The following is a 72,089-nucleotide window of genomic DNA, read 5'->3' as shown; positions in this document are numbered from 1 at the left end:
TGGATGACAAAGAAAAACAAAAACTACTAGAATTACTCAAAATACTGATGTCATCAATTTCTATTTTACACCTGGTTGGTTCTTTGCTGACTACTATTATCTTAGTTTTCTGAGATGAGATTGGCATATTAAATTCTTTTGCTCTTATGTTAAATTTGTAGACCAGTCTTTGCAGACTATCTTCATCTTGGGCTATCAATATGTCTGGGCGTCATCTGTGTAACAGAGTATTTTTATTTCTTTGTTTCACATTGTGTATCCTTTTGCTTTGTTAACGCTTTTGATGATTTTATTTATGATCAAATTAAAGAGCATGGGGCACAATGAATCCCCTTGTCTTATTCCGCTGCCTATTTTTATAGGTTCTGTAAGTTGTCCATCTATTCTGACTTCGATTTTGTTGTTTTGGTAGATGTTTTAGATAGTTTTTATAATATTTAGGGAAATTTCTCCATTATACAGTGGATGGATTATATCTGTGAGTCTTACTCTGCCGAACGCTTTTTTTAGGTCAATTAGACACAGAAATGCTGGTCTATTATACTCTAGTGATTTCTCAGTAATTTGCTTTATAACGAATATTGCATCTGTATACAATCTTCGTAGTAAAAGTGTATTAGATCTGGTATTTTGTTAGGATTATGTGGTTTTCCTGTGGATATAGATTCACATTTTAATTCTCTACACTTATTTAGAAATTATCTTTCTTTTCTTTTATTTAGAAATTATCTGACAGAGGTCAGATTTTGATTGAAATTTGTGGGACAATGTCTTTTTGTTTAAATGTAAGGTAAAAAACTTTTTAAATAATTTAAAAGCAAGTGAAGCAAGTAGTTTTGTTAAAGTTTTTTAAACAAACATTTATTGGTAATATAAAATAATTTACACTCATGTCAATTTTAAAAGTTTACAAATAAATAAATAAAAGTTTTATGTCAGCTAATTTTAGTTTTCTTTTAAATAAAATTTACCTGTGATAAATTATTAATAATTCAGAAAAATTAGGTAGTCCCATTTCGCCATATGACAGTTAGTACATCTTTTTTTGCCATTTGGTACATAGCCATAGTTTTAAAGTCTGTCTTGTTAGAAGGTTCAAATTAATGTTTGATGATAAATTTAAATATTTTTTGTAATAACAATAAATGTATAATAAAAATAAATATGTAATTTTTCTCTTTAACTAGGAGTTTAAAAAAGTTATTTCTTTCAAAAAGGTATTCACCCTTAAAATTTTTTAGGAAAGAAAAACCCTAAACCTTTCTTTATAAGCAACAAGAGAATTTTTTTAGCGGCATCCTAATTATAGTTTTAAAATCTTTTTGATTAGTATTTGCTTAGGATATTTCTGTAAGTATTTCTTAATTTCTTTTTCGTAGTTAGTTCTCCCAGTCCCCCAAAAAAAAATCACTATCCACGACCTTGCTCCCCAACCAAAACACGAGTAGCCGTTCGCAAACGTTTCAATTAATTTGCTTACACTATCTCCAAGTCCAGTAACTGTTCAGTCCCACTTTTAGCCCCCTATAAGCAAATTATTGTTACAACTGTATGTCTAGTAAAATCTTTTACCATGTTTGTGTAGCATCTTTTTAAAAAAATTAAAGCTCCTCAAAAAATTGTTTATCAATTTATTTTGTGAACTACTGTTGTGGTAAAAGGGTCTGTACAAAATTAACTACAATTGCCTTATAGGAAAGTTACATTAACATATTTTACTAACAATACTATTCACGATTAAATTACACGTATTATTCAACATTTAAAAAGTTTTTTCTTTAGTATTATGCACCTAAAGTGTTTTTCAATTTTGAAACAAAACGAATAGGTATTCAAAAAGAAATAAGCAAACTGTTGAAACAAGGATTTGAGCTGTCTGAAGACGTAACCGATTTGTAGAAGTTTCAAGCCGGAGATTTGTTTATCAAGATTGAAAGTTGGTAAAAGACAGTAAAAGTTTAAAGTACATCTTAAACTGCTTATACAGATTAGGGAAAACGATATATGCCTCCTTAAAACTTACAATTTATTGTATAGCTATTGAAAATTTTTTTAGTTTGAGAAAATTATTACGAAAAAAGCTTTAAGTTAAGTGATATAGTGATATAAAAAATTAAATTTGTAGTTAAGAACTGGAAATATTATAAAAAAAAAATAATCAATAATGGTAACATAAATTATTTACCTAAGAATAAACGGTTATAATTCCTTAACAATTACAATCTTTGGATAAAAACAGTTAAAATAAAAATTTTTTCCAAACAATATAAGGCACTAGATAGAACTTTCAGAGAAAGATAAAGGGACTGACGAAAATTGGTTGCAAGAAAAACATCAACAGATAAAAGAATTAGAACGAAGACACGATATCTAAGACGATGATGATTTTTTATATTGAGAAGAGGAGAATTGGCGGTGGAAAACCACCCCTTTATTATTATTCCCCTCCAGAGAGGTATAACCTCCTACACATCATATTCCAGTCAAGATCGATGAAAGCAGCTATAAGAATATTGTTAAGTCTTTTATTTATTTATAATTATTTATATTTTGTTGTGAATTCTTTAATTTATAATGTCTTGTTCTTATCTTAATTCATTAAAAAGCACAATAATTTATATTAATTTATTTAAAGAATAATACATAATTTATATAGCGAGCGTAACAATTAAAGTCGCGGCCGCGGGTCTTCAGAATTACCTGTCCCCCATAACCAAAATTCCTCTATAAATACAAAGTCCTGTTATTCGAGAATGAAAACAGCTGTTTCTCGAAACACATCGAACATAGACTGCTGTTTTGCTGAAAGGCCTATAATGAGTCATTTCCACGACTCGATACTTCCAAACGGGACCAGAAAAACCAGTCTGCGGTCCTCGATGAGAGATCGTCGCACTCTCGAATAACTACAACAAAGAAAGAATTAGTCATATTTACAGTTTAGGGTCAGAATTTATCGTAACATTGCCCCCCTCTTAAAAGATGGTTCCTCCTGGAACCTTGTCGGGACTGGAACCGGAACGGTATGCTGGTATCGGCAACTGGACCATCTTTTACAACTTCCAGTTGTATAAAAATGACAAGGTACGGTTTTCTCTCCGCACCAGTAACTATGCGGATTGCAACAGACTAACACCTGGACTTCGGTGTCTTTAAAGATCTCCTCCACCATATTTCGGATAACCCTCCAATCTAATTGGCGGCACTCCAACTTGGGCATGGCTAACTTTTGCACGTCGGACTCTAGTACGTGCTCTCTCAATTGAAGTAAGGCTTCCCATACATCTCGGTAGGTAGGTTGGTCACGGGCAGTGTCTTTTGTTACCAGGTAGAAAAGGTAACGTGATGCATCTTGGAGTTTCAAGGTTTTACCGGGAGCTGGCACCTGGCATTTCAGTTCTGCAACTCGACCAAACTTACTTCGAAAGACGGATGCCAACCCTGGTGCGTCTTTGATACTGGCCGGGATGGTAAGGGTGAGCGAGTAGTCATCGGGGAGCGCGAGTAGATCTTGCTTTTCTTCAGTGGTAACACCATGTCTTGCTTTACCGGTACCTCCATAGGCACCCATGAATTCCTCAAACGTGAGGTCAGACACGTCTATGACTTGGTTTACTTCCACTTCTTCATCTACGTCGTGGTCACCTTCGAAAGACGCCAGCCGGTTATGGTGTACTATCATCGGCTTTCCCCTCGGAATCTTGCTTATTCGGTAGATGACATCGTTGATCTTCTCCATAATTAGGTATGGGCCTTCCCAAAACTGCTGCAATTTGGGAGAACAACCTTTTCGCTTCTTGGGATTATAGAGCCAGACCTTGTCGTTCTTCTTAAAGCAACCCTTTTCGGCTTGTGTATCGTACCGTTTCTTCATTCGGTCGCTAGCGATCTGAAGGTGAAAACTCATGTACATCGTCCAGTCTTCTTCGTAATTCGATTACATAATTTTCACCTGCTACATCTTCTCCAGGTCGACATCCAAACTCGAGATCACAAGGTAGTCGCATTTCGCGTCCGAATAGGATTTTGGCTGGTGTCTGGCCTGTTGATTCGTTAACAGCAGATCTGTAGGCCATTGTGAAGAACGGAAAGTATTGGTCCCAGTCTCGCTGATGATCGGACACCATCTTTGTAAAATACTTTCCTGTCCTCCTTGAATCTGAGACAGCACTCCTCCAATTCCCACATTACTTGCATCTGTATCTAAGATGAACTCTCCTTCTGGCAGTGGATACCCTAAAATTGGTGCTGTTATTAAATGCTTTTTCAAGGTCTCAAAGGCATTTTGGCAGTCTGTATCCCAGCGGTAATCTCTTGCTTCCTCCGTAAGTCGCATTAATGGCTTAGCGATATCTGCAAACTTCTTAATAAACCTCCGGTAGTAAGTACATAGTCCAAGAAAACTTCTCACTTGATGTTTGTCAGTTGGTTTTGGCCATTCCTTAATGGAATCGATTTTTCCCTTATCCACGGCCACTCCTTCTTTACTGACTATATGACCCAGATAATTGACTTTACCTTGAAATAGCTGGCACTTCTTGGGGTTAACATCAATTGGGCGGCTTTAAGTCGATTAAAAACGTTTTCTAAATTCTTCAAATGTTCTTCGAATGTCTTCCCCAAGACGATTATGTCATCTAAATAAACCAGGCATGTTTTCCAAGATAACCCTCTCAACACATTTTCCATAAGCCTCTCAAATGTCGCAGGAGCATTACAGAGTCCAAATGGCATAACGTTGAATTGCCACAATCCAGATCCTGTGGTGAAGGCTGTCTTTTCTTTATCTACTAGGTCCATTTCTACCTGCCAGTATCCAGACTTCAAATCCAAAGTAGAAAACAATTTACTTCCAGCCAATGTGTCCAATGTGTCATCGATCCGAGGCAGAGGATAACTATCTTTCTTGGTAACGTTGTTCAGCAAACGGTAATCCACACAGAACCTCGTCGTTCCGTCTTTCTTCTTAACTAGGACCACCGGAGAGACCCATGGGCTCGTAGAAGGTTCTATCACCCCGTCTTTCTTCATTTCCTGAACAATCGTTTCAGCTTCCTCTCTCTTCGCCTGTGGTAATCGTCGAGCTGTTTGACGAATTGGTTTAGCATTACCAGTATCAATTTTATGCTTAACAACGGTAGTTCTTCCCGTCTTTCCTCCTTTCGGTACGAAAATATCACGATACTGCCGAAGAAATTCCCTTAATTTCCTTTTCTCAATCTGATTCAGAGACTGTCCTGCAACTGCAACCATTTGGTCGAATTTGTCGTTGGAATTATCAGATGTTGTCGCCTGACGGATTATGGATGTCACAGGTATACAAGTTCCTACTTTTGTCTCTTTCTTTATAGTCACTGGGTAGTCGTTGACATTGATAAGTCTCACAGGAATTTCTTTAGCCGAAGTCACCAATTCCTTTCCAATTATGATTCCACGACCAACCTTATCGTCGTGGTTCCAAGGCTCCATCATAAGAGGTATCCCTTCGCCCACCATTCCCTGTAGCCGCGCTACTATGATCGTTTCGCTTCTCGCAGGCACGACTGTATCTTCTGTAATGGCTGCTTGCACAGTGTTGTCATTATGTGGATGGAGAAATACCTCCTCGTTACCAACTTTGATTACCTTATTCTTAAAATCCAATTGGAATCCATGCATATTCATTACGTCCATTCCTAATATAACATCCTCTTCGATGTCAGCAACTATAACAGTATGGACAAACTTTTCTGCTCCAATTCCTAATTGTATCTGGATTTCTCCATGAATGTTGGCATTTTCACCTGTAGCGGTCCTAAGTCGCAACCTCGTTGGTAATAGTTTCTTTCGGCTGTTTATAACTGTCGGGCGTATAATGGTTCTGGTCGCTCCGGTATCCACCAACAACGTATGCTTTTTACTATTTATGTCTCCATCTACATATACACTATCTTCACGACATTTCAAAGAAGCTATTAGTATGAGAGGGTCTTTGGAAAAGTTCTGGGTCGAAGCTGCCCCCCTAAGGCTGACCCGTTCTAGTTTTCCTGATGGTGAGTTTCTTGATTTGCGTCGTACCTAGGGTGCTTACAGGAGCTTCGTACGTGTCTTATTTCGCCACAATTCCAGCATCTGATGGTCTTCGTTTTCTTGTATGTCATGCTTTTCATCATATTAACGAGCTGGTCAAGTTTATCTTCATCTCCTTCCTCTTTTACAGTCCTAACTTTACTGTACCCGCCAGAGGCCTGCGTAGCTGACTCGTATTCGAGGGCGGCGGATAGGACATCAACCAGCGTCTTGTGACGAGCTAATCGCAGTGTTCTCTGCATTTCATGATCACGAAGACCATCAATAAACGTTTTAACGGCCAATTTTACCATCATGTCTTCGGGAGCTGTTGGATAAGCATATCGTACTAATCTGGCAATATCTACCTCATATTCTTGAAGAGCCTCATCTTTCTTTTGTCTTCGATTTTTAAGATGGGACTGATATACATGCTCCAAATGTTCGTGGCCATATCGCATATTTAACCTCTTCTTCAGTTGTTCGAAATCATCCGTCTCCTCTACGGCTATGGTCTGAAGCACATCTAAGGCATCTCCTCGAAGAGCGATAGTCAGGTTTACAGCCTTTTCTTTTTCAGACCATCCATTCGCTCTTGCGGCTGATTCGAACTGTTTCATGTAGTTGTTCCATGATGATTTTCCGTCGAAAGTTGGGACTTTAACATGAATAGAACCTCCACTTCCTTCAAATTTCGGCCGTGTCTCCAACTTAAATTTCGTCTCGTCTTCTTTTATCTCCACTGTAATTGGATTGTTTCCTCTCTCTGCTGTCCCTGTTTCCTCCATCTTCCTTTCCATCTCTTTAATCTTTTCTTCGAAGGCCGACATATCGGCAGCAACTTGGTTTTTTAACGAAGACATTCTATCGTCGAGGGCAGACATCTCAGAAGTTACTTTAGAGATTTCCAAAGAGATATTAGCAGAGACTTTGCTTTCCAGCGAAGAAATCTCGTTAGAAACTTTGTCTTCCAAAGAAGCGATGTCGCCGGAAACTTTGTTCTCTAATGATGCGATATCACCAGAAACTTTCGAAATATCGCCAGAAACTTTGTTCTCTAATGATGCGATGTCACCAGAAACTTTCGAAATATCGCCAGAAACTTTGTTCTCTAATGATGCGATGTCACCAGAAACTTTCGAAATCGACGAGAAGACAGCATCTTCAAATATATAAGTCTCTGGATCTAGTCCTTCTTCTAGCAAAGCGTTCTTTAGTCGTTGGACCAACTCAGCCTTTTTTCCGGTAGAAGCTAATTCTCTGTCTTCGAGATGTCTTCTTAAATTAGTCACTGTGAGCTCATAAATCGTAGCCATTTCCACAATTTCCACTTATTCCACTTTTCTTCTGACACCACTGTTAAGTCTTTTATTTATTTATAATTATTTATATTTTGTTGTGAATTCTTTAATTTATAATGTCTTGTTCTTATCTTAATTCATTAAAAAGCACAATAATTTATATTAATTTATTTAAAGAATAATACATAATTTATATAGCGAGCGTAACAATTAAAGTCGCGGCCGCGGGTCTTCAGAATTACCTGTCCCCCATAACCAAAATTCCTCTATAAATACAAAGTCCTGTTATTCGAGAATGAAAACAGCTGTTTCTCGAAACACATCGAACATAGACTGCTGTTTTGCTGAAAGGCCTATAATGAGTCATTTCCACGACTCGATACTTCCAAACGGGACCAAAAAAACCAGTCTGCGGTCCTCGATGAGAGATCGTCGCACTCTTGAATAACTACAACAAAGAAAGAATTAGTCATATTTACAGTTTAGGGTCAGAATTTATCGTAACAATATCCTGGCTCCGAAATCTCCGAGAGTGGTATCAAGAGATATCCGCCAATTTGTTTCAAGTGGTCGTAAACAAAGTTATTATTGCCAATATGATCGTCAATGTTCGATAATCGGACAGGGTACTGAAAGAAAAAGAAGAAGTATTAGCACCCGATGGCACGTCACGAAATGTTGCGATTTACGCTGCTATAATGGCTGCTACATAAGCTAATAATGTTGCTTTACGGAGTAAATTGTATGTTAAAAGATACAACTATAAAAATATTAGAAGCTTTGAAAAGTGGCTTTATAGACGTGTACTAAGAATAGCTTGGACGTAAAGAGTGACCAACAGAGAGGTACTGACCATTGGGTAAAGAGATATATACGTGCTGAAACATGTTAAAGTAATTACTATTTAAATGGGAATAAGTCACAATTAAAGGTTAAAGTACGTTTATTGACGTTTCAATTTCCACTTCGGAAATCGTTCTCAAAATACAAACATTACTCACTAATGTTTGTATTTTGAGAACGATTTCCGAAGTGAAAATTGAAACATCAATAAACGTACTTTAACCTTTAATTGTGACTTATTCCCATTTAAATAGTAATTACTTTAACGTGCTACAAGAAAATAGCTTCAGAACAATACTGTTAAAAGAAGAGAAGCGTCTAGATTACATTTTTAAAAATGATAAATACATCCTACTATAACTTATAGTGGAAGGCAAGATTGACGGTAGGCGAGGGTTAAATGAAAATAAAAAATTCTGGTTAAGAAATCTATCAACTTTTAGCTGGAAACCTAATAGATATATAATGACACAAAACAGAGAAGCATATCAAATACTATAGATAAAAAATAAAAATATGATTGCATTCCGCCGGTAAATAAATTCGAATATAAAATTTACCTATTTTTTACATTTAAAAAATTGGATTAACAATCACTTGTATGATAAGACGTGTATATGTGTGAAAGGCACATATCTTCGATAAATTGGTCAAACCTAAAGACCTTATGACAGGATGTGACCGATAATAATAATGAAGGGAGGATATGGTTTCAGGATAACATGTATTGTTATCAGGAAAAATGTTGTTATTGGAAAATCTGATATTAAATTTGTTTTTTAAGCTTTATAAGGAAACTTTAAGATAATTTAAATATACTATCTTATATAGTCTATATTATTGTTTTAAACAAAAGTATTAGTTAACACACCACTGTTAATCAAGAAATTGTATAATAACCAATCTAGTAGTTTATGCTACTTAAATTATATTTAATTTAAAATAATTAAATACTTGGAATAAAACAAAAATTAATAACACAGTAACAAAACCACAGTAATACTAAGTAATTACAATACATAATAAACTTTTAAACCACAGATAATCACAGATGTTTATATTCTAATATTTTATGCATACCTCCTACACCGTGGAGTCAACAGCCGGAAAAAGAGGGATTCACGACATGCATTATCATCATAAACAACTAAATATTGCCTAATACACATACGGATTTATCTTTTGGAACATATACTTTGGAAGGAAGGAAGGAGTATGATATTATATATCTAGGCTCATAAATCAACCCAAGATAGTACAGTAACTGCAGAAATTAACCGACCTTATATACCTGGTCCTTAAATCGTTCTTAGATCTTAATGGTGTTAACTTACTAGTGCTAAGAGTACGAAATTGAAAAACCAAAGCGAATGATAGGAAGGATATATATACACTGTGTGTCAGCCAAATGGAATAAATTAGCTAATAAATAAATAAGGGAGTATTCGAAAAAACGGTCGAACACGTCGATTAGTATTTATAGTTGCGCATTTTTTTCCATAAAAATTTTTTATACTGGGTCTATCAGATAATGGTAGCCAATACCAACTTGCTTATTTTAAATAGAACACTCTGTATATTAATTAATTTTTTGATTCCTTAGATCATTTTAGACATTTTTTAAATACGAAGTATTTACGGAACATACGGGCATATTTACATTACGAATTATATTTATATTACGAACATATTTACATAGGAAATGTTAAGTAAAATGCAAAAATTCACATTTAGAAAATAAAATTATTTATTTGTTCAAAGTCGCTACCACTCTCTTAATACTTCTTGCCGATTTAAGGCCTCTGCTTCTTAATACTTTGGTTTAAAACGCCAATGTTTTATAGTTTAATGGCAGAAGTAGTTGTCAGTGCTATAGTCGTTTAAATTTCATTAATCGCAAGCCAAAAAAATGGTTCATTTAACAAAAATGCACAAAATTACAATTATACAGATGATTGGCTATGGAGATAAGACACAGACGCAAATGGAAGTAGCTCGTTTATTTCACGAAGCATTTTCTGATTTGCCGCACATATCTCAAGGGACAATTAGTAAAATAGAGAAGCAATTCCACGAACTGGGCCATGTTAGGAAAGTAAAAAAGGAAGCTGCCAATGCAATAAGTGAGGATACCAAATTGGCTGTTATGCTTGAGTTTGACAAACAGCCACATACATCTGTTCAAAAAGCAGCCTTAGTACTCGATATTAGCTATTCATCGGTTATTAAAATATTAAAAGAAAACAAAATGCATCCCTATAAAATTATTCAGACTCAGAAGCTTATGAAAGATGATTTTGGCAGGAGAACGTTATTTTTTGAACAGATGATGGCAATGTTAGACAGCACTGTGATCCAATTAGAACATGTTTTATTTTCTGGTGAGTGCACCTTTACTCTTCACGTCAAGAGTCAAGGGAAAATCCTTACTGGATGAGAGAATTCAATACTCAATGCCCTGAGAAGGTTAACGAAGATCAATTTACTATTGGCCGATTGTCTTGAGAATTGCCCCCACTGCTTTGTGAGTAGAAACTAAAATGTATAAATACGGGTGATTTTCAAACAATCAAGACAGTTGTTGATCTGTTGATCACCTGACTTTGGCCCGGTCTCGGTCATTAGCGACCTGTTGAGATTCTCATTATACCGGGAGTCCCAGGATACCCAGCTTTATTCAGGCAGAGTGCTTTACACTTAACTTTGTAGCTGGTGTCACCTTTGTACCTTTGAAACTCTGAATTTAATTCGTCGACCTCACTCCATTATAGAGTTAGTATCAGAACTAAATATACAAGAAGGGTTATCTTAACGTCTGGAAACGCATCATTCACGTTATTTTCTTTTAGCAGTAACATTAAAATTCTTTGCTTATATTTGATGAGCCGATTTCCTCTTTAAAACTGAAAAATTCTATAAATTGTACTAGTTCGACACCTAGGTTTTCATCTAAATTATTGCTATAAATGTCGGTAAGCTTTAGTGAGTTTACGTTTGAGACTTTGTGGGGTTTCCGGGCAGCTGCCCAACCTGCCCCCCTTAAATACGGCCCTGATACCACCTCTCACATCCAAAATTAGTTGTTTTGTCACAGATCCCCCCTGGTCTAAATTGGTTATCTTATTTACTAAAACACTAAGCCCTTTTCTTGTCCACCACTTTACTCAAAAACCATATTAGATAATTAAAATATTTTTTCGGAATATTATTAGTATTACGTATGAGATTGTCAAAATATACTTTTGGTACAAAAATTCACTTCCGGTTTTGAGATGACCGGAAGTTAAAATTTACTTTAAGTTTTAGACCCCACAATGTATATATGGATCGAAAGGTCTCGTCGGGACGAATCTAAATTATGTACTTCCGGTTGCAATCCGACACCGGAAGTGACCCGAAACGCACATAAAACGTCAAGATAGAGTAAATCTGACACCGGATTCGTGATCATCATGCAAAATTAACTGCTAAATGATAACATTGTAACAAAAAACATTGTTTTCGACAAAATATTTCGTGATATTTAATACACTTTTTACTTGCATTATGATGAATGTTATGTATATTCTTGCTTATATTGTTTGTATTGATCTCTTAATTTTTCTCGCAAAATAAAAATTTCATTTAAAAAACTCGATGTCGAGTTGGTCCGCTAGTTATTACTATTACTTATATTAATCCACATCCAAAACGTTGGTCTTATTTAACACCCATTGTGTTTTCAAATTTGTTTGTTTATCACATTTAATTAGTCAAACTATTTCTCTGATATTACCTGCTTTTATAGCCCGTTAAAAGTTTAGTATCCGTTTTTTATATTTTCCTATGTTTTCCTTTTTGAGGAAATGTGAAAATTTACTGCATAAAATATAAATTTTTAAATTAACTTTAATATTTTATTTAACCTTCGTTTTAATAATCAAATATTACAATTTTCACAATCCTTTTATTTTATTTCTGTTGAATTAATTTTATTGTTTTATCTAACATTTTATTGTTATTCATCAAAAATTATTGTTATCTGAATGTCAAATCGCACACAAGTATGATATTGTTTTATATCGCCTACAACATTTTATAACTTACTGTTGTTTTTAGTTATTAATAATATAATGATTTATAGTAGGGGAACCCAAGCGGTGATTTTGCGCGTTACTCGAATGCGCCAGAAAATCATATGAGAAAAAATCTTGTAACCTATAATGTACGCCTACCATTATATGAGCTCTTAATCGTTTGTTAATTGGAGTCCGTCAGATTATTAAAAAAAAAAACTTGAGAGCATCAGATTAAGACAAGATAAGTTAACTACAGGAAGAAAAGTGTATAAAATTAATAATCTGACGATTTGTGCGTGGCGTAAGGAAATAGGAGAATAACAAAAATGTGAATGGAAAATTAGAACCGACTTGGTTCGTTGGCAAGCATGCGAAGATATCGTCATAACACCTGACATTTTAGGAGACACTTTACATTCAGGTACGTTTTACAGAAACACGAGATGCCAAAGAACACTCTCATCATATAATAGTTGTAAGTAATAGTTGTAGCATAAGTATTTTGTCAGAACCAGAAGCCTTCCTTCGTTTCGCTTGGTCAATGGCCTTTTGAATTTCTGAGATTAGAATCGGTGGGCCAGTATCTTAGTTAGATGTTATTTCTTGGTACATTCTTTGGTCATCTTTCTGTCATATACAAATAATTCTATTATGTAATTTTCCCATTCGATACAGTACTCTTTCATATCACTTAAAAAACAAGGAGGCTTCTATGAACAGAAGAATGATTAAAAAACTAACAAAAAATATAATTATAAAAAATATTTAAAATTCAATAAATAATGTATTATTTGATAATTTGAGGAACTTCTTAAAACAATCTTCCACACAAAGGGCTGGTTTCTGGCTTTACAGTATGTGTCTCGTTGGTATTTATTTCTGTAGGTTATAGATTCTCTAAATAGGTTCATTCTATATTATACGATAAACCTTATAAGTCATCCCCTAAAACTGGTCTTAAAGATAATCCAAGATAATTTACTAGCTATGTGAAAGTAAAATTTTTCTCAACCAGTTCGGGTTTATAAATGCTGTTACGATATAGGCTCTGTTCTCAGTATGTCTTATGCCAAAGATGCAGAGACGTCAGTTGCGACGTTTATGCATGTCTGGTTGACTATGAGAAAGTACAGCAAGCCAAGACAATACAAATACTAATAGAAGCAGGAATTAATAATAAAGATCTGAAAATATTTAGAAACCTTTACTGAAATCAGACCGCAAACCTCAGAATTAAATGTTAAAACACCGAATGTGTGAAAATTATACGTAAAATGAGGAAAGGTTGTATCATGTCTCTTTTAATGATTAATCTCTACTCTGAATATTTAGCAAGTATTTGCACGAAATTAAAAACGGAGTTCTACTAAAAGTAAACTTAACAACATTAGATATGCATATGACATCCTAGTATTTGCGGACAACCTAGAAGACCTTCAAGATCGGATGAACAAAATCACGTATTAGAGTCAACAAAATGGACCTAATATAAGCGTGAAGAGTCGCAAAGTTTATGATAATTAGCAACAAAAACAGAAGGTCATCTCTACGTCTAATAAACCCAGGTAGAAGGGGTGACACACTATAATTACCTCGACACCATACTAAATAAAGAATGGACTAACAATCAGGAGATTAGAGCGCACATTGGAGAAGCTAGATCTACCTTGAACCCGATGTGGAGCTTCTTCAAGAACCACAACCCCTCTCGTGGTATAAAAGTAAGAATGCTGCAATGCCACATCTTCTTTGTCCTTTTTTATAGTGTAAAATCGTTGACCTTGAACAAAGATATGTGAAAAAGACTGGAAGCATTTGAGATATCCATATCGGAGAGCGCTTAAGATATCGTAGAATGATCGAGTCACAAATGGGAAGGTCGTCAGAAAAATGAAGAAAAACAAATCCAGATATGCCCTCCAATAAGCCATCCTACAAGGAAACATATTTTAAAAGTGAGGTCCAGGAAGAAAAAGAACATCCTGATTAAAAAACCTCAGAATCTACGTCAACAAAACATCTTTGTAGGTTTTCCGTGCTGTTGCAGACAAGAAAACGATTACAATGGTGATCGCTAACATTCATTACGTCAAGTACATTGCATATCAAGAAAAAAATACATTTTAAAGAAAAGTATTAAATTGATTAACTGAAAAGAAATCGAATCAAAATATAATAATGAAAAAACACTGCCGAGCATCAAATTAGGGTAGTTTATAGTTATTTTTTAATTGCCGGTTTCATATTTTATGGTTGCAACTAACTAATTGGTTGACAAAATAATTTATTGTGGTGTGGATAAGCGTTGGACAAAAAAAACTTCTCACCCTTATAGAAAATCGTTACCAAAAGACTTAAAACCTTTATGAGCATAGTTTTTTTGTTGTGGTTGTTTCTTTTGACTGCAAATGTTATGCTTATGTTTAGTGTTATAATGATCATTAATTTTGGCGGCTATAGAATAAGGCCGCGGTCAACAACTACTTGAAACCTAGCTAAGGGGGTAGGGTAGGGTATTTTTGCGTTTTTTTAAAAATTTATTTACTCGATAGTATAACTTTTTAAGAGTATCCAGTTGAAACTGGTACTCTCAGGGTGATGGAGTTATAGACACTTATGAGTGAGTTGAGTGAATGAGATGAGTGAGTGAGGTGAGTGAGTGAGGTGAGTGAGGTAAGTACGTGTCGTGAGTAAGTGAGGTGAGTGAGGTAAGTGAGCTTGGCGACTGAGTCAGATGATTGAGAAAGTTAAGTGAGCACTTACTCAGGAATTGGAATAGGTACAGTGTCAAGTTCGCATAATTATGCTCCCGCTACAGATAATAATCGAAATAATAGACCGGACAAAAAGCAGAAGCGAAAAGATGCTCTAGATATTTAAGCAGGAATGTTTTTTTTTTAAACTCGTTTGTCCCGATATATTTTTTTTCCAGTCGGTGTTCAATGTATCTTAAAAACTACTTGATCCAACTTTCTCAAATTTTGCACACATGTTTATAGATAAATTACTGGGTCACGATACGCAACGTCAAGATATTGTCCTTTTTGTTGTTATAATTAATTTTACAACATTAAATTTCAACAAAAGTTTTAGAAAACTTAAAAAAATTCGTCTTTTTGCTTCTAAAATTTGAGAAAACCATAAAATGAACTATGTCTCGACGTTGACATATAAGGAAACTCATAAACTAACTAAATATTTTTGGTTTTCTGTCAATTGATAATCCAGTTATGTTACGATAAACACCGCAAAGTAATTTTTTTTATCTTGAAAAAAAAGCTGTCATTTTTTTAATTTTTAATATTTTTGCACCAAAATTTCAGATCATACTCTTGAAATATTATACTATGTTCTAATCCTACAAATAAATTGATGTTAAATCATTCAAAATATGTTCTTGACATAAAAATGTGTGAGTGACAATATCATAATGTGATCTGTATTAGGGATATGATAAGTTCTGTAGGTAAGGTATAGGTTAACATGGAGAAAAAGAATCTTGATTATGCATTGTTTGAGAAGTGACACAAATAAGGGCTGTAGAAGCTTCTATAAGTTCGTAAGGAGGATGACCATTTATTAAAAGTGTGGTTCTTAAATAAGTTCGAAGAAGATTTTCTTTTAAGTTTTCAAGTTCGTTTAAAGTAAATAATCCAATATTTGGGAAATCTAAACGGGACAAAGTGGTAGTTCTGATGAGTTTGAGAAATTTAAGTAAACGAATTTTCTTCTTCTTTTTTTGGCTTTTATTCTACTGAATAATCAGCCAATACATTTATTTTGTTAATTTTTGGGCCAATGTCGTGAGTCTGAGAATATATATCTCAGGTCCTATTATCAGTGAATATAGATGTTTCATCTACATAATATCTACATTTTTTATGTTTTCTGTTTTCTTATAAGTGGTTTAAATGTTTATATTGGATAGGCTATTACGAAGATTATAATTTTATATGGTTGATCTTGAGGAATCTGAGAAGAATTTTGATAATTTAAGGGTTAATATCGCATAGAAGCATTGGTATGTTAATTGGGGTTTTAATATTAATTTTGATCAGTTCCTGATAGATCTCATTATCTTTTTCCATTTGTCCACATTCACAGTATGGGTTATTGCGAATTTTGATTTTATATAAATGTAGTTCTGTCATGCAATGACCAGTTCTTATTCTAATAATGGTAGACATATGCCGCCTATCTATGGATGGGATTGTGTCAAACCATGGTTTATTAAAAAAAATTTTGTAGGTTATACCACTTACCTTTATATTGAAACGAATTTGATGGTTCTTCTTCTTCTTCTTCTTCTTTTTGGCTTTTATTCTTCTGAATAATCAGCCAGTACATTTGTTTTGTTAATTTTTGGGCCACTGTCGTGAGTCTGAGAATATCTCATGCCCTATTATCAATTATCATTGACATATTATAGACATTTTTTCTACAAATCTACATTTTATTTATGTTTTCTATTTTCTTATCGTTGGTTTAAATGTTAATATTGGATAGGTTATTAAGGTAATAATTTTATATGGTTGATCTGTAGGAATCTGATAAGAATTTTGATAATTTTAGGGTTAATCTCGCATAGAAGCATTGGTATGTTAATTGGGGTTTTAATATTAATTTTGATAGCTCCTGATAGACATCATAATCTTTTATTTTGTTTATTGGGCATTCCCAAAATATGTGTTCTAGTGTATCCATTTGCCCACATTCACAGTATGGGTTATCGCGAATGTTGATTTTATATAAATGTACTCCTGTCAGGCAATGACCACTCCTCATTCTAATAATGGTAGTAATATGCCGCCTATCTATGTATGGGATTGTGTCAAACCATGGTTTATTAGGAAAACCATTTTGTATGTTGTTATACCACTTGCCTTTATATTGAAAAGAATTTAACCAATTATTTTGATGCATAGAACATATTTTATTTTTTAATAATGGCATGATATCCAAGTTACTTAATCGAATTTTAGCAGGAATATTTAATTCAGCCCCAATCTTTGCCAGTTTGTCAGCTATTTCATTTCCCTTGATATCATTATGTCCAGGAATCCAACATAATCTAATATCTTTTCCATATTTATTTAAATAGTATAGTTTCTTTTTAACTTGCAAGACTTTGTAATCTTTTGTTGCAGTTATCATATTGTTATTAATGTTGTCTATAGCGCTCTTTGAGTCCGTAAATATTATAGCTTTATCAAAACTTTTTTCCTCACAAATCATTAGACCCTTTTGAATAGCTATTATTTCTGCTGTACAGATATTAATAAGTGAAGGAATTTTTTCAGAAAAGGAATAATTTATACTAGGTATGTGTATTCCTATGCCCGTTTTGGCTTCCTCAAGGTTTTGATTTTTTTGTATTTTTGAAGCATCTGTAAATATTTGTATGTAATTATAGTAATACGAATTTACAAAATTGTAATATTCCGAAAGGTTATGGGAACTATTTTTTTTAATAATGTTTTTATAATTGGTACATTGTAAGTGTAGATATCATATTCATTTGAGTAGCAGGCTGGTATGTCACTTGTGTTCATTGATGGTAAAAACTTTTTAACTTCTGTTAGAGCGTCAATCAAATATGTTGGATTTTTTCCCTTCCAATATCCTTGTTGATAACCATGATATTTTTTTAAGTCTAGAGGCATATTTAATAATGAGTGATTTGGAGTTGTGCTAATCTTTGCTATGTATTTCGTGGCAATCCATTTAAATCTATGGTGTAGATCGATAGTTGCACTTTCTGCTAAAATGACATTAGTGGGAGTAGATTTCATCATCCCATGTGTTGTTCTCAAAGCTTGGAATTGTATTCGGTTTAATTTCATAAAATTTTGTTGAGAGAAGTTATTAATTATACTAGCGCCATAATCTAATTGTGATTGTATCAAGCCATTATATATTAATTTTAGTGTTCTTGGGTCTGATCCCCACCATACTCTACAAAGAGCACGTATTATATTAATGCCCTTTTGGGCTTTATTAATCATGTTATCTATTTGGTCTGACCAATTTAGATTGTGCTTAAATATTATACCTAAATATTTTTTCGACAGAACATTAGGGATTATATAGTCATTAATTTTTATATCTGGTGGATTACTAATAGGACGGTTCATTTTAAACCACAAAGTCTCGCATTTTGATAAGGATAGTTTAAGATTATGTGTATCAAACCATTTGGATAATTCATATAGGATAAAGTTTACCTGATTTGCTATATGGTTAAAATTACTACCTTTTGTTAAGATAATTAGATCATCTGCATATGACAGAAGTACACAATTTTCAGGCATTATTGTGTATATATTTTTAAGATAAATATTGAATAATATTGGGCTTAAAGGTGAGCCTTGTATTAGACCTTGTGTAGTATGCGATGGTCCAACCATTTCGTGATAATGATTTTTAACATATAGAGTCCTATTGTTTAAAAATTGAAATATAAGGTTATTGATGTCTACTGGAATATGAAGATTATTAAGAAGTCTGTATAGTATGTAAATATTCACATGTTCGAAAGCTGCTTTAATATCTAAGAAAGTAGCATTTACATATTGGTTTTGTGAGAAAGCCAATTGAACATTAATTTAAATTATCGTTAACTCCCATACCTTTTCTAAATCCTACTTGAAATTGGCTAAATGTTTTTTGATTTTCCACGATCCAATCCAGCCTATTTTTAATCATTGATTCCAGTAGTTTTACTACACATGATGAAAGTCCCAGAGCTCTATAATTTTCTGCTCTTAAATTATAATTTTGAATTTTGTTGTTCTTAGGAATACTTATAATAATCTGAGTTTTCCACTCATTGGGAATTAGTTCACCTTCTTTAACCTTGTTGTATAAATTTAGTAGCCATATTAGCCCTATTTCAGGTAAATGTTTTAACATATTAAAGTTAATATTATCAAGGCCTGGTGATGTGTTTTTCTTTAAAAATAGGCTATTTTTTAATTCCGTGAGATTGAATTCACTAGACAAGTGATCAATGGTCTGTAATTCAAAATCCGGTTCAATATTAGTTACTGAAAGGTTAGTTAATATTTCATAACTTATTTTTCATTGGGAAGTTTATTGTTTGAAGGTTGAGAGAATGCATTTTTAAATTTTCTTATAGTTTGCCAAATAGAGCTGATGTCTACGTTTCTATTAATACTCCCACAATATTCCATAAACTTTTGCTTCTTTATTGTTTTTAGAAGTCGTTTTGATTTAGCAATTATGTGTTTTGCATTGATATAATTATTAAGATTAAAATTATTTTTAAATTCCTTTAACGCTTCTTTTCTTTTATTTATTATTTCAGTGCATTCCTGTCCCACCAAGGTACTCTTTTTTGATATTGCAGTTTTCTTATGCCTCTGCCTTGTTTATTTGGGATAGCAATTTCTACTGCTTGGTTAATTATACTTGTGAAGTGGTCATAGGATTGATTTTCTATATTTAAATGTTCTTCTATGTATTTACTATACTTGTTCCAATCAATTTCTCTAATGTTGTTTCCTTCACTATAGTTAATTTTCATTAGAATAATTGTAGGAAAATGATCGCTACTACCACAATCTTTCAAGACATTCCATGTACATTGTATTGCTAGAGAGTCAGATACAAATGATAGATCTACAGGACTGGATCCCTCTAGTGGGGTATGAATTCTAGTGCTTCTTCCATCATTTAAGTATATATAATTAAACTCGTCAAAGATTTTTAATAAAAGGTTACCATTTCTATTACTTACTTGACTACCCCAACATGGGGTGATGTGCATTCAAGTCTCCCATAATGAGCACATTGTTCCAATTATTATATATATATTCAAAAAAATTATATGATAATTTATTTTTTGGGTTTGAGTAAATGTTTATAATTGTATATTTATCTATTTTGATAGCTATATATCTAAAGTTAGGGCTTTGCCATTTGGAGTCTAAATTAACCCTACTGTAAAATTAGATTATTTTTAATGAGTGTGGCAATACCTCCTGCTCCATTTTCTATATCTTCCCTAATTACATCATAACCTTTGATTCTACATATTTGATGAGGTTTAAGTTTGGTTTCATTTAACATAATGATATCAGGAGAATGTTCTGTTATCAAGATATTCAGGTTGTAATTATTGGATTGAAAGCCATTCATGTTCCATTGCATCAAACTAATGTTTTTAAGTGAGTTGTTGGTATAACTCATAATTTGTTTTATTTTTTTAATATTTGTCCTGATCGTCTAGATCAGGAACTGATTTGTTGAGTTCTGATATGTTAATATTAATTCTCTAATTTTAATTTGTTCTTCTTTATTCATATTTGTAAATTTTCTGTATAAATCATCTATTGTATTACAGTATTTTGCGATGCACTAACAGGCGTTGATTTATTAAAATTATGTTTTAAATTGTTGTTATTAATACCAGATATAGAATGGAGTGTCATTAATTTGAACTGTACTATTTAGTTGAGATAATCTACCATTTTGATTTATTAATTGCGATTCATGTATAGTTTTATCATATGAAATATTTCTTTTCTTTATTGTTCCCGTTGATTTGGCTGCAGAAACGTAACTCCTTTTAGAATTTATGCACTGGCTTGCTGTGGTTCTTCTTTGATTAATATTAATACTGTTGTTTTCTGTATTTTGTTTTGGTTTTATACTTGGGAAGTTAGCCGGATGGTATTGACTATCTTCTTTTCTATAGTCTTTACCTAAATATTTTTTTTGGTGCTAGTTGTGCAGCTTCATAAAATGATAAGTTTTCATATGCCATTAACTTTTTAATTTCTGTTTGTCTGGTATATTCAGGACACTTTTTATTAACTGAGTTATGCTCAGGATTCTTGCAATATATACACATCGTTAGGCATTTTGCCTCTAGATGTGACTCTAATTCACCCTCTTCCACCTGTTGTCCACAATTATGACATTTTGGTTTAGTTCTGCAAAGAGTCCTGGTATGACCATATATCAAACATTTATAACATTGTGTGACTCTCGACACATATGGAATAATGTTGAATTTAAGATAACTAATTTTTATTTCTCTTGGCAATATCTTACCATCAAAAGTTATAAGTATTGTGCCTGTAGGAGCATATTCAACCGAATTATCATCTTTAATAATTTTCCTGTTTAGTCTTTTGATGTCTATAACATCGAAGGGTGAGATTAATGATTTTTGATTTGATCTTCGGTTAGTGACGGGTTAACATCTCTGATGATGCCCTTACATGTTATTTGATTATATGGAATATATATTTTATATTTATCTTTAAGATTGATAGGGTTATTAATAAAAATTGTTAGCCGCTTCGCTGTTTGCGAAAGAAACACCAATTTTATTTATAACTTTGACTTTAACCTCCAAGATATCTTTTAAATTTAAATTGAAGAGGTCATTTGCTATTTGTAAATGATTATACTTGCCTATTTTGAATTTTTTCTCGATTCCTTCTACTACAACTAAGTATGGCCCTACAGCATTATTCTTGTATCTGTTGTCGCTTTGATTAAATTTATTTTTTTTCTCATTATCAGACTTATCATTTATTATTGTATTATTTCATTATTCGAAATATCATATTATCGTTTTCATTATTGATCGCTTGGAGATCAGGTGGCTTTTTCTTGCCGCCATGCGGTGACATATCAGTAGCTGATCAAAATTTTACTAATATAGAAAAAAAATATGTAATGGAAAAGACTTACCAATGCTCTAGAAGAGTTATATAAAAGTAGATTAATTATCTCTATCTCTTAAGACTCTTGTCTGAAATTTCTTTAACCCAGCCAGTAAAAATTGTAGTATATTACGTTGTATATCGAAACTGTTGTTTCTACGCTGTAATTGTGAATTATTATATATTTAATTTTGCGATATGCTCTCGTAAGTATAAAGACAACCAATATTTAAATTTACCGCTAGAAAGATTCAAACTTTGACGTTTCGGTAAATTTGGCAATCATATTTCTCCAATTTGATGGTTAATGATTTGAAGGTTAATTATTTCATTATGTAATGCAACATAACCGTCAGAATCGACAGATAATTTATTAACTGCAAATATAAATATAAAGCTATTATTATTTATTTTGTTTAGGAGTTTACCCAATCGCGTATCACTTGACTATCCAAATGAGATTTGATTGTCGATTTTTTTATAATTTCACTTTCTTTAAGTTCGATAGCTCTAATGTGTGTTTTTATCATATCAAAGTCCAAGTTAACAGGATTACCTGTTGCTTTTATGGCTGTATAAGAAAATTAAAAAGTCTTTTTTGTTTTTTAGGGATTTTATCTCAATTGTCTTTAGCTAGTAAATTAGGAAAACTCATAAATAGATAGATATATTTAGGGAGGTGTCCTTTTGCCTACTCCACTGCGACCTTTTCAGATTTATTGTGTCCTCTTTGTAGAGGAAAACTCATAAACTAACTAAATCTTTTTGATTTGTTGTCACTGATAATCCAGTTATGCTACGATGAACACCGCAAAGTAACTTTTTTTTATCCTGGAAAATTAGCTGTCTTTTTCTTAATTTGTAATATTTCTGTACCAAAATTTCAGATAATACTCTTAAAATGTTCATGAATCGAATTGTAGACGGAAGTAGACGATACAGACTCTGAGCAAGAAAAGTGTTGATACTAATGCGAGAGCGAATACTTTGCGATACCGAGTTAGAAATTAAGAAAAAATGATAGCTGTGTTTTCAAATATATGCTTAAGTATAACACCGACGTAAAAACTTTAAAACGAATTGGAAAAATAAGAAACTCAGTACCTATGTGATATCGAAAACGGACAAACGGTATGCGATTCTTGCCTGAAAATTGAAAAAAAAATTGAATATTTACCCGTATATTGTTAACGTTAGTAGAAAAACAGAGCTTTTACAAAGAAGAATTAACGATATATATGAATATGTTTCGTGAAACTACATTGTTGAGCATTTTTGATGTATGTATAATCAACTAGCAACTTTTTTTTATTTACAAAAATCCATCTTCAACCTATTAAGGTTGTTAGCGGAACGGTAACAATTAATTACATTTTGCTTAGTAAATTATAGTCTTTTAAAACAGTAGTAGGTTATCTATAATGTGTTTTTAATTAAAATGTCTTTAAGATTGTTTGGTAAATGGTATTTAAGTCTGTGACGATTGATGTCTACAAGTACCAAACAATCTTAAAGACATTTTAAATTTAAAAAACATTATAGGTAAAGGGTGAACCGCACTCATCACAAATTGGGCGTTCTTCTTTCTTAAACAAATGTTCATGAGAAAACTGGTTTTCTCTAAGTCGTAAACGGGAAATAACTATTTGCTTTCGTCTGGATACCTCGGGTGGTTGCGATGGTCCAAGTTTTGTTTTATCTTCTGAAGCTTTGAGGGTGTGGATTTCCATTTATTGTTTCAGTTCTCGAACAGGTGTTTCATGAAGTAGCTTTTTAGATCCATACTTACAGATTGGGGTGATATGGGATACTGTTGTCGTTTATAGCTTCTTTGGCATTTTGGTCTCCTGTTTCGTTACCTGCCATTCCAACATGTGATGGGATCCAAACTTGATATTTGATGCTTGTATCTTTAGTATGTAATTTATTTATTTCTTTCTTTATTATTAAAGCTAATGGATGCTGCGTGTATATTTTCCTGATTCTTTGTAGTGACGATATCGAGTCTACCACGATTAATATTTTGTTCATCTTACTTGCATTTGTGTGTAGTATCGCTTGGTAAACCTGCATATAGTTCTCCTGGAATAGTATCTGCAATTCTATGTTTGAGAATCTCTGTGCTGTTAATTATTGCCATTCCGACTCAATTTTCAATTTTAGACGCGTCTGTATAGTATACTGTGTAATAAGAATGGGAGTTAATTAGATCTCTGAAGAGTTGTATGATAAGCTTAGAGTTGGTGCTATTTTTTTGGAATTGTAATAGACTGCAACTAACTGTTGGAATTTTATAATAAAAGATGAAGATTAAGATATATTTTTGTATTGATATAAGGGTGGAAATTGCTTCCAGTAAAGCAGGTTCATTGTATGATAAATTCTGCGAGAATATGGGAGATTAAACTTTGAAGATTCATTAGCCATAAATATGTCTAAAATGTTATTTATTCGTAGCTGCCTATGAAGTTTTAGCGTGAGTTCACCTATTTCGGCTTGTATGCTTTTTATCGGAGCTGCTCTGCACGCTCCAAGTATAATCCTTTGGGAGGTATTCAACTTTAAAAAGTAAAAATTTAGGTAACGTTTCTAGAATTTCTCATGCTATTTATATTTTGTCTACAATTATAGTTTCCTATTAAAAAACGACAATATTATAATCTTAACACTTGGCGTTTAACTCAAACAAATAATATTGATTCATTCGATTGTGTAGTAAATTCGAATTTATATGCATGGTTAATTTTAGATACGTACTCCGCAACTATGCACATATTCAACTATTCCCTGGCCGAATTTAGCTAAGTCCCTCATGATTATTATGTTTGCTATTGCTACAAGATAATCCTGTCAGAATGTGTAATTGCTTTGTACTCTTGACCATAGTAGGTAAAATATTAACTGATATTACAGTAGGTATCAAAGTAAATTCCAGAGACCAGTGAACAAATATAAATTCTTGAGAAAGCAAGGAATAATAAAGTAGTGCACATAAAACTAAAAGCCAAAAAGTTAAAACGATACAGGTATATAGATAAATTTTGCACTTGTCGTTGAAGTTTTTTCTGTTTAAAAAATATGATACAACTTTAGTAAAACTTAGTCACAAGTTGGCTTGAATTGATATGATACCGATTCGAATGCCTTAAAAGATGTAAAAAAAGAGTTTGTTCAGTATTATATATATATATATATATATATATATATTATATATATATATATATATATATATATGTATATAGATATATATATAATATATACATCTAGCGGTTATTCTGAGCTCCGTTCTAAAACGGTATCATACTAACTCCAGTAGAATATACACCGTGTATAGTATTATCTAAGTAGCGCTTTATTTAGACTCCGACCAACATGTAGGATTAAGTGGACTCCACAACAGGATAAATCATTTGTGGGATCCGTATTTACCATTTTGCGTACACTTCTAATCTCCTGAGATGTTGCCAATAATTGTATTAGTAGTAGATTTTCAAATTTTACAGCTGGTACATTTTGGAACTTGAAATTTATTTAAATATCCATCAATTTAGTCATGGAGGAATTTCAGGATTATTTGGCTAATGTAGTTAAATATAAATTGTTAACCGACACATAACTTTATTTTACTTTTTAGTTTTAATAAACAAGGCGGTAATTTATATTACTTGTTTTATATATTTTTAAACATAAGAAAGTGTCTATTATAAACGTGGAAAAGTTAGGTTTCCATTTTTATTAATTAGTATTTTTTATTAAAAGGCATTGTCACTAAAACATTTAGTTCATAAATGTACGTACATCGGATAGAGTAATCGTGTAACAGTTTATGAAAGTAGAAGCCCCTTCGGTAGGATTATAATGCTTGTTACCCTATTAATATAATTAAAGAAAACTCAAACAACAGGGAGATCTTTGTAATTTTTGGATTACTGCAGTTTATGACATGCAATGTTTGTTTTATAGCGTAGTTGAATTTAAACTACAATAATTTATAAATCAATCTTTAGTAACATACTTTTTTACTGCCTAATTTCAATAGATATGTCGATTTTTAATTAAAATATTTAATGCATTAAAGTCGCGTAGAGATTTTCACTAAACATTTAATTTTAAAGCTATTATTATAATAGTCCAAAAAAAAGTATAAAAGTCTAGGGAATTCAATATCCCACTATGGATTTGTTTTATAGATTATCGTAAAGCGTTCGACAGAGTCAAATGGATACACTTATGACTGATACTAAAAGAATTAGGTATACAACAACACCTAATTTTGCTTATAACTGAACTGTACGAACACACTACTGGACCATTTAAACTAACATTAAAAGAAGATTGAAAATCAAAACGAAATATAAGTATCTGGAAAAATTTCTCAAACGATATTAATATTAAAAGGGACTTTAAAGAGCATCTCACAAAGCATGCTAAACCTTAAGGCGACTAAACCACACAAAACGGTTATTTGAGAAAAATTATAGCTCGTTCCAGAAAGAATTGTAAATATAATAACATTAATGTAGATTAAGAAGAAACGCTGAAGAAAAAAACAGTAGCGGTTAGCCTAAATAAAGAAAGGCAAAAAGAAAATGTAATTTGATATTTTGAAAAAATCTGATCCGAAAACTGTATGAAAAACATCTCATAGTATAGACATAGAGCGCGGCGGTGCCTCTACCGTCTGGCGGCCTATATCGGAAACTTTTACTACCATTTGACTATTTGTGTACAATTTTGTGTATGGTTAAGTGGCACACCACAAAAAGTATTTTTATTTTCTCTTTGTTCAACAATTAAAATGTATTGCTATACTTCTAGATGTTCCAATACAATAAAGGATAATAAACATAAAGCACAGGGTAAAAATTTTTATTATTTTCTCTGCACTAGTTATTATAAACACATAAGCTATACTACAATTAAAAACTATGACCACTATGAAAAAAATACGGTAGACTATGACTACATTTGTGCTTTAGCACTATAGTAAGAACAAGATAAAATTCTTAATTCCTACATAATTATATTAACGAGAAGTTAATAAAACTTTTGTTCGTTATCAGTAAGAGAAAGCGCATTTCAGAATATATTATGAAAAATGTTGTTGATATTACAATATCAGATGATAGGAATACAAAAATAAAAAACAACTTACCTTTTTAAAACAACAATCAATCACTTCATTTTATCACGAAAAATTTAAAAATTGCAATGTAATTGAACCCATTTTGCGAGCTATAGTTACATTGATACTTATGTGGCAATTAGCTTGTAAAGTCATTAGTCTTTCGCGTCGTATCATATTTTCCTAATATTTTTTGTAGGCAAGCGGTTTAGTTTGTGTAATATAATATCCCCAATTCGTCTCATAATATTTAGTTTCAAAACAGCTGGTAATAATTCGTTCACATTTTTTAAAGCTCTTTGCAGTACATTTGAAAATAAGTCGACAGTAAGATACTTTATTAATTAGTTTATTAGGTAAGCCTAGTTCTGCCATGGTATTTCATAGTTTTATTCTTATGATTATATCAGTGTTTGTTTAAAATCTATAAATAACTAGTTTAATGTTTTTTTTTGTATTCCCAACATTTCTAATTAACTGCCTAATAGTCAATAATTGATTATTCACTCAATCGTTCCAGGTGTATTAGAAAAAATATTGTATATCCAATAATTAATAGATATATAGCTTATATATAGCTCATATCGCTATAGTTTGTGTAGTACATTTTATTATCCCTTTTGTGTATGGTATGCTTTTCAGCAAGTTGGTACTTGCTCTTACTTCTAAATTGACAGATCAGCTGTTTAACTGCCTGTGCTTAACTTTCTTCTTCATTTTGCAAATATATATAAAATTTATAAAACTCTGACATACCATTAATTAAAATATTGGATACCCTATACTATTCAATCAACGGAAATACTAAGATCACACGGGGAGAATCTGTCTCTATCTAATTAGCCTTTTTCGGCCCATCTTTGGACATAGGCCTTCCCAATCCTTTTCCATTCTTCTCTGTCTGTCGGTATAGTTATCCACCTAGAGCCACGTGCTTCTTGATATCATCTGCCCATCTCATTTGGACCTTCCTCTGCTTCGTTTATATTCCCACGGTCTCCAACTTATAAGAATTTTGTTCCATTGGTCTTCTTTTTGTCTTATATTGTGCCCGGCAAATCTCCATTTCAATTTGCAACTTCTTGTCTAACATCCCTCACTTTTGTTTTCTCTCTTATCCACTTGTTTCTCTTTTTATCCATTAGTCTTATGTGCAACATTTGTCTTTCCATTGCTCTTTGGGTTTTTATGGTTATGTCCATGTTTGCTTTTGTAAATGTCCACATTTGAGAACCACAATTTAGAACAGGGAGTACGCATTGATTGTATACTTTAGTCTTAACATGCTGTGGATATCTTTTGTTTTTAAGAATGTAGCTTAGTTTGCCAAATGCCGCCCATGCCAGTCTAACTCGTCTTTTTATCTCTGCTGTTTGGTTTTCTTTGTTACGTTTTATAGTTTGACCCAGATATATATAATCCTGAACTTGTTCTACTTCATCTTGTCCGAACCTCATTGTGATGTTTTCATCTGTATTTGTTATAATTTTGGTCTTGCTGTAATTCATAATAAGGCCTATCTTTCCAGCTTCTACGTCCAGTTCTTTCATCATTTCAAATAATTCTTCTCATTTATCTGTTATCAATGCGATGTCATCAGCGTATATTAGATGGTTCAAGTGTTGTCCACAAATTTTTAAACCTTTTTCTTCCCATTCTAATCTTTTAAAAATATCTTCCACAGCCCGATTGAAAAGTTTCGGTGATATTGTGTCACCCTGTCTCACGCCTCTATTTATTTGTATTGATTTTGTTTATTCATATACTTTAATTGTTTGTTTGTGGGTTCCTTATATATATTGGCTATTAGTTCCGTATATCTGTGGTAAATTCTGCTATTAATCAAAGAACTTTTCACTGCCCAATGTTCGACACTGTCGAAAGCCTTTTCGAAATGTATGAACGCTATATATAGAGGAATATGGTATTTATTTGCTCGTTCTATAAGTATTTTCATACTTAGTAAATGGTCACTTTTGCTGAATCCCTTTCTAAAACCAGCTTGTTGGGTTTCCATCGAATTTTGTCGTCAATCTATTGGTTAAAATTTTTGTTGGGAGTTTATACATTACATTGAGGAGTGTTATGGGACGGTAGTTTCTTATATCTGCTTTATCCCCTTTCTTGTGTAGGATAATGGTTACGGATTCCTTCCAGTTGATTGGGATTCTTTTTTCTTTTAATATCTTGTTAAAAAGGGAATGTAGAGTGTTAATTACCACTTTTCCACCATATTTCAGCATATCTGCAGTTATTTCATCTTTTCCAGGCGATTTGTTGTTTTTCATTTCTTTCAATGCCTTCTTTATTTCTGATTTGCTTATTTCTGGCTGTAGCTCTGAGTTGACATTTTTTACTTTAGCTTTAAGTTGGTTTTTAATTGTTTCTGGTGGTTCCTTTTTTGTTTTATATAGTTCTGAGTAGAAATGGTGGATAATATTTATAATGTCATCTTTAATGTTTGTTTCTAGTCCGTTTTCATCTTTTATTTTGTTTATTTCACACTTACCTAATTTCGGTCTTAAGCATTTCATATTTTTGTTGTTTTGTATTACTTTTTCTATTTGTATTTCTTGTTCTTTTCTCTTATTTTCTCTTATCATTCTGCTTATTGTTTTATTGATTTCTACATATTCTATAGCTTCCTTCTTTTATCCATAAGCTTCTCTGTTTCTGTTGATATATAGTTGTTCTTTTTTAGATCCTCTTTTGCTATTACTTTTCCTGATGTAATCATCGTTGCTGTAAGTATGTTGTCTATTTCATCTATATATTTGTCATCACTGTCTAATTTTTAAGTAAGTTGTTCTTTTAATAGGTCTTTGTATATCTCTTTATATTGCCCTAGTTTGTTTCTATCTACTAGATCCCAGGTTTTAATTATTTTTCTTTTCATTTCGTAGTTACCGTCAACACTAATTTTTGCTCTGACCATCCAGTGATCGCTACCTGTTGTGATTCTGTTAAGAACTGTTACAACTTTAATGATATATCGTTCCGTGGACAGTATGTAGTCGATCTCATTTTTTGTGGATCCATTAGGGCTGATCCATGTCCACTTTCGTTGGGGCTTCTTTTTCTAAAAGGAGTTCATTGCGTATAGATGCTTTTCTTCTAGGTAGTTCATCAAAGTAGCACCTCTATCATTTCTCTGACCATACCCGAAATCTCCTGTTTTAGTTTCTTCCTTGTTTAGTTTTCTACCCAGTTTGGCATTGAAATCTCGAATTAGTAGTATAAGACGATTTTTATGTTCTTCCATAGCCTTTGATATATCTTCATAAAATAGTTCGATATCTTCGTCATCATAAGCTGTCATGGGGGCATATACCTGGATAATTTTAATTGATGTTCTTCTTATTTTAAGTATGACATAGGCTGTATTCGGGTTTCTTCTTTTCGTCGAGTTTCTGATAGGCCTATGATATCTCATTTTATGTTTGTTAATTCTTCTTCCAATTCATGTACTTTTTCATCCGTAGACATTGATCTAATATTGTATGTCCCTATTGACAGGTTGACGGATTTTTTTGATTTATGTTGTGTTCGTCTTAGTGGGTTTTTGTTTTTATCTATCAAAAGCGAATTATTGCGTCTCTAAGATACCGCGAGGCAGACCTTTGAGGTGTGGGATAATATTATGGGTTATTTCTGGTTTCGTCATAATTTACACTGAAATTACTAACAAGAGAGTGCTCTTACTTATACATGTTCAAATTGATATATAGTACCAACAGATGCTAGTTATATACCATCAGTACTAATAAAATGAAAACTATCAAATTAATGTCAATTTCATTGAATAATCAAAACAATCGAAAATATATACCAAAACAACACTATAAAAGTAAAAGTAGAAGAACTAACCGACCCTATTGAAGCTGGTAATGGGATAAGACAGGGAGATTTCCTGAGTCCTTTATTGTTCAACCGGATTATGGATGAAATAATAAAAAAGTAAGAAATAAAAGAGGATACCAAATGGGAGAAAAACAAATTAAAATAATCTGCTATGCAGACGACGCAATACTATTCCTTCAAAGTGAAGATGATTTACAACGTATGCTACACCAATTTCATATAACCGCCAGAAAATTTAACATGTTAATTTCTTCAAAAGAGACAAAATGCATGGTTTCAACAGCAAGTTTACTAATATGTTAATTGGAGCTGGAAGGTCAGATAATAGAACAAGTGATGGAGTTTAAATATCTAGGTATCACATTATCTAGCTACGGAAATCTCGAAACTTAAGTGGAAGATCCACTGAATAGAGCAAACAGAGCCGCAGGCTGCTTAAATGAAACAATATGAAGAAATAAAAATATCGGGAAAGAAACCAAAGGCAGAATTTACAAAACAGTTATCAGACCAATAATGACATACGCAGCAGAAACAAGACCTGACACAGAGAGGACAAAAAGGATGTTAGAAACAACAGAGATAAAAACACTTAGAAAAATTGATGGTAAGACACTATGGGACAGAGCTAGAAGTACAGATATACGATGTAGATACAAGGTGAAGAACATTAAGAACTGGTTAAGAAATAGAAGAGTAGAATGGAACGATCATATAAGCCGAATGACAACAAATGGAGTAGTAGACATGGCAAGAGACGGTTACCCAATAGGAAGACGATCAGCAAGAAGACCACGAAAACCATGGAACGGCAACTTACTGGAGACACATTGAAAAACAGACAGAGTAATGTCTATATAAAAAGAAGAAGAAGAAGAAGAAAAAGATACACAGGATTGACAGGATAAACAATAAAATAGCTGCAAGAAAGAGAAAATGAATCAGTCATATTAATGTAGAATAGCAGAGGACAGAGTATTTGTCATAGCCTTAGACAAGTGCCCAATTGAAAAAAGACCACAGGTCGTTCAAAGAAGACGGAACTCTAGAAAGAAAATAGAATAGATTTAAAAAATAAATAAAAGCATAAACATGTCTTTTCCTACTCTTTTAATATTGAAAATACGCAAAGAGAACCTTGAATTAAAATGTAACCTTTGATATCTGTGATAAACCCATCATCACCTGAACAATGGCGCCATGTATGAAGTTGAAATTTTTTACACCTATTTTAACTGTTTATTTTTTTATTATCTATATATGAGTTACGAACGATATCACAAACTTATTTATTTTCCACAAACAGGCTCTTTAATACCTTAAATTATTACTATACAAATCTGATTCGAAATATCGTCAAAAAGTAATACACGGCATGTAAAATTTAAATTTTCAATAAAAAGTAAAATATTAGGCATTACTTACGGGGTTCAAAGAACGAGCCTTTACGAAAATTTAAGTACTAAGAAGATCAGAACAATCGGGCATACCCAGGGTAATGATTAAATAATTAATCGGCTAATTCGTCAGTCACCCCTTTAATATGATTTTGTCAAATTGGTCCTTTTTAGGACCAACTATTCTAATAACATATGTATATAACTGTTAAGGGTATATCTAGAGATCAAGAAACTTTACTTTACTTAAACTTATCAGACATATGCGCTAAATACGAATCTGACTCATTTCTAGTGCAGGAAACACATATAGGGCCTAACGTAGGGTATTTGGTATAAAGCTTATCGCTGAAAACCACATTATAGATATAGACATGCTATCTCTGTCGGAAAAAAAGCAAAGAATAACTCAAAGTAAGAAAGGACAACACCAGTCAGCTTTCAGAGAACCTTTCAACGATGTTCAGCTTGGATCCACCATCTACATATTTAATGAAAAATAATACAACTACCTACATTGAGGATCTGAGCACTATTACGAAATCTGTAAACAAAAGTGGCTATAGATAGGGAAGATCATGTAGATTACAAATGCTAAATCTTACCCAACACATCAAAGACGGGTACGAAAAATATCGGGTATCAGGGGTGGTATTTTTCAATCTAAATGCCGCTTACAACACCTTAAATTACCAAATATTTCTCGAAAAACTATATGATATCCCCTTAGATAACAAACTCACTTATATTATTTGCTTATGCCTACACAAGAGAATATTTTTTGTATCACTCAATGTTAAGAATAGCAGATGAAAAACGGTCTTGCTTGGGGTAGCAAAAAAGCACCTACACTGTATAACATTTACCCAAACGATCAACTCATACCGGTAGATAATAGGACTAATATTATAAAGACGATACACCTATTATTGCACAATAAAAATAAACTATGAATCAATTTTCAGCCAAAACCCCTGAAAAACTCATGTGCGCTCCTCAATTTCCCTAACATAGACGCTTTCACAAACTGAACATCCAATAATGTCATGAAATTGTTGAACTGTAGACTTCCTATAAATTTCTTGAAAATAGTTTGTATCCCACGGGATCAGTCACAGATCATTGTTTAAAACTAAAAGGTAAATTGAGGACCAGAAATAATATTCTTCGCAAGCTTGTCAGCTAAAAATGAGGCGTACGTCCTTCCGCCTTTAAAACATAGACGCTTGCACTATATGCTTCTGCTGCCGAATATACCTTGATAGACAAATTAACCATTCTTTTTTTTTGTGCACACTACTACCCATTTAAACACAAAAATATCTATTGCAGCACTTAACCATATTTATTTTGAGATAACCTTCTATCGACATATCATATGAGTATACAAATAAGACCAGAACTAAAATAATAAAAAAGCTTTATACAAGATATCGCAGAAGAGTAGATGAAATAAAAGTAGTTTTTATTAATCGGGTGCTTGCATAAAACGTACAAAGACATACTCACGTAAACAAAATACATTACGAAATTTCTGTAATAAAAAAAAACATCGAATTCGGCATTGAACTAATAAAATTATATTAAATAAAAAAACAACATTTCTAAAAATGCAGAAAAAATAAAATTTTCTATGCAAGCGAACATTCCATTAAATAATAAGCCGAAATCCTTTTGTATCTATATACCTGTTTTTTAAAGAACCAGTTACCTTTTAGTACGTAGTTATACCAGGTAATAAGATATCCTCTGTTACACAGTGTAATGCATATGACATTACACTGTCTACAAATAGTAGATAAAAATAAGAAGCCCATATAAACCGTTCAGGGTATATGTTGAAAATATACGGTATAATCGCACAGTTGCCAAACTCTCAGAGCTTACTTAAACCGATAAACGTATGGTTCAAATATACAATGAAAAAGATCTGAACGACCCCTATAATATATACACGTGAACTAAACGATATACATTTATGATACAGGGGTATTTACGGGCTCCAAAAAATTTTTATAAATTATTAAACTCTACATGTTAATGAATCGACTGAACCAATATTACGGAATTGTCAAGTGAGCTCCGTATATCGGTATCCACTTGACCACGGAGCTCAATTGAACCTGAATTTTAACATGGGCGGAGTTCACTTAATGCCGTAGATATATATATATATATATATACGTATATATATATATATATATATATATATATATATATATATATATATATATATATATATATATATAACAAACAACACAGTTTATTAGGGCTGCAGTCAGTAAGTTTGGCCGGGATGTTATAGAAACACTCTTTTGACTTTTGGTCGAGCTTTCGGAATTCTTTTATTCCTTCTTCAAGACACTGTAATTAGAAGAAAGTGTAAATATTTACATTTACTTTTACATATACACACCGTAATACACCTGCATACAAAACATGATGCATACTATCAAGACAGGTTTAAGATACTACTTCCATTAGTATAATAGCAAGAACTCCTAATTACTATTTAATCATACTATTTTTGTTTTTTTTTCTGTTCTCTATTGATCAGTCAAAACACACCATGAAAAGATGTTACTAACAAAATTTTAACTTTCCAACTAAATTTTAAAATGTATATTGTCCATTATTTTAAATGTTATATTTAATATGTGTGTTTTTAATGTTGAGTGTCGTAGCTTTAGAAAAATAATCTTAACGACTAGTAAGTTGTAATGACAATTTGAGATATGTTGTAAATATTTACACTTTCTTCTAATTACAGTGTCTTGAAGAAGGAATAAAAGAATTCCGAAAGCTCGACCAAAAGTCAGAAGAGTGTTTCTATAACATCCCGGCCAAACCTACTGACTGCAGCCCTAATAAACTGTGTTGTTTGGTTATATATATATATATATATATATATATATATATATATATATATATATATATATATATATATATATATATATATATATTTATATATATATATATATATTTATATATGTATATTTATATATATTTATATATATATATATACATCTAGCGGTTAATGTAAGCTCCGTTCTAAAACGGTATTATACTAACTCCAGTAGAATATACACCGTGTATATTATTATCTAAGTAGCGCTTTATGTAGACTCCGACCAACATGTAGCATTAAGTGGACTCCACAATAGGATAAACCATTTTTGGGATCCGTATTTACCATGTTGCATACATTTCTAAACTCCTGAGATGTTGCCAATAATTGTATTAGTAGTAGATTTTTAAATTTTACAGCAGGTACATTTTAACACTTAAGGCAGCAGGAAATTTATTTAAATATCCATCAATTTAGTCGTGAAGGAATTTCAGGATTATTTCGCTAATGTAGTTAAATATAAATTGTTAACCGACACATAACTTTATTTTACTTTTTAGTTTTAATAAACAAGGCGGTAATTTATATTACTTATTTTATATATTTTTAAACATAAGAAAGTGTCTATTATAAACTTGGAAAAGTTAAGTTTCCATTTTTATTAATTAGTATTTTTTATTAAAAGGCATTGTCACTAAAACATTTAGTTCATAAATGTACGTAGATCGGATAGAGTAATCGTGTAAGAGTTTATGAAATTAGAGGCTCCTTCGGTAGGATTATAATGTTTGTTACCCTACTAATTAAAGAAAACTCAAACAACAGGGAGATCTTTATAATTTTTGGATTACTGCAGTTTATGACATGCAATATTTGTTTCATAGCGTAGTTGAATTTAAACTACAATAATTTATAAATCAATCTTTAATAACATACTTTTTTACTGTCTAATTTCAATAGATATGTCGATTTTTAATTAAAATATTTAATGCATTAAAGTCGCGTAGAGATTTTCATTAAACATTTAATTTTAAAATTATTATAATAAAAGTCCAAGAAAAGTATAAAGTCTAGGGAATTCAATATCCCACTATGGATTTGTTTTATAGACTATCGTAAAGCGTTCCACAGAGTCAAATGAATACACTTATGACTGATACTAAAAGAATTAGGTGTACAACACCTAATTTTGCTTATAACTGAACTGTACGAACACACTACTAGACCATTTAAACTAACATTAAAAGAAGATTGAAAATCAAAACGAAATATAAGTATCTGGGAAAAATTTCTCAAACGATATTAATATTAAAAGGGACTTTAAAGAGCATCTGACAAAGCATGCTAAACCTTAAGGCGACTAAACCACACAAAATGGTTATTTGAGAAAAATTATAGCTCGTTCCAGAAACAATTGTAATATAACATTAATGTAGATTAAGAAGAAACGCTGAAGAAAAAAACAGTAGCGGTTAGCCTAAATAAAGAAAGGCAAAAAGAAGATGTAATTTGATGTTTTGAAAAATCTGATCCGAAAACTGTATGAAAAACATTTCATAGTACTTATAGACATCGAGCGCGGCGATGCCTCTGCCGTCTGGCGGCCTTTATCGACTTTTACTACCATTTGACTATTTGTGTACGATTTTGTGTATGGTTAAGTGGCACACCACAAAAAGTGTTTTTATTTTCTCTTTTGTTCAACAATTAAAATGTATTGCTATACTTCTAGATGTTCCAATACAATAAAGGATAATAAACATAAAGCACAGGGTACAAAATTTTATTATTTTCTATGCGCTAGTTATTATAAATACATAAGCTATATTACAATTAAAAACTATGACCACTATGAAAAAAATACGGTAGACTATGACTACATTTGTGCTTTAGCACTATAGTAAGAACAAGATAAAACTCTAAATTTCTACATAATTATATTAACAAGAAATTAATAAAACTTTTGTTCGTTATTAGTAATTTCGTTATTTTAGAATATATTATGAAAAATGTTGTTGATATTACAATATCAGATGATAGGAATACAAAAATAAAAAAACAACTTACCTTTTCAAAACAACAATCAATCACTTTATTTTATCATGAAAAATTTAAAAATTGCAATGTAATTGAACCCATTTTGTGAGCTATAGTTACATTGATACTTATGTGGCAATTAGCTGTCTTTCTCACCGTATCGTATTTTCATGATATTTTTTGTAGGCAAGCGGTTTAGTTTGTGTAATATAATATACCCAATTCGTCTCATAATATTTAGTTTTCAAAACAGGTGTTACGCTAATTCGGTCACATTTTTTAAATAACTTTGCAGTACATTTGAAAATAAGTCGACAGTTTTGTTACTTGCTCTTACTTCTAAATTGACAGATCAGCTGTTTAACTGCCTGTACTGAACTTTCTTTCTTATTTTGCAAATATATATAAAAATTAATAAAACTCTGACATACCGTTGATTAAAATATTGGATACCCTATACTATTCAATCAACGGAAATACTAAGATCACACGGGAAGAATATTATGGGTTATTTCTGGTTTCGTCACAATTTACACTGAAATTACTAACAAGAGAGTGCTCTTACTTCCACGTTCAAATTGATATATAGAACCAACAGATGATAGTCATATACCATCAGTACTAATAAAATGGAAACTATCAAATTAATGTCAATTTCATTTAATCAAACGTACTAACCTTAAAAATGGTCATTTAAGGAAACCCGCCTCAAAAACATTGACAATAAATTAAAAATAGTTTAAGCGTTATAAAAGTAACAGAGCAGCAAAGCTCACAGCATGAGAATAGTGCCTTGTACTTTTACATAGCAATTTGTTCTCACAATTTTATAGTTTTTCGAAAAATGAACTCCGATTAAAAGATTAAAACGTCAAATAAAATGTAAAAACCTATTCATATTTTTAAATATAAAATCTTCAATTTAGAAATTGAACATTCTTAATAAATGTATAATCTAATATTTAAGCCTGTTTATGTTTTACAGACTTGGACAACACTGAACAGACAAATATTTATTCTTTTATATACTAGGTTCTAAAAAAAGTGTACTCAAAACGAATAAATATTATCTACCAAGTGTTTTATTCCAGTTTCATATGAAAGCACTAGATCTTAGATATTATAAATTTCGTCATAGGTGCTAATTTGAAATGAAAACCAAATGATAGAGCATATAGTGAAATATAAATATCTTATCCCTCTATTGCCCGACTTTTTTTGTAAACTTAAGAGAAAATGTTTTAATTTGTATATGTGCTCAAATATCCATCCATTTACAACTAGTATTTTTTTTAGATTTTTTAAATTTTGTTTGGGGAGAGTTTTGGGAGTATTGCCTTCAGGCAACTGTGGGCAGCAAAAACTAACGAATTAAGTTATATACTTATTTATTATGCCAATCAAAAAAACAAATATTTGTAGTTGTAAAAGATAAAGCAACTTTACATTTATCGCACATTACTTTGGAAGTATTACAGCATCCTGGTTTTTTGCATCTTCCCTTTTCTTGAAAATACGGGCCAGTCGAAGGTTTGGTCAAGCCTAACTTCCTTCGGTGGTACAATAGCAGTAGGTCCTCTCTTCCGTTTTTTTACAATTTCGTTCTCAATTTCACTGAGCCTGGGACGTCCTTTGTTTTTGATCTGGTCAGTTCTTGCTAACAGTACGCTACATAAGTGGGACTTAAACTGTAACAAAGGCAACTGATTTTTCTTTCAAAGTAATCGCAACCACGACAATACAACAACCAGCTGTTAACAACAGCTAAATCCAGAAGGTGAAAAAATATTTTTAGATACCACTTTTTAGATTTTATGTCTGTTCGGTAAAGAGCAATTAGTGAATCCATAAGATCGACACCTTTCATAAATTTATTATAAAATTGCACTGAATTTGGACAGCATACAATAATTCTTGATTTTTGTTTCTTATCCCACCTCTTGACTAACGAAGTAGGCTCAGAACCAACAAATGTACTAAGCAAATGAACCAGTTTATTATCGTACCACTTTAATGCTGTTGTCTTATGCCATCTGCTGTAGCGTGCTTTTCTTCTACAGTACCTCTACCCTGTTTCTTCATATTCTTGTCATCAGAAAAATGGCAATTAGGCAGTCTGTTTGGACGAACATTTCCCAAACATTGCAGTCCACGTTTTTCCATTTCATTCTGCAACTGAATGCTATTAAACCAGTTGTCAAAATATACTTTATAGTATTTGTTTGGTTCGACTATCTCACACAATCTTATTACTACATTACCGCTGGTGTCTACATTAGTTAATGAAGAGAATGTTCAACAGTTCCTGTATATAATTCCCAGTTATAAACAATACCATTGCTATCACGCAAAACAAATGCCTTGTATCCCCATTTTTTGGGTTTATTCTTCATATATTGTTTTAAAGAATGTGCCCCTTTGAATGGTATCATTTGTTCATCAATACACAATTTTTCACTCCTAGGAATACTCTGAAAATTTTGAAATGGACCGTTGATGAATGGTCTAATTTTGTATAACTTATCATTATTGTTGAGCATATTTTCGTTATTATTGAAATGAATTTTAGTTTCTATTTCTTCCCAGCGATTCCTAGATATAGTGTCAACTATTTGAGCTGGTCTAAATTTGCTTCGTACAAATCATCTTCATTTTCCATTTTATTTGATCCTGGATCGATTGATATCTGAGTACCTATGGAAAATTCATTATCACTCTCTTATTATCACTGTCAAAGTCAGAGTCTTTGGATTCCTCGGATATTTACTGCTTTTCCCGTAGAACGTTTTTGTATCCATCCTAAAAAATAATTTAAAATAATATGGTCCAGTGTGGATTCAAAATAACATACCTGTTTTTTATCACAGTACTGAAACAACACAATAAAATAAACCAATTTCAACGGTAATCAATATATAAATGCTGATATAATGCCTCGGTATATATTTTTATATAAATTGTACACAATTTATAACAATAAATCACTATCGAAAATACAAACTAATAAGGCAGCCATGTCCATTTGACATACTGTTAAATATTTCCATATAGGTTTCGTCATAGGTTCATAGAGTGTATTAAAATGTATAACCAAATGTTGCCTGAAATTAACAGAGGGCATCTTAGAGTCGGAAATTGTTTTAAAAAAGTTTTCTGCATCAAAAACTCCTTTGTTGCCTTGAGTACACACGGGGCTATAGAGGGGCTATATAGCTATATCGCGCGAGGATAAGGTTATTGATGAGGAAAAAAAAGACCTATCACTGAGGAAGTGAGATAGTAATTGGCAAACGCAAAGAGCACTATAATTACATTAAATGAAATATGCATTACAATCTATCATGATACACATATCTTGATACACATGAAACAAGACAATTAATAAACACGTTAATAGAATCTTAAGAAATAATAACCAAAATTTAACTTTTAATACGCAGAAGAAATACTAATATACAGAAGATACACAAATTAAAAAACGTTATCCACTTATTGTACGCAAGAGAGATACCTCTAGGAAAAATCAAAACGATCGAGAATTTATACCAAAAAAACACAATCAAAGTAAAAGTAAAAGAAGAACTAACCGACCTTATTGAAGCTGACAATGGGTTGAGACAGGAATATTCCCTGAGTCCTCTATTATTCAACCTGATTATGGATGAAATAATAAAAAAGTAAGAACTAAAAAAGGATACCAAATGGAAGAAAAACAAATAATATATAATATAATATTAATCTGCTGTGCAGACGACGCAATACTACTCTTTCAAAGTGAAGATGATTTACAACGTACGCTGCTTCAATTTCATACAACCACCAGAAAATTTAACATGTTAATTTCCCCAAAAGAGACAAAATGCATGGTTACTACCGCAAATTTACTAAGATGTTAATTGGAGCTAAAAGGTCAGATAATAGAACAAGGGTTGGAGCTTAAATATCTAGGCATCACATTATCTAGCTAGGGAAAGCTCGAAACTGAAGTGAAAGATCCAGTGAATAGAGCAAACAGAGCCACAGGCTGCCTAAATGAAACATGAAGAAATAAAAATATCGGAAAAGAAACGAAAGGCATAATTTACAAAACAGTCATCAGACCAATAATGACATACGCGGCAGAAACAAGACCTGATACAGAGAGGACAAAAACGATGTGAAACAGCAGAGATGAAAACACTTAGAAAAATTGATGGTAAGACACTATGAGACAGAGCTAGAAGTACAGATATACGACGTAGATGCAAGGTGAAGAACATCAAGAACTGGTTAAGAAATAGAAGAGTAGAACGGAACGATCATATAAGCCGAATGACAACAAATAAAACAATAAAGACGGCAAGAGACGGTTAACCCATAGGAAGACGATCAGTAGGAAGACCACGAAAACGATGGAAAGGCAACTTACTGGAAGCACAATGAAAAACAGACAGAGTTATGTCTATATAAAAAGAAAAAGAAGAAGAAGAAGAAGATACACAGGATAAACATTAAAATAGCTGCAAGAAAGATAAAATAAGTCAGCCATATTAATGTAGAACAGCAGAGGACAAAGTGTTTAGAGAAAATAATGAATGTCATATTAATGTAGAATAGCAGAGGACAGAGTACTTGTCATAGCTTTCGACAAGTGCCCAATTGAAAAAAGAACACAGGTCGTTCAAAAAAGACAAAACTCTAGAAAGAAAACAGAATAGATTTAAAAAAATAAAAGCATAAACATGTCTTTTCCTACTTTTTTAATATTGAAGATACGTAAATAGAACATTGAATTAAAATGTAAACTTTGACATCTGTGATAAACCCATCATCTGAACAGTGGCGCCAACAAACTTATTTATTTTCCACAAAGAGGCTCTTTAGAACCTAAAATTATTACTATACAAATCTGATTCGACATATCGTCAAAAAGTAATACACGGCATGTAAAATTTAAATTTTTAATAAAAAGATTAAGCATTACTTATGGGGTTTAAAGAATGAGCCTTTAGGAAGATTGGAGTAGTAATAAGACCACCGCAATCGGTCATACCCTGGGTAATGATTAATTAATTAATTGGCTAATTCTTCAGTCACCCCTTTAATATGATTTTGTCAAATTGGTCCTTTTTAGGACCAACTATTCTAATAACATATGTCTATAACTGTTAAGGGTATATCTAAAAATCAATAAACTTTACTTTACTTAAATTTATCAGACATATGAGTTAACACGAATCTGACTAATTTCTAGTACAGGAAACACATATAGGGACTAACCTAGGGTATTTGGTATATAGCTGATCGCTGAAAACCACATTATAGATATAGACATACTATTTCTGTCGGAAAGTAAGAAAGGACAAAACCAGTCAGCTGAGAGAACCTTTTAATGGTGTGGAGCTTGGATCCACCATCTACATATTTAATGAAAAATAACACAACTACCGACCTTGAGGATCTGAGCACAAAGCTTATTACGCAATCTGGACCAAAAACACTACAATGACTTATCCAGATGATGAACAACTGTATTCAAATTAGGAGATACCCAAAAAATAGAGACAAGCCAAAGTTGTTACCTTACTTAAGCCTGGCAAACACTCCAACGACCACAAAAACTATCGGCTAATATCTTTATTTTGTCAGCTATTCAAAATACTTTTGCACAATATCGTTAATATGATATCACCGATATTAGAAGAAAAACTTAAATTAAAAGATAAAAGTGGCTGTAGACAGGGAAGATCACGTACATCACAAATACTAAATCAAAGACGGGTACGAAAAATATCGGGTATCAGGGGTGGTATTTTTCAATCTAAATGCCGCTTACGACACCTTAAATTACAGAATATTTCTCCAAAAACTATATGATATCCCCTTAGATAACAAACTCACTTATATTGTCTGCGTATGCCTCCACAATAGAATATTTTTTGTATCACTCAATGATAAGAATAGCAGATGAAGAACGGTCTCGCTTGGGGTAGCATAAAGGCCCCTACACTGTATAACATTTACACAAACGAACGATCCATACCGGTAGATACTAGAACTTCTATTATATAGACGATACACCTATTATTACACAATAAAAATAAACAATGAATCAATTTTCAGCCAAAATCCCTGAACAACTCATGTGTGCTCCATTAATCTCCCTAACATAGACGCTTTCACAAAACTGAACATCCAATAATGTCATGAAATTGTTGAACGTAGACTTCATATAAATTCCTTGAAAATAATTTGTATCGCACGGGGTCAGTCACAGATCATTGTTTAAAACAAAAAGGTAAATTGAGGACCAGAAATAATATTTTTCGCATGCTTGTCAGCTAAAAATGAGGTGCGCGTCCTTCCGCCCTTAAAACATAGACGCTTGCACTATATGCATCTGCTGCCGAATATACCTTGTTAGACAAATTCTTTCTTTTTGTGCAGTTTTGTGTAGTACTACCCATTTTAACACAAAAATATCTATTGTAGCTCTTAACCATATTTATTTTGAGATAACCTTTTATCGAGATATCATATATAGTACACAAATAAGACCAGAACTAAAATAATAAAAAAGCTTTATACAAGATATCGCAGAAGATTGGATGAAATAAAAGTAGTTTTTATTAATCGGATGCTTACATAAAACGTACAAAGACATACTCACGTAAACAAAATATATTACGAAATTTCTGTAATTAAAAAAAAAACATTGAGTTCGGCATTTAACTAATAAAATTATATTAAATAAAAAAACAATATTTTTAAAAATGCAGAAAAAATAAAATTTCCTATGCAAGCGAACATTCCATTAAATAATAAGCCCAAATTCTTTTGTATCTATATACCTGTTTTTAAAGAACCAGTTACCTCTTAGTACGTAGTTATACCATGTAATAAGATATCCCTTGTTACTCAGTGTAATGCGTATGACATTACACTGTCTACGAACAGTAGATAAAAATAAGGAGCCCATATAAACCGCTCGGGATATATGTTGAAAATATAAGGTATAATCGCACAGTTGCCAAACTCTCAGAGCTTACTTAAACCGATAAACCTATGGTTCAATTATACATTGAAGAAGATCTCAACGACCCCTATAATATATACACGTGAACTAACCGATATACATTTATGATACAGGGGTACTTACGGGCTCCAAAAATTTTTTATAAATTATTAAACTCTACATGTTGATGAATCGACAGAACCAATATTATGGAATGGTCAAGTGAGCTCCGTATATCGGTACCCACTTGACCACGGAGCTCGATTGAACCTGAATTTTAACATGGGCGGAGTCCACTTTATGCCGTAGATATATATATATATATATATATATATATATATATATATATATATATATTTATATATATATATATTTATATATGTATATATATATATTTATATATATATATATATATATATATATATATATATATATACATATATAAATATATATATATATATATATATATATATATATATATATATATATATATATATATATATATATATTATTTATATATATATATATATATATATATATATATATATATATATATATATATATATATATATATATATATATATATATATATATATATATATATATATATATATATATATATATAACTGTTTTGGATGGGTTGGAGTCAATAATAGGGCTATTGGTTAACTATTTTTTTATTCTCGAGCTTTCAATTGTGTTTACAATTATTATCAAGAGCTAAAAAAGACAAAATACTTACAAGGTTGAACTAAAAAGAAAAAACAATTTTTGTTAACTTACCAAAAAAATTAATAATAACCAAACTAATTTTATTTGGTAAGTTAACAAAAATTGTTTTTTCTTTTTAGTTCAACCTTGTAAGTATTTTGTCTTTTTTAGCTCTTGATAATAATTGTAAACACAATTGAAAGCTCGAGAATAAAAAATAGTCAACCAATAGCCTATTATTGACTCCAACCCATCCAAAACAGTTATATATTTGTTCCAAACGAGTCACAAGTACTTCTTTTTTCTTATTCTTATATATATATATATATATATATATATATATATATATATATATATATATATATATATATATATATATATAAACTAAGGTAAACTCGAAGAGTGGTGGGTTTTCGGTCAAAGTGGAGAAATAAAAGACAAAGAAGGTGGCTACTTCATCTATTTATTGAAGACGTTTCGCTTTCTGCTCAGAAATCATCATCAGTTCATCTGAAAACAACAATATGAAACCAAACATCCATAGAGAAGTTAAAATTGTGTGTTACCTTACAAAGACATGTACCAGTCAATGATGTTAAAAATATGAAAAAGCTTACGAAACTGGACATTTAGAGTTAAAGTTGTATAAAACAATTAATTGAAACTAGTTATAGTTTACAAATTAACAAAATTAGTACAGCAAAAGAACATGTGATAATCATACATGTATATAAAAAATTTATTATAAAAACTTATGGAAAAAACATTAAGGTTTTTTTTTATGTGTAAAGAACTAGAAAGATCATGAGAATGCACTTCCAACAATTTATTTATAATCAGTTAAATTTTAATTTTAACTTTAGGTAACATTATTGAATTATTTAAGATTAATATAGTAATAAAGATAAAAAATGAAGTTACCCGTCTTAAGCTTACTGAATCTCGCAGGTAAATGAATTTACAGGTTAAACACCCACGCAAACAACGTGAATAGATATGGCCTTGAGGTCAAAATGACAGAACAGCAAGGCAAAATACCAACCCTCTAATACAATAGAGCGGTACATTCATAGAATGTGATAAATTTGGTTGACAACTTGTCGTGAAAAAGCCAAAAAATGAAAGGAAAAGGTGGGTTAAGATCACCATTTTCCCCCAGTGAATGATTTGTTAACAAAGAACAAAGCATGCGACGTCAATCCAAAATATCATATATTATAATATTTATGATGTCATTGGTTAGCCAGCTAACAGGTGAAGATTAATTCAACTTCCACAGTCCAAGGTTCATAGCATTTGGAACTGTGAATGAAAAAGATTCTATGAATCAATTTCAATTCAGAATTTTATCAAACAAGTTAATCAAAAGGAACAATTACTTTAAGAATGTAAAAGTAATATTGACCAAATAGTTAATAAAATTTGAATTTATTAAATATGAAAATGTGATAAAAACACCTTAAGGGACAATTTAAAGTAAACAACATATTAAGCCTAATTCTGCAAAATTAATGCATGATAAATTTGGCTCAAGTTACTAATGTCCGTTCTCTTATTAAGAGTATTTGGGTGTTTTAATATTGAACACATTTCTAAAAACTGTCTTTTAACGAGATTGCGTTCAGTGCCAAGAATTTTAACTTTATTAAAGTTCACTTCGTGCTTAGAGTTAACAGCATACTGGGCAAGAGCACAAGTATGCTTAGATAAGTTAATATCACTGCGGTGTGTCGTAAGACGCCCTCTCAGTGATCTCCCTGTCTGACCGATGTAACATGAGTCACACTTAGCACAAGGTATATGATATATTACATTAACCTGTTCCAGAAGGGACAGATGTGTTTTAGTTTTAGACCTTAGAAGCTTAATACTGGTAACTTCATTTTTTATCTTTATTACTATATTAATCTTAAATATTTCAATAATGTTACCTAAAGTCAAAATTAAAATTTAACTAATTATAAATAAATTGTTGGAAGTGCATTTTCATGATCTTTCTAGTTCTTTACACATCAAAAAAAAAAACCTTAATGTTTTTTACATAAGTTTTTATAATAACTTTTTTATATACATGTATGATCACCACATGTTCTTTTGCTGTGCTAATTTTGTTAATTTGTAAACTATACCTAGTTTCAATTAATTGTTTCATACAACTTTAACTCTAAATGTCCAGTTTCGTAAGCTTTTTCATATTTTTAACATCATTGACTGCTGCATGTCTTTGTAAGGTAACACACATTTTTAACTTCTCTATGGATGTTTGGTTTCATATTGTTCTTTTAAGATGAACTGATGATGCTTTCTGAGCAGAAAGCGAAACGTCTTCAATAAATAGATGAAGTAGCCACCTTCTTTGTCTTTTATTTCTCCACTTTGACCGAAAAACCCACCACTCTTCGAGTGTACCTTAGTTTATTTTGGATTGACGGTCGTACTCCTTTTCTCGATATATATATATATATATATATATATATATATATATATATATATATATATCTAGAATTTCAAATTTCTGAGAAAATAAGAAAAAAGTTGGGATAAAAATCAAATCGCTGACCGACAAAATCGCAACACCCTGTACAGAGTAACATTGTTTGTAAAATATGAACCAGGTATGAGGGATATTAAGTGTTTTTCTGAATTAGTGAATCATAATTATGATTTTGAAGACCTGAGACGATACTACAGTTTTCTGATGCGACGCGACGGTGCTAATTAGCTTCCAAAATTAGTTTCCAGAAAGTAAATTTTGTGAAAAATTATGTTTGTGGAAAGAGGTCCAACTGTAGTAGTAGGCAAAAGAAGTTAAAGAAATAGATGACATACTGTAAGCAGAAAACAGATGTATAGTTCATATTTGACCAAGGACATCAGTTGAGATATCCGTGTGTCTGAAGAGAAGGAGTTGTTCCAGGAGTTAGGAGTTTTAGTGAGGAGTTGGACAAAGATTAATGCAGTTGTAGAATTGTTTTATCGAGAAGAATACATATCGCTAATAAAACATATAATGGACTAATTAAACGTCTAAGATCTAACAACATCACAAGAAAAACCAAATGCAAAATATACAAGACCTTGATAAAACCGGTCCTTAAATATGGATCAGAGACATGGACACTGTCGAAAAGCGATGAAAACCTATTAGGCACATTTGAACGAAAAATCCTTAGACACATATATAAGGGGATAAAGGAAAATGACATATGGCGCAGAAGATATAACTTTGAACTATACACAGCATAAAATTAACCCGAGATCATAACATCCATAAAGATTGGACGTCTGCGCTGGATGGGCCATGTTGAACGAATGTTGGAGATTGAAACACCAAAACATATTATGAGGCAAACACCAGTAGGAAGAAGGTCAAAGGGAAGACCCAAACTTAGATACATGGAACAAGTGGAACAAGATCTGAAAACACTTAAGATTACCAACTGGAAAAACAAAGCAAGGAACAGAACAGAATGGCGGAAAATCCTAGAACAAGCCAGGACCCAGAAAGGGTTGTCGAGCTACTGATGATGATGATGAAGAATTGTTTTATCGCAAACATTAGGCAGGGGAAAGATCAGGCGTATTTGGAGAAACTTGGAAGTACGAGCGAGGTGGACAGGTCACAATCGAAGGAGAATAAGGTGGAGTTAGCCGTTTTGAAGACAAAAGGTTAATTTGTCATTTACTTAACAGAGACTATCAACCACGACCATCTATTTAGATTAGAGTTATTTGTTTTTAATTGTTTGTTTTTCTTAATGGAAAATTAATGTAAATATAACATTTTTGAGTCACTAGTAAAACAAGTAAATGAAAGAATAAATTAAGTTGTCTTTGATTTGGATATAAGTTTATTTAATTTTTTTATTGATAATTTTGGGTGTATGATTTGATGGATGCTTGATTGTTCATTATTCTGATTATCGTGTATGGTATATTTTTTATTTGATATTCTAAAATTATAATACTTGATTTATTTTGAAAATCTATAACACTTGCTTTGTAATTTCATAGTTTTTGTTTTGTAAATTTATTTTCCTATTTTCTACTCTTTCCTCAGGGGCAACTATACTCTGAAACCCCTTTTTTTTGTTAAATATTAAAAGAATTTTGAGATATCTTATTAAAATATATTTCTGTTGGAAACGTAAGCTCAAGTAGAAATAAGATCTAATAAATTGTAAAAACATGCATTTGAGCAAATCATAACAACTGGCGCCCAACGTTGGGCATTTAAAAAGTATTAGTTTGCACTTAAAAAGGAAGATAATTCGAAAAAAAAAACACAGGTGGTTGAGATTTTTTTTGGTCAAGTGAATAATTTTTTTGATACATTACATTTTATGGCAATTAATATTTTTAGTGATATTTAAAATTTCTAACAATTTTATTTAAATTTTTTTATTGACGTGTTATAAAGTTTTGAAAATGTTGACAGTTTTTTATATTTGTGTAAGCGGAAAATTTGTCGTATTTGCAACAAATCGAGGAAATTTATAGTTTTACGTTTGACAGGGATAATATTTCAAGAGAAAAAAAATGTCTACGAGGAGAAGTAAAACTTTGCGAAAGAAAAAATAAACGGAAAATTTAAAAACACCAACCACGGAAATAGAAAAATCGTAACTATAAGGATTGGAACAGATTTTACAAAAGATGCAAAGGCAATCACAAAAAATGGATAAAAATCAACGGGAATCAAAGCCAGCTATGGAAGAAACAAGACAGGCAATAGAACTAAACAATAGGAATATAGAGCAGCGTCTGGAAAATTATGAACATTAATTAAAGGATGTGTAAAGGGGATAAAGAGAAAAATGGTACAATAAATAGAAGAGATAGCACCTAAGAACACAAAACAGGAAACAAAGATTAAAGAAATTAAAAATTAAATGGAGGAGATGAGGAATTGCCAAAAAAAGGAACTAGAGGATCTGGAAATCAAGTGAGAGAAAGCTATTCAAGAAGACTTGGAAGAAGTGAAGAAAAGAATTAAACAAATGCAAAAACAAGTCACAGAAAACAAAAATCTGAAAAAAAAAATGAAATACTTATCTATAGTAGAGGTGACATAGAAATCCAATTTGCCTGGGATGTGAAAAAATTGCACCAAATTCCTTTCATTAAGAATTAAAAAAAAACTACAGTATGTTGAAAATTTCGAAATATGTGAGGAGAATATCAAAAACCATCTCAAGGGTGAAGCGTGCCTTTGGTTTGGCAGGAAAGAAGATGAATTATGATTTGATGGGTGATTGAGTTTTTCCTTATTCTGATTATCGTGTATGATATATTTTTTATTTGATATTCTAAAATTATAATGCTTGATTTATTTTGAAAAAATTTATCACTTTATAATTTCATAGTTTTTTTTTTAAATTTATTTTCTATTGTCTACACTTTCCTCAAGAGCAACTATTACAACTATAAAAATACTTTGAAGCCACGTTTTTTCGTTAAAAAGTAAAAGAGCCCTGAGATATCGTATTAAAATATATTTTGAAAAAGACAGTCAACGGATTTAAAATATATTTGTTTAGTAAAAGTTAGAACAAGTAGAGGTAGATCAAGTATTAATATAGAATTAATAAAAGCCGTCAAAGTGCTATACAACCAACCAATAACAAAGATAAAAGCAGGGACACAAATAACAACAGGATTTATAACCTTAAAAATGATTAAAGCGAGGATGTTGCTTGTCTCCCACTTTATTTAAAATATACCTCGAAAGTGCTTTAAAAAGATGGAAACAAAACTGCAGGATAATGATGGGGATACTGCTCACCAATACTATGGTATATACGCTTAACTTTGCAGACGATCAAGTAATAATGGCTCAAGATTATGACGATTTAAACTATATGGCACGAAAATTAATTGAAGAGTATGATATATGGAGTCTAGAAGTAAATAAAAAGAAAACCGAATACCTGTGCATTGTAGTAGAACAAAAAGATCTCATATTAGACGATAACACTACGATAAAGCACTGCTGTACTACAAATACCTAGGTATCACTATTTCACAAGATGGAACATTAGACAAAGCCATAAGAGAGAGAAATACGTCAGGTAGAAAAGCCATCACAATGTTAAACAACATTTTATGGGACCAATCCATCAGTAAAGAAAATAAAAAGAGGATATATAAGACTATAGTAAAAAGTATCACTTTATACGGCTGTGGGGTATGGCCACTGAAAGAAAGAACACTGTCAACGCTGAAAGCGACGGAAATGGATTTTTGGACAAGAGCCGCAGGAAGATCTAGAAGAGAAAGGATTACCAACGAACGCATTAGAGAAATAATGGGAATCAAACGAACAATCACAGATGACCTAACAACAAAATAACTTACCTGGTTCGGACACATACAAAGAATGGACCAATAACGAATGCCAAAAGAAATACTAAAGTGGCAACCAGAAGGAAAGAGAAAACGAGGTAGACCGAGAAAAAGTTAGAGCGAAGGAATAAATAAAGAACTGAAGAGAGAGGGCCATAGAAGAAGATCTATGGAACAACCGGTCTAAGTGGCGATTGGAAGTCGGAACACGGCGGATAACGTTATAAACCGACAAGTAGTAGAAGTAGTAGTAGATCAAGTAGAGATAAGATCTAATAAATTGTAAAAACATGCATTTGGGCCAATCATGACAATATATATATATATATATATATATATATATATATATATATATATATATATATATATATATATATTATATATTATATATATATATATACCGATTCGGCAAATTTTCAACTACCGTATACGTTATTCAGTATGTGGAACAAAGATAACACTTAATTGTTTGAATAGGAGTGAGACACAATCCACGCACTTGGAGTAGCGAGTCTAATTTTTAAACAGTGTTTTCAGCGAACCGATACCATGAACAGCAAACAACTATTTTCAAAAATCAAAGACACAGTACCAACCTTATATAAAAGTAATGTCGTTTATGAAATACCGTGTTTAGGATGTCAAAATAGCTATATTGGTCAAACATCACAATGGCTAAAACAACGCATCACACAACATAAAAGTGATTGCCGCTTGAGAAAAAATACTTGCGCAGTGGTTGAGCACTATGAAAACACTGGTCATATGCTAGACTATAACAAAGCTCATATTTTGGCACATACTGATAACTACAAAAGTAGATTATTTCTTGAAATGTATTACATTAACAAAAATAAAAACACTTTAAATTATAAAACGGACACTGGACAGTTAAGTAACATATTGAACAAAATTTATAAATATTAAAAATAGCCAACATTCATCTTAATAACAACTAACCTTAATAATTCATCAAATAAATATTATTCTTCTAACTTTTCTTTTATTGTTATTTTTATTTTTACATTTGAAATAATTTTAATTTTTTATCGTATAGCTGTAACGAACGTGCTTAAGACAATTTAATCTTGACATTCAATATTTCAAATACTTCAATGTCAGTTTTTATTTGCGAAATCTTTATATATATATATATATATATATATATATATATATATATATATATATATATATATATATATATAACTTAGCCTTCTGTCGTCCATGTTTAGACATAGGCCTCTCCCAACTCATTGTGTTTTAAATGTTTTTATTGTTTATTTTAATAACTATAAACAATTGAAAAACATTCTTACTTTCGGGTTTCATTTGCAGTAAATTCGTCTGTTGAAAGTTTTTATCTAGAGTGGGTAGTTTTTTCACAATGATGTAGTTTGCATAAATGTCATGACGTAGTAAAAGTTTCGATAACCACGAGGTAATACGCCTTTTCTATCGACTTCCCCCAGATATTCCAGTTAAAAATGTGGTGCAGTAAATTTAGATTTTCAAGTAATTTTTCGGCTAAATAATCTATAATAAATAATAATATTATATTAATAATATAATTATATTAATAATAATTCTATATATTGTTCTGAAGCTATTTTCTTGTGGCATTTTAAATTAATTTATATTTAAATGGGAATAAGCCACAATTAAAGGTTAAAATACGTTTATTGACGTTTCAATTTCCACTTCGGAAATCGTTCTCAAAATACAAACATTAGTAAATTAAACAAATTTTGTTTTTTGTTACTTAGTGAAAAATTCTTCTAATAATTTAATTTTATCTGACTCATCTATATTGACAATTTATTCAGACATACCTTATACATTTTAAAGTAGAAGACTTTAAAATGATATTGCCAATATTGTTGAGTTGCGTTCCTGGGACGACTTTACTTATAAGATAGTTCATTCGATTACATGAAATCAACTTTAACTTGAGAATATCCGTCAGAAAAGATCATAACATGTAATTCGTCTTTAAAAAGACAAATACATGCCATGATGACAGTAAAATTCTCCTGTTAGTGATTCGATAGTAAATTATGAGGGAAAAACCAGGAAAAAAACCTCATAATACTATCCCGGCATGGTAAGTATTTGATCGTGCATTTAGTTTACCTTCAATAAACACCAAATTCCGATTTTATATGTTTGTTATTTAAAAAACATAAATGATGTATTCTCTATATGTTACTGACTTACCAATACTGGTATTTTCCTTTTAATAACTTCCTCTTTCAATATGGGTAACCAGATCCTACTACATTCTGCCGAGGAATTCGCGACACAATTGGTCTCATTTAGCATAATTAGAGCCGATTCTTTGATTTTTCTCTTTTTACCATCCGTTTCTTTTCAATGATTCAAATATAGTCCTAAAAGAAACGGATGGTAAAAAGAGAAAAATCAAAGAAGCTGCTCTAATTATGCTAAATGAGACCAATTGTGTCGCGAATTCCTCGGCAGAATGTAGTAGGATCTGGTTACCCATATTGAAAGAGGAAGTTATTAAAAGGAAAATAATAGTATTGGTAAGTCAGTAACATATAGAGAAAACATCATTTATGTTTTTTAAATAACAAACATATAAAATCGGAATTTGGTGTTTATTGAAGGTAAACTAAATGCACGATCAAATACTTACCATGTCGGGATAGTATTATGAGGTTTTCTTCCTGGTTTTTCCCTCATAATTTACTATGGAATCACTAACAGGAGAATTTTACTGTCATCATGGCATGTATTTGTCTTTTTAAAGACGAATTACATGTTATGATCTTTTCTGACGGATATTCTCAAGTTAAAGTTGATTTCATGTAATCGAATGAACTATCTTATAAGTAAAGTCGTCCCAGGAACGCAACTCAACAATATTGGCAATATCATTTTAAAGTCTTCTACTTTAAAATGTATAAGGTATGTCTGAATAAATTGTCAATATAGATGAGTCAGATAAAATTAAATTATTAGAAGAATTTTTCACTAAGTAACAAAAAACAAAATTTGTTTAATTTACTAATGTTTGTATTTTGAGAACGATTTCCGAAGTGGAAATTGAAACGTCAATAAACGTATTTTAACCTTTAATTGTGGCTTATTTCCATTTAAATATAAATTAATAATTCTATAATTTAAATAATCTGTAATAAACTATAATTTTTACAACTAATTTACTAACAACTATTAATTTAATTTAATTATTTATTTATTCGAATAATTAAAACTAGTCTTAATCGTTGATGTAGATAAGTAACTTAATCGATGTATAGAGTTGTATAATTGTTATATTATTATTTATTTAATATTTAGCTTAAATTATGCCTCGCAGTTTATAATTTTAAATTTCAACTTAAACACTAAACACTTTCAACACCTTGTATATTTTTAATATCAATATTCTATTGAAATAAGTTGGCTGAAATCCCAATATTTTAAAGTGTAGAATCTACTGTTTCTTTTAGTACAATTGCTTAAAGAGCACCCTGTATACAGAGATGTACGTATCCGTGTGTGTTTCAGTGTATGTGTTAAACAATATAACAGACAATATATTGTTATATTAACAATATAATTAAGGTAAAAACTTACCGTATATTGGATTAGTTTTGTTGAGTTTACTTTTCCATACCATCTATATAATAGCTTAATAACCCTTAATATGTATTAGATTTCTTAATTAAATTAAAAAGTTCTTTTTTTGATATAGCCGCTTTAGATTTTTCAGATGACATAAACCATTTTACAGAAGCGTTGTTCACCATTTGGGAATCCCTCTCATCCCATTTTATTCGCTCTCGAAGAAAAGGAAACCGATCATTATAATCGTATTCAAATACTTCTTTAAATTACACGTTTCGGCTAAATTATATAAAATGAAAACGGTTCTTCGTCATCTCGTGAATCCCTCCTTTTCCTTCGATACACTTTTAGTACCAATTGTGCAGAAATAAGAATTTGTTTTTAGAATAATGAATTAGGATTTTTACCGTTTTTGATGAGTGTTGAGATTTATAATACCCGTCTAAAAATATTCATTAGGTATTGTAAATAGGTGATGATAGTTTTTTAATTTAGTCTTAAAGCAAGAGCTGAGATGACATTAATTTTTTGTGTTTAATACTCAGAAAAAATAGGTATAGAGAAACAAATTATTACCTACCAGTGGGTTCATTTGACAATTTTTTATCATATTGTTCTTTTTTTTTATTGATAACATCATTAACCACTTTGGCTTATTAGCTGTACTATAATTAATACTCATATTTTACAATTTGAAAATAGGGTTTACAAAACATTAACAGTTACAGATTATTTAAAATATCAATTTCATAGCTGAAGTTCATCTTTTAAGTATATTTGTAAATTTAAAATGTACTGCTAAGACTACTTTTATATTGTGAGGTATTGTGTGTTTTTGTCTTTCACTAATATATTTGGGACACTCTACTAAGCCACTAGAAATCTATTAAGATATGTGTTATATTAATGTCGCAGTTACATAAGTCACAAATAGAGCGATTTGATGGAGATTAGGTAGTTATGGGTTAATCTGCTATGACCTACACGTAAACGGGTTAGGTTAAAAAAAGGTTAAAAAAAAAGGTTGATTGTGAAATATTCCATTCGTTTTTATTTGTCACTTTTTCTTTAAGGAACGATTTGTAGTCGGAACTAAATACTAAGTTCACTAACACGAAGAGGCACTGTGTATTGCTTCTCTGGGATGAAGCTGCTTTTTCGTTTCCTTGAAGTCCAATGTTTGATGAAACCCATATAAAGCATACTGGCTGCCTCGCGTTGTTTAGTAAATGTAATTTTTCTTTTATTAAAAAACCTACAGCATTACTTGTATGTAACTGTTCTATTGTGTGTAATCCACTGAGAGTCCGTAATTATAAAAAATTTTGGAATTTTTTAAGTACGTTGGTATAACCTGATCCTAAATGGCCAGTAGTGAACCTTCTGTTTCCGGAAACATCTTTCCTGATGTCAGCCAATAGTGCGACGCTATATTGTCGACTTGGTCTTGACTGACCTTACTGGGATGCCGCCCGTGCAGAGGTTTATGCGCATTTCTGGTCCCCTGGTTTGATCGGTGTTATAGCTTCTACTGCACAAATCGCGCGATGTAGAGTAGATGTCTCAGCCTGAACCTGAAAATAAGTTCTTAAATTAGTAGTTTATTTTTCTAGTTGCTCACTTATATCCATAAGACCTCGGCCTCCTAAATACCGAATAATGTCGTTCTTTCTACTGCACTTCGAGGATGGTGTTTTTGTGCCTTTGTGAGGTATGTTCGTACTTTTTGCTGAAGATTTTCTATATCTGTTTTTGTCCACTTATTAATACCAATTAATACCAAATGAGTAGCTAAGCGCGGAAGATGCGTAGGTGTTTAGTACCTTAAACAAATTTTTACTGTTAAGGTGTGAACGAAACCGCTGTTTTACTCTTGGTATAAACTCAGTAGTTATCTCAGTTTTCATTTGCGTATGGTCAATTTTCCGCGCTTGCTTTATTCCGAGGTATTTATACATACCATTTTCACCCATGGCCTCGATTCTGGCCGTTTTGCATATCGAATCCGCCGGGCTGAACCTTTCCTTTACTTATATTTAAGACACGGCACTTGTCAAGACAGAAGTGCATACTAATATCATTACAGAAATTTTCTACTGTTTTTAGCATCTGATCCAGGTGGCTTCGAGTGGAAGCCAATAGTTTTAAATCATCCATATACAATAGATGTTTGAGCTTTGAAACAACAGTAGTATTATTTTTGATGCTTAAACCTGTGTCAGTTAAGTTCAGTATCTGGAATAGTGGGTTCATCGCTAGAAAAATCCACAGTGGACTCAACGAATCTCCTTGAAATAGGCCTCGGTTGATTGCAATATTTTCAGTTTCGATATTGTTTTATCTATAAGCCATTCATGCGGCTCTGAATCAAACGCTTTCTTGTAGTTAATAAGAGCAGTAAAGAGATTCCGCTTTTTGCTATATACTTGGTTAGTGTAATGTTTGCCTCTTTAGAACAGTGGGACATAATATAACATAAAGCTACTTACGATAGGTTTTATTAAGCTTTATAAGGATATATAAATTATCATTATTATTCATGTCCACATAGAGTCCCTAACCCAAATGTGTTGTCAATGTCTGGTTGTCATGTCACGACTGTCACTTGTGGTTCCGTTTACCAAGTGCAACGTTGCCAAGTATATGCGTACATGAGAACCATACATAACACGTCTCCTTTAATAAAAACAAAATAAACTAAAAATAATTCACATAATATATCATAGGTACATAAATAACAATAATTCACCAATATATTAATAGGTAAATCTATCAGGAGGGCGAATGACTCTAGCACTTCTGGAGATTTTCAAACCAGGTGAAGTATTATATGATGTAGAAGGTACAATAATGCCATTGATGGGTGATGTTCTACTAGATGTTGAAGGTACATCAATATCTTTGATAGTCTTACTTGTTTTACAGTCTCTTGTTTCATCGGGTACATCTGGACAAAGAACTCTTCTCGTATCTCCCATACTTGTTCTTTTACAAAAGCAAAATGACAAATGCCGATACATATCGGCATTTGTCATTTTGCACTTGAGGATCTTTAATAATATATTTCAGGTAATTTTTAGTTGGAATAACCTGATCCTGAATGGCAAGTAGGAAACCTTTAGTCTCGGAAAACATATTTCCTGATGTCAACCAATAGTTCAAAGCTGTATTGTCGATATATTCTTGGCTGATCTCATTGAAATGTGGCCCATGCAGAGGTTTACTCATCCAGGTGCGCATTTTTCTTGCTGAGTCAGGTAGTTTATGCGCATTTCTTGTTCCCTCAGTTTAAGTGGCGATGTACCATCTACTACGCAAATTGCTCAATGTAAAGCAGATGTCTCAGCCTGTACCTGAAAATAAGTTCTTAAATTAGCAATTTGTTTATCCAATTGCTCACCTATATCCATAAGTCCTCTTCCCCCTTAATACCGCAGTAATGTTGTTCTCTCTACTGTACTGCGTAGTTGATGTTTTTGCGCCTTTGTGAGAAGTGTTCTTACTTTCCGCTGAAGACCCTCTATATCCGTTTTTGTCAACTTTATAATACCAAACGAGTAGCTCAGCGTGGAACAGGCGTACGTATTTAATGCCTTAAACAAATTTTTACTATTAAGATATGACTGATATAGTTGTCTTACTCTTCGCACAAACTCCGAAGTTAGTTCAGGTTTCATTTGTTTATGGTCAATTTTTTGCGCTTGTTTTACTCGGAGATATTTGTACATATCATTTTCACCCATTGCCTCGATGTTTTGGCCATCTTGCATATCAGAAGCTCCGGGCTGAACCTTTCCTCTGACTATATTTAGTATACGACTCTAGTCTAAAATGCATACTGATATCATTTGAAAAATTTTCTACAGTTTTTAGCATCTGATATAGGTGGTTTCGAGTGCCATTAAGCCATTAATTTTAAATCATCCATATGCAACAGATGATTTAGCTTCGCCACAACAGTGTTGTTATTTTTGATGCTAAATCCTGAGTCAGTGGAGTTCATCAGCTGAGATAGTGGGTTCATCGCTAGACAGAACCAAAGTGGGCTCAACGAGTCTCCCTGGAAAAGGCCCCGGTTAATAGGGATATCTTCAGTTTCGATATTGGTTTCACCACTCTGCCATTACATGCTTCAAAAAGGTCACGAGACTATTATCGACTTTATATAATTTCAATATATCTTTAAGCCATTCATGCAGCACTGAATCAAAAGCCTTCTTGTAGTCAATGAAGGCAGTAAAAGGTTTCTTTTTTTGTGTATGCCTGGTTAGAAATAACTGAGTCGATAATAAGTTGTTTTTTGCAGCTCATGGAGCCCTTAGCGCATCCTTTCTGTTGAGGCTCTATGATCTTGTTCAGAGCACAGTGTTGGTAGATACGCCGGGCCACACAGGATGTGACCAATTTGTACAAAGTTGGAAGACAAGTAATTGGGCGGTACTTGGCTGGAGCTTGGGTGTTATTTTGGTCCTTCGCTATTAGATGTGTTTCCCTGAGTAAGAAATGGTGGTATTTCCTGTGAATTAGAAATAATATTATTAATAAATACTGTTGAAAGCTCATGAACACTCCAAAACTTCTTTAGCCAGAAGTTTCGAACTCCGTCTGGTTCAGGAGATTTCCAGTTATGAATCTCTTTGATAATGTTCGAGACTTCTTCAGTGGTGAAAGGTTTATTAGGAATAGTCCTGTAGTGTTGACAGTTGTTCGTCGTGTCTTCAATCCATCCAGCATTGTTGTTGTGAGTAGCTTGCGTCGATAGTTGGTTTCCCCAAAGCTCATGAATTTCTTCTTGGCTTGGATAGAATTTATTTACATGTTCTACGCTGGAATTCAGTTTCTTATAGAAAGACTTCTCTGCATGCTCAAAAAGTATATTGTCGCATTTACGGTTGTTACTAACTTTGTATCTCCTTAGGGGACCTGAATAAACGAAAAGTTTCTGTTTTAATGTGTCTAGGCAGTGTTGAGCTGTGTTGTTTTCTGGATCATGTTGTGAGTGTCTTGGAGTGTTCAGAATTATTTCTTCAGCTCTTTTAATTACTTTTCGACTTCTTACTCCTCGAATGTATTCAATGCAGCATATGCAAATATTCTAATGTATGGGCTTCTACGATATAATTGGGTAGGATTTCAGTGTTCATAATTTGTAACAGCGCACCTAGTTTCTTACAAGGGGTTCATTTTGGTAGCGGTGGTCTGCTAAGTGGGTTTGTACCATTAAATTCTTGTATGACACGTGCCATTTCTCTTACCAGGCTATCGTGTAACTCATTGTTGTTCTGCTGCGTATTACCAGGTTGAGTTTCTTGTATAAGCGGCTCAGAAATCGGCTCATTAGGGATTTCATTATGGACTTGATCCACAACTAGCTCTTGGTTATGAATCTCCCGTTCGACTTCGCTTCTGATGGTATCGCGTCTAGCCTCTGGGATGACATTATTTCTTATAATTACCCGGTTTTGATCTGCTATTCGCTGTTCAGATACTTGAATCTCTATATCTAATAATATTATTATAATTATATTGCTCATGTACGCCATGTAATAGGCGAAATAATACATATTTTTTAATTATTTTTACGTACACACACATACATAATCATTCCTCTTCTAACGTTAGGTTTCAAGGGTAATTATTTTTAAGTTTTTTAATCCTTTACAATATTATTTTTAAACTCTTTTGTGATTTTCGAAATAGCAAAAAACTTATCCAGAGACTTATCTTCTAAATTTTCTAAAATATATTCCGACTTACGTCAATAAGCTTATCTAAAGAAAAATGTCAGGTTTATGCACGAGACACTTCGGCTATTGTTATAATATATTTTTAGTCATTTTTACGAAGCCTTGGGTAAGTTTAGCAAGCACACTTAGCGCTCAAAATTATTCTAGGAGGGATTTAAGATGATTTTTAAGCGTCTCTTTAAATATCGTCTCCAACACGTTTCTCTAAAGTGCTTTTATAGATTGAATAACGTCAATGTACCTTTAAGAGAATTTATAATGTTACAAGTATTCTCAAAAAGTAAGCCAAGAAGCTGTTTAACTCTAAATACAGATAAGGAAACAGAAAAACAAAAAATATATGTGTTTCGATAAAATAGAATTACCATATTTTTTTCTAAAATATATATACGCTAAATAAAAATATAAAAGTATAGTATAAGTAGTTTTTTTTGTGATGAAAGGATAAATACTATCAACGATACTTTTTGACTGCTCTTAGTTAATAATGCTCTTCTAAAAAACCTTTCCCTTCGTTAAAATACTTAAAATGGCTAACATTTAAATTTTAATTTAATGTAAAAATAACATCCAACGACGAGCAGTTCCCTAACTTTATCACTGACTTGACATATTCATATCCCTTTCTAGGTATCGATATGTCAAGCCAACTTTGATACGATATCACTTCGTATTGTGCTGCCCCTAGCCTGGGATATATTATAGTCATATTTTTTGTTATACAATATACAGTAAAAAGTTCCTGTTAAAGCATTTTTTCTTTCTGCGCAATTTGACATAAATTCCTTGAAGCTTGGTAGTCGGTCATCTTTGATCTCATACCAAAGGGCTCGTGCTTCTTCTGTTTTATTTGAGCCAACATAGGGTGCAAGACAATTTATGTAAACAACTTTTGGTTTACCTTTTACTAAATTTTTTAATTCCATACGGACCTTTTCATTGTCTTTGCAGTTAAGGAGACAAGCTTCGACGACGTTGTGGATTATAAAGCCAGACAAGATCGCCTTCTTCAAAGTTTTCATTTTTACATCGAGAATCATATTGATTTTAATTCTGTCACTTTACGACCCAACACCAGACAGGTTTGAGTCTGGCATGTCATTTCATTTACGACCGAGAGGTAGCCCATTAGTAATAAATTAATGTGCTGGTCTTAATCTCTTTAATGGTCGAATAAAACTTTGGACAGGTGTTTACCCATCGTTTGGTGCATCCTCTGGACAATTCCATCTGATAGAGGATGCAGAAGTCTTGGTCTGGTTTCATTGACACCAATCTTTACAAACGTTTTGGAAAAGGATTGACTCGAAGTTTCGCCTTTGGTCGGAATGGATCTCCAAAGAAACACCAAAACGAATGAAAAATTCTTTAGCAAGTACCTCTGCAACGGTAGAAGCTTATTGATTTGGTATAGGCCTTAGTCCACTTCAAAAAACATTGCATAGCTACCAAGATATTTATTTATATTATCCGTTTCTGGAAATGGAACTGCAATGTCGATTGCTACTCTTTTCATAGGACTACCAACATTATACTATTTTATAGGTGCCCTCATTTTACCAACTGGATCATAACTGGTTGCACACAGTTTGGATTGCCAGCACCATCTTCTTAGGTTATCTTTACAGTTGACCCAATAGAAACCGTTCGCAAACCTTTTGCAGGGTCTTTGTTATATCAAAGCTTCCACCTCAAGCACCGCCATGCAACTGACGCAATACTTCTGACACTTTGCTTTTAGGTATAATCAACTTAAGCTTAGATTCTGTACCATCATCGTTTTCAAAGATTTTTTACAGAAGATCATCTTTTAGTACCAGGCAATTTCATTGGCTCCAGTAGGACTTGATGTCTGATCTAAATGCACTAATACTTTGCAAAGAAGGTCTCTTACCTCGAAGCATTCAATTTAATACTCTTTTTATACATGCATCATCTGCTTGGGCGTCTTGTAGTTGTCGAGTCTGCCATTAATCGATAATGACAATGGTTCTTGTCATGGAGCAAAGTTGTTCCTCTAATTTAAAACAGTGATAACAATTTGCACTGCATGGCTATGTCGATAGAGCTTCAGCATTTAAATGAACTGTTTCCGCCCTGTGTTCGATATGTTTTAGCTTTCTGAATGGTGTATTAATTTCTTGCAATTTACGGCGAATCTGATCTACGTTGCCACCAGTATAACATCTGGGCTCGTGTCTCTTTGGCATCGCTTTACAAACTATTTTTTATACCATTTCCTCTATACTTTTATTATTTTGTTCGTCTCCTTCTTCATGGGGCATTCTCGATAGCTCAGTGAAGTTTGACTAGCTGTTTCGAAGGCAATGGCGAGCGCTTCCTCTAAAGTTTTTAATTTTAATAGTCGTAAAACTTTCATTAGTCCACTGCCTTTCTTTCCATTTACGAAGGTATCTATAGCAATTTTCTCCAAAATGTGGTCTGGTGCCTCTGCTAAGCCAACTGCACTATACGAGCAGCATTTGCTTAAAATTTTTGTAAATTTTCACTTGTTTGTTGAATTCTACTTTTTAGTTGTGCTTTGTAGACTTGTTATAGATAGGCATCTGCATCTTCGTAGCGTTTTTCTAGTCGAGTAAGCAAGGTCTGGTAACATTTTTCTTGACTCCTAGGCATCGCTTTTAGGATATCCGCATTATTACCTCGTAAAGTAGCAGTCAAGGAAACTGCCTTTTCTTGTTCGGTCCAATGATAAGCTCTTGTAATAGCTTTAAATTTTTTAATGTATATGGACCAAGAATACTTCCAATCAAATGGAGGCAATTTGAATCGTATGATGTGTCGTTTCGTCTACCGGTGATTATTTTTTTAATACAGGATCTAAAACTACCGCATTAACTGGTGATATCGAAAGTATTTATTCGTGTGTAAACAATTTATTTCCTAGTTGAGCGCTTTCTGCGTACAAAGCCATTTTCAGAGCTATGCTACAATAAAACAATGACATAATTAACTACTTTAAAGTTTTCAATGTTTCACTTACGTCAGTTTTTTTACAGCTTATCCAGTATAAAGTCCGTTGCATCCTATTTGGCCGATTCCATATTCAAAACCACTGAAGTAACACGAAACTATTAATTCAATTACTATAGTAACGAAACAGCTAATTTCGACATACCCCATATAACGGTTGCATCTCTAAGAGTGATGATACATACACTAGAAAGTTCGAAATGTAGCGGCCGAGGTACAGAGCAAGGCGTCCATACAAGCGGGAATAGAGGCGGACTACTCAAGATACTTCTAGAAATAATGTACTTACTATATACCAAAGAGCTGTTATTAGAAGTTGGTTGATAAGATATTATCGTACTATAAGCTTAAAAATAAATAGATTTATATAAATTAGAACCGCTCGTTTTTTTTAAACACTTTTTAAAATGGTGTCACGTGTGAGGTAATTTATTAATTAAACAATAAATTAAACGTTAATTTGCAGAACTTTTAGAAAAATATTTAAGTCCACAACTAGAAAAATGGGATAAAGACTACAGCGATTCCAAACAGATGCTTCAGGAATAACTGAGGGATATTCTCATTAAGAATGGAGATGATCCATATATATTCCACTTTCAATATGCAGAAAAAGCAGTTTTAACAAAGATTGAAGATACTTTTAACACGAATGACAAAAATATTATAAAACTTTTAACTTATTAAATAAATGGTAAGACAAAACGACGAGAAATTCGAAAATATTTCTATAATATTCTACGAGACTTAAATAATTACAGTATGTAGACAGGATAATGAGAAATTTGCAGAAGTTTATAGAACATTCAATAAGTTACAGAAAAATGTATTCGATGTAGAAGAAAAAATAAACAATTAGAGAACCTAATATCCAATACGAAATTATTCACACTTCAAAAATACTTCTCTTTTTCATTCTTTGATTTGTAATATTAATGTTTATGATTATTAATTAATTCATATGAAATGCACGGCTGATTAAAAAGCAGTTATTTAGTATTGTGTTTTTACTGTCTTTTATAGTATGGTTGTTGATGTGTCATGTATGTTTCTAGAAAAGTTTTCAGTAAAATATATATCAGAGGGACGGTAAAAACTCAATATCTTTTCACCTAAATGTCCTATCGAGAAAAATCAAGATGCGTTTTAAACGAAAAGAGTACAGTCTTTGTATTTTGCCAAGAATAAACTCAGTTTTTATAAAGTTGTTAATTAAATTAACGTATCGCGATATTTGCCATTTTTTACGATTCTCGTGAGATCAATAAAATTGATCACTTTCATTGACCAGTTGTAGTAAAATTTCCATTTTCACTTCCACAGTCTTTAAAACCTATGTTATAAAATTTCAATTTTGAGCAGCGGTAACAAATGTGTGTTTTGAGAGGTCCAACTGTTTTGTTTTAATTAAAAAAAGTACTCGTTCAAAAATGTTCAACTGTGTATTTAGCATTACCCAGCTATATTTAGATAATTCAAAAGTACATACTAATATTCAAACAAACAACAATTATTATACAGGCCATATTTATGTCAAGGCCTCGTAGATTCCGGGAAAGTGATGTACATATTTCGAAGCCGAGAATTCGCGAGAGAGCAAACAATTCTTGTTAAATTTGAAGTGAATTCGCTTATTGAAAAGGATTATATTAAGCTGCTGCTTCTCATTTATCAAAAATTGATAAATAAACACAAGAGGATGAAATAAAGGATTTATAAACAGAGAAAGACAACTCATTTAGCTCAGTAGTACGTCCTTCAGAAAATAATTCCGTTACATTTTCAAGTCGACGAGACAAGTTTATTTTTTGTTAAGTAAAGAATATTCCGAAGAAAATTAAAGAGGGATTAGCAGTACTTTTTTTTCTTTGAAATTATTTATATCAAAACAGAAAACACCACAGGTTAAGTTAAGAATTAAGTTAGATAAAATAGGTCAAAAACGTATTTATAATAAAAATGATAAAAATGAGGTATATTGGTATATAGGGTATATATATATATATATATATATATATATATATATATATATATATATATATATATATATATATATATATATATATATTGTTATGATGTGTTTTTTGTTTGAATGATGAGCAATGAGTATTTTTAATAATATAATATATAGGGTTTTTATCGCGGTTCTCAAAGAATTAGCTTGTAAGTACTTTTTTAAATTATCTTTATTATAACTATTATGAAACACACATATATATCTAACCTAGCCAATGTAAATTTAAAATAAACTATCTTTAAATTGATATTCTTATAAAACTAATTAAATTCTATAGACAATGTAAAATTTAAACAAACTATCTTCAAAATTGAAATTGTTATGACACTAACTAAATTATATTAACAAAATTTTGTACCTTTCTTTCACTGAATGCCTAAATGAACTGTTTTCCTCTATATAGATTCTAATCATCACTGAATGTCTTCCTACTTCGGTTATCCTTGTTTTTGTAAAATTACTTTTTCCAATTATCAGCTTCTACCAATTTAAGATATAGTTTTCTTCACCAGCATTTATACACCACCAAGCAAACCAGCAAACAGCATTTATATTTATTCTTCTTTTCAATATACCAATATCCAATTATTATAAGTTGATTTATACTAATCTCCAATCATAATATAACTTTAATTTCTTCCAATATCCAACCAATATTCTTGTAATATACTTTTTTAATCTTCAATAATTATTTGTGTATAATTATAAATGTGCATTAAAATATATGCATAATTTTTAATCTTCATTTAACTCACTATATTAAACAATTGGACTATTTGTAACTGATTCACTGACTCCAACTAACTTTCATATTTCTTACTAAACTGTTCTGACTGACTTCTTGAAAATTCTGAACAATTTACTTCACTAACTAAATGTGTCTACTAACTTTCATAATAAACTGGCCTGACTTCTGACTAAAAACTGCCATCTTGAATCCAAATCACGGGTATTTATATCTTTTTGGATATTCCAGAACCATCTGGTAAGAAATCATGTTCGATTTCGTTCTATTTCTTCGATATGGATGTTCTCGAAAAAAGTATCTGTTCCATCCACCGACATAATCATTATTCCAGAATGTTCGACCGTAAACAATGGTCACACTCTGCACTCTGGAGAATTCGTTAATGTTCCATTGATAATTTTGTTGACATTTAGGCTTTTCAGATCAGAATAAACATTTAAATCATTAAATATATATAAATTAAACATTTTAAACTAAAATTATTATTATAACCCCACTTTATATTCGTAATAATTCTAAAATGTCACTTGGAGAGTATAGTTGGTTGCCTAGGCACATGGCTCACTTAAATATATTTACAACATTAAAATACAACTTTTTACACTTATTATATGCTAATTTATTAAAAATGCCCTCACATAAATATATTTTTATTAAATTCTCTAGTATATAACTTATTTAAAATAATCAAATACTTTTTTATATCTAATATTATGTAGTATATAACTTATAAATTATTTTCTATAAACCCCAATCGTATCAACACCCCAAAATAATATTTAAAATAAATAATTTACTTATTATTTTTTTAAATATTAATTTTCTCATACCTTATTAAATTTAATAAATTAATAATTCAATTTTTTTTTTTATTTAAAATGTGTTAAATACATCCCTGTTCGCTGTCTATGTCAAACTGTCATGTCAAGTAAAGCAATGGAGACTATTATATGAGAAAATAAACATAATCATATATTATTGTGTTATGTTTATTTATAGACAAAACCTATGAATTATTTCCATTCAATAGGCTTTCATCCATATGAATTGGTAAGTTTTATACTTTATTATATTAGAAAGACATTTATTTATAGAATCAATTTTGTATCTAACCCCAAATTATGATTTTTAGGGTACAAAATAATTTCCATATGTATCAGACAATAAATATGATGTCAAATTGATTCAAAATAATGAAATCTACCATCTATTTAACAAATCAAGTCTATTGAATAAAATGGATATATCAGTAAGCTGTTAGTGTTAAGTTTATAACCTAGATATATCACTACTTTTTGAAAAATTGTACATTTTTCTTGATTTATTTTTAGTCCAACTTTGTCTAATCTATTTATTATAATTTTTAGGTGTTTCTCATGATCTTCAGCAGTTTTAGAAAAAATTAATAAATCATCAATGTAGTGAATTACAAAATGTTCATATTGATCCAAAATATCATAAAAACATCTACATAGATCACTGCAAAATGATTGAAGTCCAAATGGTACTACTTTGAATTGATATACTACTCCATCTATCTGAAATCCTGTATACTGTCTACTTTTTCTTTCTAGAGGTATTAACCAGAAACTATGCTGTAAATCGATTTTAGTGAAAAATGACATTCCTGTAATTCTTCCTAATATTTCATCTATACTCATTGGTGCTTCAAATTGCTTTTCAGTAATCTTGTTAATATTCGTTGCATCCAAACATAACCTGATTTCACCTGATCTTTTTCGTACTACTACTATGGGGTTAATAAAACGTGTGTCTGCCTTCTCAATGATCCCATCTTCTAACATATTATTAAATGTTTTGTTTACTTCTTCTCTGTATTTATATGGTATTGGGTATGATTTTGTTTTAAAATCTTTTTCTTCTTTAACTTTTATACTATGGATATAATTTTGTGCAATTCTATTTTCTTTATTGACAAGTCCCTTGTGTTGCTGCAATATGGAAACGACTATTGATTTATATTCTTCAGGGCAATTAACTTTTATCACATCTTCTTCTTTACAAATAAAATTATTCTTCATTATGTACTCATTATTCCTTTCTTCCAATTTTACGCACTCCGCCTCGTAGGCATCCATCTGCTTAAAATTTCCATTCCTTAAATATTCACTACAATAATTATTCTTTACATTCTTTTGGAACATTTCCCTATCATCAAAATACATTTCTTCTTCATAAACATCATTATTTTCTTTTAATAATATCCTATCAACTCTTATTCCTTCTTCTACCTCATCTTTCTGCATAAATTTAATTATTTGCCCTTCCAAAGTTACCATTTTTTCTTCAAAATCTATCTTTACTTTCTTCTTTTCCAATTCATCATTTCCCATTAATATATCAACACATAAATCCTTGACAATAAATCCTTGCATATTAATTTCTTTATTAAGAATATTAATTTTAAAATTGGCTAGTTTATCAATTTCACCCAACTTCTTATTATTTGCACCAACAATTTTAATTTTTGGAATCTTTATTATATCTGATAATTTTAATGTATTAAAAATAAAATTCTCCGAGACTAAAGTACTTTCTGAACCAGTATCTATCATAATCTTAATCATTTTATTTTTGGCCAAAGCATTTATATAAATTAAATTAATAGATTCAATAATTTTCTCTTCATCTAAAGAAATAAATTCAGAAGGTTTTTCATAATAGCAATGGCCTAACTTGTAATTCAGAAAGTTTACTGCACAAAATTTTGATTATTAGAATTGTCAGATTGTATCTGACCACTTGGATCTGATGTCCTATGTCTTTCCCTACTATGACTTCTACTCACATTTTCTTGCCTTGTACTATTTCGTTCCCTGTCTTCGCAGCTTCTATTCCTTCGAACACAATTTACCTGCCTGTTATAGTTAGGTCGCTCTGTATTTCTTCTATTGTTAAAATCTTGTCTATTATTATTAGTACTGTTATTTAAATGTTGTCTATTATAATTAGTATTATTATTAAAATTTTGTCTATTATAACTAGTATTATTATTAAAGTTCTGCCTATTTGGATTACTGTTATTATTATTAAAATTTTGTAAACTATCACCATACCTAGTATTATTGTTATATGATTGTCTATATTGTTGATTATCATTTTTATTATATTGAAAGTTATTATTGTTTTTTCTGTTGTTATTATTACTTGTCATATTGCCTCTTTGTATTCTTTGAATAAAATTAATAAAACTATCTATTGTTTGAATATTTTGTACAGTTACGGTTTGCACAACATCAGCATCAAAATGTCTAGATACATTTAAGACTGTTTCATCCTCTCTAAGTGGTGGTTCTAAATATTTTGCAACTGTTATCAATTTCAATGCATAATCTACCATATTTGATTTTAAATTTTGATTATACTTTCCAAAATATAGAATTTCTCTAAACTTGGCTTGCTCTAATTCACCCCAATAATAATTTAAAAATTTATTTTCAAATGTTTGAAAATTATCTAAATCATTCTCAATACTAGCAAACCAAGTTGCTGCATTGTCATTTAATGTCATTCTAATATAATCTTTAATATCATTAATATTATTCACAAATCTTAATTTATGTTTTAAACTATTTATGTATACTCTAGGATGCAAATTTTTTATATTACCAGAGAATTTAATCCCAGTCTCATTTGTTAAATTTAAGTAAGGTCTCCCTATGTCTCTCATTTATCATCTATTCTCTGTTCCACATTTCTTATTTGATTACAATTTATTTGGATATTTTGTTGTATATCGTCTAATTTTTCTTCTGTGTTTCTCCTGTCTTCGTTAATTTTTACTTCTAAGTTACATTTTTGCAACTCTATTTTCTGTTCTATATCTATCTTATTATCTTGAATAATCCTCTTTACTTCTGACCTCTCATTGTCTATCCTTTTCTTGTAGTCATTCCGTATACTTTTTATTTCATTTGCTACTTTTTTCTCTGCAGCTTCAAGTTTTTTATCCATTTGTTTTACAATTTTATTATTATTATCTTCTATTTTCTTTTCTAATTTTCTATAATTCTCTTCCAATTTCTGTTCCATTTTTTTCATGTCCTCTTTGACTTCTTTTGAATTCTCTTCATTTTTTTTCGTATTCTCTTCCATTTTCTGTTCTATTTTTTTTTGTCTTCTTTGACTTCTTTGAATTCTCTTCCATTTTTTTCGTATTTTTTTCCATTTTTTTCGTATTCTCTTCCATTGTCTTGTTCATCTGCATCATTAATGACATCAAAGCTGCCATATTGACATTTTCCTCTCTTTCTGTATTCATTTCTGCAGTATCTTGTGGAACTTGAACTAAACTCTCCTCTTGTATAGGTTGTGTTTCTACTTCCACATCTTCTTCATTCTTTTTGCTTCTTGTACCTTTCTTTCCTTGAGACATTTTGAGACTTTACTTGTTCAAATATAATTAAAAATAAAATCTATAATTTTTTCTTTCTATTGAAAATTAATTTAATTATATGAGAGCACTTATCTTCCCAAACTAATTCTTTTAAATAGAGAGCCACCGCGTTGGGTGCCAAATTGTTATGATGTGTTTTTTGTTTGAATGATGAGCAATGAGTATTTTTAATAATATAATATATAGGGTTTTTATCGCGGTTCTCAAAGAATTAGCTTGTAAGTACTTTTTAAATTATCTTTATTATAACTATTATGAAACACACATATATATCTAACCTAGCCAATGTAAATTTAAAATAAACTATCTTTAAATTGATATTCTTATAAAACTAATTAAATTCTATAGACAATGTAAAATTTAAACAAACTATCTTCAAAATTGAAATTGTTATGACACTAACTAAATTATATTAACAAAATTTTGTACCTTTCTTTCACTGAATGCCTAAATGAACTGTTTTCCACTATATAGATTCTAATCATCACTGAATGTCTTCCTACTTCGGTTATCCATGTTTTTGTGAAATTACTTTTTCCAATTATCAGCTTCTACCAATTTAAGATATAGTTTTCTTCACCAGCATTTATACACCACCAAGCAAACCAGCAAACAGCATTTATATTTATTCTTCTTTTCAATATACCAATATCCAATTATTATAAGTTGATTTATACTAATCTCCAATCATAATATAACTTTAATTTCTTCCAATATCCAACCAATATTCTTGTAATATACTTTTTTAATCTTCAATAATTATTTGTGTATAATTATAAATGTGCATTAAAATATATGCATAATTTTTAATCTTCATTTAGCTCACTATATTAAACAATTGGACTATTTGTAACTGATTCACTGACTCCAACTAACTTTCATATTTCTTACTAAACTGTTCTGACTGACTTCTTGAAAATTCTGAACAATTTACTTCACTAACTAAATGTGTCTACTAACTTTCATAATAAACTGGCCTGACTTCTGACTAAAAACTGCCATCTTGAATCCAAATCACGGGTATTTATATCTTTTTGGATATTCCAGAACCATCTGGTAAGAAATCATGTTCGATTTCGTTCTATTTCTTCGATATGGATGTTCTCGAAAAAAGTATCTGTTCCATCCACCGACATAATCATTATTCCAGAATGTTCGACCGTAAACAATGGTCACACTCTGCACTCTGGAGAATTCGTTAATGTTCCATTGATAATTTTGTTGACATTTAGGCTTTTCAGATCAGAATAAACATTTAAATCATTAAATATATATAAATTAAACATTTTAAACTAAAATTATTATTATA

Source organism: Diabrotica undecimpunctata, chromosome 7, assembly GCF_040954645.1.
Source record: "Diabrotica undecimpunctata isolate CICGRU chromosome 7, icDiaUnde3, whole genome shotgun sequence".
NCBI classification, from domain to species: domain Eukaryota; kingdom Metazoa; phylum Arthropoda; class Insecta; order Coleoptera; family Chrysomelidae; genus Diabrotica; species Diabrotica undecimpunctata.
This window is presented reverse-complemented; position numbering follows the sequence as displayed.